The 72,089-nt window shown below is 39.6% G+C and overlaps 5 protein-coding genes across 9 annotated transcripts in view; 2 read left to right on the forward strand and 3 right to left on the reverse strand.

The window, feature by feature from the left end:
• Nucleotides 1–9,028: 9,028 nt before the first annotated feature.
• LOC149841302 (lysine-specific histone demethylase 1 homolog 1-like) lies at nt 9,029–13,541 on the reverse strand. The gene is made up of 2 exons (XM_090003744.1): nt 13,024–13,541; nt 9,029–12,951 (listed from the first exon to the last, which is right to left on the reverse strand). Exons 1-2 carry the CDS (start codon nt 13,411–13,413, stop codon nt 10,585–10,587), a joined length of 2,757 nt encoding a protein of 918 aa, XP_089859870.1. The 5' UTR covers nt 13,414–13,541; the 3' UTR covers nt 9,029–10,584.
• A 14,591-nt stretch (nt 13,542–28,132) lies between these two features.
• On the forward strand, nt 28,133–34,157 carry LOC149841303 (5'-adenylylsulfate reductase-like 3). 2 transcript variants are annotated; one of them, XM_090003751.1, is made up of 5 exons: nt 28,133–28,661; nt 31,733–31,920; nt 32,006–32,130; nt 33,330–33,444; nt 33,535–34,157. In XM_090003751.1, exons 1-5 carry the CDS (start codon nt 28,446–28,448, stop codon nt 33,773–33,775), a joined length of 885 nt encoding a protein of 294 aa, XP_089859877.1. In that variant the 5' UTR covers nt 28,133–28,445; the 3' UTR covers nt 33,776–34,157. The 2 variants fall into 2 exon arrangements, with proteins under 2 accessions (XP_089859877.1, XP_089859876.1); XM_090003750.1 differs by having other exon boundaries at nt 33,330–34,157.
• A 2,442-nt stretch (nt 34,158–36,599) lies between these two features.
• Nucleotides 36,600–49,155, forward strand: LOC149841304 (metacaspase-1-like). Its single transcript, XM_090003749.1, has 5 exons — nt 36,600–36,917; nt 45,862–46,192; nt 46,564–46,684; nt 48,206–48,400; nt 49,031–49,155. The coding sequence occupies exons 1-5, from the start codon at nt 36,611–36,613 to the stop codon at nt 49,088–49,090; spliced, it is 1,014 nt and encodes a 337-aa protein (XP_089859875.1). The 5' UTR covers nt 36,600–36,610; the 3' UTR covers nt 49,091–49,155.
• On the reverse strand, nt 47,602–54,133 carry LOC149841305 (uncharacterized). 4 transcript variants are annotated; one of them, XM_090003746.1, is made up of 3 exons: nt 53,366–54,133; nt 49,975–50,327; nt 47,602–47,836 (listed from the first exon to the last, which is right to left on the reverse strand). In XM_090003746.1, exons 1-2 carry the CDS (start codon nt 54,108–54,110, stop codon nt 50,005–50,007), a joined length of 1,068 nt encoding a protein of 355 aa, XP_089859872.1. In that variant the 5' UTR covers nt 54,111–54,133; the 3' UTR covers nt 47,602–47,836; nt 49,975–50,004. The 4 variants fall into 4 exon arrangements, with proteins under 4 accessions (XP_089859872.1, XP_089859874.1, XP_089859873.1 ...); XM_090003748.1 differs by having other exon boundaries at nt 47,602–47,839; XM_090003747.1 differs by lacking the exon at nt 47,602–47,836 and adding an exon at nt 48,481–49,502.
• An 11,924-nt stretch (nt 54,134–66,057) lies between these two features.
• The window catches only part of LOC149841306 (uncharacterized), a 6,379-nt gene continuing 347 nt past the window's right edge, over nt 66,058–72,089 (reverse strand). Inside the window, exons 1-4 of the mRNA XM_090004747.1 lie at nt 71,656–72,089; nt 69,473–69,565; nt 66,417–66,484; nt 66,058–66,311 (exon numbers count right to left, since the gene is read on the reverse strand). The exon at nt 71,656–72,089 is cut by the window's right edge and continues 347 nt beyond it. Of these exons, the coding sequence (XP_089860873.1) occupies nt 66,155–66,311; nt 66,417–66,484; nt 69,473–69,565; nt 71,656–72,089 (752 nt within the window). The 3' untranslated portion in view covers nt 66,058–66,154. The remainder of the gene's footprint in view (nt 66,312–66,416; nt 66,485–69,472; nt 69,566–71,655) is intronic.

A 72,089-nucleotide genomic window follows, 5' to 3' on the forward strand; every position in this document is an offset into this window, starting at 1 on the left:
TACTTTGCCAAATTGATCCAGTGAGCTGCATTAACTTATATATCCTTTTAGTTAATTTTTCATAATAAGTGCTATATTGTTTGCTTTTTGGTAATCACTGTATTCCTTGTACCTCAAGAGGTTGCCCACATGGTCTCAAGCTCGTGGATGGGGCGCTCTCTCCCCCTTATCCTAAGTTCGAATTCCTGAGTGGGCACCCTTTCTGCAAGACGAAGCAAGAGGCTCCCTGTGGGCATAGGATAGTCGCCTACAAAATTTTATGCCACCGGAACGGTGACCATAGGTATGGCAGGTTAAGACCAATGTGGCTAGGACTTCTATCTCAGGTTCAGCTTCAGTTTGTTTGTATAATAAACGTTCAAAAATTAATGCTGCCTCTCAAACCATCTGGTGAAGCTGTCATGTTGCATCAAATAATGCTTGGGTCCACAAAAACTGAACAACTTGTCAGTAGGGGTGTCAACGGGTAGGGTTTACCCGTACCAAACCCTATAGGGTCTGAGTATGGTGATAATAAGAAGACCTGATTAAGACCCGGCTCTGGACCCGAAAGTCCGATTAATACATGGATCCAGGTATAGCTTGTGAAATTTTATACCAGACCCGAGTTTCGATTAAAACCCATAATTTTTAATGTAAAAAAGATTAAAAAATTTATTATTTTACCAGGTATGGATCGGATCTGGTTCATGTAGTTATTATCAGGTCCAGGTATGGTTTCTCTTATGGTGGGTCCGATTAGACCCAGGTCTGGACCCGATACCAAACCTGACCCGTTGACATCCCTGATTATCAGGTCAAGCTAAAGAAGAGGGCAAGCCATGTACAAACACAGCCATGCGGAATCGGCAGATTAAGACATGATGAGCAAACCACTGAACCAAAGGGGGGCTCCGCTTGTCTGGTGGGAGCAGTTAGTGCATGTCACCTTGTATTGGGACGTTGCAGGTTCAAAACCCAATGGTATGTAGTTGTATAACTGGTAGGGGTCTGCCTAACCCCAGCTTGCCTTTCAAAAAAGAAGCCAACCACTGAGGCCAATGAGGATGCAAGGCTCACATTTCTAGTGGTTGCCTCCTTGCTTGGTAACTAATTTGCATCTACTTGACTGATGCAAATGCTAGCAAGTTTAAAATCATCGTGATTTGATCGAGATATACTTCGAGATTATAAATTTTTTAATAGAATCGCAATATTTAGAATATTACCTATTTTAAAAAACAATATTATTTTGATGTTGTCACATTTTTTAAGTTTTAAAAAAAAATTACGTATTTTTAACTATTAAATTTTTACATGCGCCAATCCCAATACTTCCCTGGCTTTAAAACATAATTTCTAATTTATCATAAAATTTAGCCTTGTGAAGAAAGCCTCAATATCGAGATTTGTGATGCTTTTTTCCCACATTTTGCATGTGAAAATCGCGTTCCGGATGCAGTATAACACCAGGTCTATGACCCTCAACCCCTAAGGCCCATGCTTGCCTTTGGCTTATGCAAGGGGATAGCACCCACAGAAATCGAACCTTGACTGCCTATCTCTCATCCAAGGCCCGCTCCAACTACACTAACCCCTTTGGGGTTAGATTTCCCTACATATCACCACTTTATGGCTGTATCGCAAAGATACAGCTATTACCCAACACATTGAGTTGGAAAAAGTTTTTGAAAAATAAGATATGGAGACAGATTTTTTAAAAAATGTAGACAATAACAACTTATTTTGGGTATTTTAATATCTAAACGCTGTACGGATATTCTGCAGATCCTTATCCACACAGTCCATTAGTTTGACTATATGAAGAATCGATGATGGGGAGAGAAGCAGCAAGTCCACCAGTTGGTTGGGCTCAGGTCCAACCAAATTGAATTCAGATACAAATGGAAAAAGCTTTTACCATGTCCATATCTGATTAGCTAAGACAAGGTCTTCACTCCCGCCCCATCTCAAAATCCTGCCCTCCATTCCCATTTTATGTCCTCCATCTCCGGTCCCAACGGGCTGAGGTGGAGCGGGACCCGTTTCCCCTCGGTCCACTGCCACCCCTTATAAAGAAGGATCGGGAACGGGGCAGGGCGGGGAAAGGCAGGGATTGGAGACGGAGACCGGGTGAGGAAGTCCATCCCGGCACGGGTTTTGATTTTAACCTTCATCCCCCGCCTCCATCCCAGTTTCATGTCCTTCATTTCCGGTCCAAACAGGGCTAGGCAGGGCCAGATCCCGTTTTTCCCTGGTCCACTGCCATCCCTACGAGCTAATTAACTTTTTTTTTAAAGAATGACGTTGGGGTTACCCTGAATTCTATTTAAAAGAGAAATAAAATCAAACTTTACATTCAGGTAGCCAATCAGGTGGCTTGTCTTTTCCATATTAAATCATTGCAAGTACGTAACATAAAAAGAACCCACCCCAAAGCCACTATAGGCCCCTTACACAGCACCCACTTCAAAATGAAATTTGTGGACCGCTGAGGTGGTATCCCATGTGGTAAGCGGGGTCCTGGGCCAAGCTGAAGGCCCAGGTTCGAATCCCTCTGCCACATGGGGCTTAAGACTTAAGAGTTATCCGGTACGGGTCTGCCTAACACCAGCTTGCCTTTCAAAAAAAAAAATTTGTATACCAACGCACAAGCCGTAGCCGAACTCTGACGACCCTCTCTTGACTCTGATATTAGCCTACACCATTTCTTGGATTTAGATACCAACTCTGTTTGGTAGGCCCCCCTGAATCTCTGAGAAAATTCCGCGGCAATCCTCTTCTATTAACTCTCTTGAACCGAATCTCTTAAACCCACCAACGATAATGAATTTATCAGCACAGCAATCAGCAAAGGAAACCAGCTCATAGCCTCTAAATGAGGAAGAGGCAAAGCAAAAGGAATTAGCTAATTAACTTATGTGTTAGGTTGCGTTCTGTGATTTGGAATCTCATGTAAATGAGAGTGAATCTCATTTGCAGAGCTAACCAAACATGTGATTTGGAATCTCATGCAAATGAGAAGTAGAATGTGATTTGAAATCACATGACTTCAAATCCATAATGTCATTCTAAATCATGTCATACAACCAAACATTTTTATTCCTTTTCAGATGTAGGTCAGATCCAGAGTTGTATCTGGAATCCGATGTAAAAACTTGAACCCAAATCCAACTTGTTCAAGTGGAAAGCTCTACCAAGTAGGGATGGCAGTGGACCAGGGGAAAGCGGGGCCCCGCCCCGCCTCGCCCCGTTTGGACCGGGGATGAAGGGTATGAAACGGGGATGGAGGCGGGGATGAAGGTTAAAATCCATCCCCGTCCGGGGGTGGAGGCGGGGATGGACTGGCACGTTCCCCCGCCCCGCCCCGCCCCGCCCCATCCCCGCCCCGGCCCCGCCCCGGCCCATCCCCGCCCCGCCCCCGGCCCATCCCCGTCCCGGCCCCGCCCCATCCCCGCCCCCAACTCAGATGAACTGTTTACTAACCCTAACTCCCTTCCCTAATTTCCTAACCCTGGAGCCGGGCGACGTTACTGTGCACGTAGGACGCCGGGTTCTCGATAGCCTACCGGACTCCGGCCTGGGCGGCGAGGTGCATCACGTGGGTGAAGGCGACGAGGTCGAAGAGCTTGGCCAGGAGCCGGGCGTCGTTGATGTCGCCGGCGATGACGAAGACGCCGTGGTCGCCGAGGATTCGACGGCGGGCCTTCTTGAGCGAGGGGTCGTAGTAGTCGTTGAAGTTGTCGAGGCCGACGACACCGTCACCGCGCTTCCGGAGGGCGAGCGAGACGTGGGTGCCGACAAAGCCAGCGGCGCCGGTGACGAGCACGCTCATCCCGCGGGGTCGGGGACGGGGGCGGGGTCGGGACGGGGACGGGGCGGGGGCGGGGCGGGGACGGGGACGGGGCGGGGACGGGGACGGGGACGGGGCGGGGGTGGAGGACATGAAACGGGGATGAAGGCGGGGGTGGAGGATAAAATCCATCCCCGCCGCGGAGGCGGGGCGGGGGTGGAGGATAAAATTTTGAGGCGGGGCGGGGGTGGAAACCTTGTCCCCCGCCCCGCCCCGCCCCACTGCCATCCCTACTACCAAGGTCCAAATCTAGGGATGTATACGGTTCGGATTCAGGTCAGATATAGCCAATACCATATCCGATTATTCAGATATTGGCTAAACAGATTTAAATTCGAATTTGGATCCAGATAATGAAATGTTCATACGAAATCCAGTTTTTTTAACATGTAAAGAGATTCAGACATCATTCAAATACATATATTTGTCGGATTCAGTAGCAAAAAATCAAAACCATATCTGCATCTGACTATAATGGGATATGGTTTTGGCTTACCAAATCTGGCTAAATGGAGTCATGTTTGGTTTGATATCAGATAAAACCCGATCCATTGATACCATTAAATCTGACAGAGGATTTGGATCGGCAAAACATCAGAACCAAACCCGTATTGTTCACACCCTTATCAGCAACGTGGACAGTTTAGGTCCAGTTCCGAAAGGAAATATGGGGCCGCTCTTAGCAAATGAGAAGTTGGGTAACATGGGTATGAGTCAAAGGGGCAGATGGGATCATAGGACTGATGGGTTTGGTGAAGTGATGACTGAATAGCCCCTCTCACCAACCTTACAAGGACTCAATTTAATGGTGGATGGAATCTGATGTAGAGAGGGAGGGAAAGAGACCTGCACTCAATTGGCTAAAGGATAAGGTTGGGGGAAGAGACCTGCACTTACTTGGCTAAAGGACAAGGTTGCCTTTGGCAAGGGAGTGGTGGAAAGGAAAAGAAAGCCACCCTGTGGTCCTTGGTTCAAGACATAAGCGCCCCCTCTGTGAGATGTGGCGTATTGGTCCCAAGATAGAACAGTAACAAACGCCCCAGCTTTCCACTCCAGCAATTACGCTCTCTCTCTCTTTCTATTTTTTCTCTCTCAACCTACTCGTGAATACGGAGATTTGGATCTGACTTATGGAGAAGCCCATATATGACATGAATCTAGAAACACGTCCTTCTTAACCCTTGGGATTGGAGAGCAGAAAGCTGTCCAAGACCTCTTGGATGTGGTTTATCAATAAAATGAACGGTACCCAAAAATCTTCATTGTTTGAACGAATTTCAGCTGTCCATTTTCCTGCAATTGATGCCATTCATCTACAAAATGGATGGCATCAAAATTCTTGTCGGGCCCATCTAGGTGAAGGCCATCCTATTTGATGGGTTTTGGGATTTCTTTTAGATGAACGACATCCAAGGTGACTTAGTACAGTCTTCTGTCCAAAGTCCTCTGGACATGATCTGCTCTCGTTGGACTGAGCCAAAGGCAAACTTTGAACAAAAAAGCAGAAATAAGTTAGGTATGGTATGGATCAGGACAAATCCAACAAATCAAGCTCAGTTCCAACTCAAATATTCAAAGAGTCTGTATTTTCTGGTCCATGTCCAATTATTATTATTATTATTTTGATCTGTTATTCAGAGAAACTACATCTGGGATCGAAGACCTGATCGTGCTGGTTCAACCTGTCACCTACAGTTGTCCTCCCAAGGGTATGAAACTAGGCTAGGACCCTCCCCCATCCAATTATTAAGAATTGAGAAAACAAGTCACAGAAGCTGACCTCACGTAGTTGGGAGAAATGAAGATGATGATGGTAGTGAACTAAATTAAAAGGCATTCTTATAAAAAATAAATAAAATTGTGATAATCATCGACTCTGATGGCGATGGCAGTGAGTCATTCTAAAATTTTTATTAAAAAGATAATAAGAACTTGATGAACACACTGGCCAAGAGGCTAGCAAGCAGCCCCAAAGGGGTTTGGCGTAGTGGGATGGGGCCTAGGCCGCTAGGCACACTATCTAAGCTCAAATCACATGAGTATCACCCCTTGCACAAGCCTAAGAGTGATGACTCTCTTGGGGGCAAGGGGTAAGCCCAAGAAATTTTACGTTGACAGGACAGCGACCCTAAAGTAGGGCAGGCAGAGCCAGCACGACTATGTCTCTGATCCTGTGGGTGGTTTATCCGTGTAAATATAAAAAAAAAGGCAAGCAAGTACATCATTAACACAAGAAAAGCAAGAATGAAGAGGAATCTAAACTCCAAAACACTCGTGAGTGGTTACTGAACATTATAAGCACATTCAACATACATATTTTTACCAAGCTATTTAATCCCATGCTCACATGAGTAGCAACTGAGCAAGTTACTTAGGCCCTACTTCCTTCCTACTATGTCTGTTGCTTCTTTCACAATTATGTTGTTCCAACTTGGGATGAATGCAGACAGCAACCTTTGCTTTAATATTTCATTGTTTCTCTATATATTTTGCCTCGTGCACATGCACCCAGTGTAAGCAATCTTTGCTTTGACATCCTTTGAAGCGTTTGATGGTTTGTGAAGTGAAAAAGGAAACATGAAGGAAACAAGGGAGACGCAAGAAAGAAGCAAGTGGGATGTGACGGGTAAGCCAAAAAAATAATAATAATATGAAAAAACACAAAAAATAAGGATCCAAAACAAAATAATAACATGAAAAGCACAAAATTTATGGGAGAAGCGAAAATAAATAAATCATAAAATGAAAACACAAAAACAAAGGGGAAGCAAGAAAAAAATGAAGGGAAAGCTAAGGGGAAGCAACTGAGCAGCGAGAGAGAGGGAAGCCATTTGAGAAGCAAGTGGCAGTTTTCCCCATGCTTTCCCCTTAGTGATGCGCTTATGGTAACTATGATACAATCACAAGCATGCTGTGAGTTCAGTGACTTTCAGCATCAAAATATCCTCTTAACTTTATTGGACAAACACATAGTAACCCCTTTGCATCAATTACCTAACAAAAATGAATCATGTTGCCATTCGACTTAATTTGAGTCTTTTTTTATAGGCAAGCTGGGGTTAGGCAGACCCCTACCAGTTATACAACAAGACCATTGGGATTCGAACTTGCAACGTCCCAACACTAGGTGAAGTGCACTAGCTGCTTCTACCAGACAAGCTGAGCCCACGTTGGTAGTCTGCACAACTAAAATGAAAAAAACGGGATATTTCTTTGGCCTGCATATATGCCTCATGAATTTTAGAGGAGATTTTTTTAAAGAGATTTAGAGGAGATATTTTTGTCACCTATTCTGACATCGTTTCTACCAAAAAAAATCTTATTGGCATGGCCTGAATTGTCAAATCTTCCTAATCAGACTATCGCTTAAAAGTTTGATTTTGGGACCTTGAGAGTTACAAAGGAAAGAAATTGTGCTTAGTATGGAGATGGTCGCGGTGTGCAGCATGGTGAAAGATATAACTAGAGCAGAAACCAAACAATCTTTGAAGATGATCACACATGAAAGTATTAAAAGGAATAGCTGTTGTGTGCCAAGCAAATGACATCTCTTTTGTATCAGAATCACAAAAATAGGATGTACCGATTGATCTCTGCCAAGGCTGTGTTGTTCAGCAGCAAACTTTGTTTAAGTCCTCATTCTTCTAGTGGATACCGTTCTTTAAAAAAACTTTCCTTTTCACCCTCAAAAAAGAAGAAAAAAAAGCTAGTTTGAGACTGAGTTTTATGACAAAAGCATATAGTAGGGAAACCAAAATACGCTGAAGTAGTTGCTGGATTACTTCTATATCCAATAGAATATTTCTGTGTGAGATAATCTAATGATAATGTCTTCTGATGGTCCACAGTGCTAGATTATGGCCAGGCTCCTTTTTCATTGAGAGGAACTATCCACACCCTTTAGCGTGAAATTTTGAGCCTCACATAACACTTAACATCTTGTAGTGGCACCTCATAATGATACTCATAGTAACTGAGCAAAGACTGCCACCTTAAACCCTTCTTGGATGATTCATAAGCCTTTCACCTATCAAGCACTTGAAATCTTTTAGTCCGTTGTGCATATATCATGACATCACAATGATTTCCACAAAAGAAAGCTACTACATCTTCCAACCTTGCCACTGTCCCCTCCATGCTGTGAGCCATGCCGCCTTCAACAATTCCTTCCCTTGCATATGGACAAATGACCCAGCTTCCCCGCAAGAGAGGTACCTTTGAATTATTTATGGGATTTTTTCTCCTATAAATCCTTCCGCCAAAAGTTATGCATGGGCGTGAATATCTTCAATTTTTCATCTTTTTCCAAAAGATGAGTTTATTCTCTTCTCTTAAAAAGCATGAAGAGAAGAGAATAAACTGATCTTTTGGAATGTCCATCTTTTTAATTTACTAAGAGAAGAGAATAGATTCAATGTATTTTAGTTTGCTATCTCTCAACCGAATAAATTTGACGACCTTATGAACATTGTTAGACCTATTCCTGTTTCATGCTCATTGTGTCAGCAATTACCAGCAAAGTAGCACATGTAAGATAAGTAGTACTGACAAAAACAATGATATCAATATTTCTTCTCATCCTCTGACTGGATATTTTTGCATCTTAGTGAATGGTGGTATGCAGCTTTAGTTTCATTGCTCGCTGATTTTTCTTAGCCACTCCCTCCACTTCTGCTATACTCTTTTGTTCTTCTGTATGTTTGCATTTTGCTTGATCTCGGAGTTATGAAAAAAAAGGCTATTTCTTTCAACTCTGGTCCTATAAAGAGCTCTGCTCTATGCAACAATGATGGCATGTAAATAGTCTCAAAACCCTGTATTCCCTTGATCATGAGAACTCATTCTTCCATTGGCAGAGCTTCAAAATGTGAATCTTACTAATATTACTAGGAATGTGGCACATAAGGATGTTTGGTCCCAGCCTCAGGTTTCTAGATTTTTGCCTTCTCTTGGTATTGGTCCATAATTCAACCCACTGTGAATTCATCTTTCTCCTTATCATTAACCTAGTTTTCATTATGTATGCTACTTGCATGTGGGAGATGTTTTTGAACTTATCTTAAAAAATCAACTCCTAGAGCCTGAGTTTCATGAGATGATTGAATGAAGGAATCACACTCAATGACACTGTGCATGGTCCTTGATTAATATCATGATTATTTACCTAATAATGAATTCTGAAGCACGAAGAGCGGAAGGTAATCAAGTTTTTCACATCAATTTATGAAAGCAATTATGAAATCCGAACACCCACAAGCATCTAGACTCTAGAGTTGCTGAATTAATTGATACAGGCAAAGTTTGTCTATAGAGATTCATTTAGAACTAGCAGCTCTAAATGTTGGAACCAACACTGATGGTATGATGACACTCTACCTCAGTCTAGGTGGAGTGGCGCATACTTTCACATAGCACTAGGCTGAAGCTGATGACTCAAATTTCATGGCATTCTCATCAATCTCTTGATTAGCGAGCATGATTAAGAGGTTTATGCATATAGAAGGGGGAAGGCGTGAAGGTCCACAACACGGCAATGAAGTTGTGATACTCCTGAATTTGCATGGTTGGGTCAGAAGTAGAAGACATAATTGAAAGAAAAGTTTAATGAAACAAAACATACTCTTCACAAATGTATGAGTAAAAAAGGATGCACTGGATCAGAAGTAGAAGACAATTGAAAGAAAAGTTTAATAAGAAAAAACATACACTGCACAAATGTATGAGAGAAAAACAAGATGCATGACACTTTCATGCGTCCAACCATGGAGAAGCCCTCTATCAACAATAACACCATCTACACCCAGAGATGAAGATTGTGAGCAAAGACTGATATTCCATGACACTGTTCAGATAATAGTGAAATACAAAAGCAACATAGAGCAAATTCAGCAGCTGAACATGATTTTTTTCAATAATTCAGGACAAGTTGACATCAAACACTTCACTTAGGTTGATCGTGCGTACCAAGTTGCTGTAGGGGTAGAAGTTCTCCTACAGCTACGATGCAATATGATAATCATAAACCAAGCATTCAGGTGTGGAAGGAATAAGATAACCATCTGAGAACTATATTAAAGCTTTAAAACTGCTTGCTCTGATTTCTTACTATAGTTACACAAAATATGAGCATATGACTGCACTGCACAGCACGTGCATGTGTTTGCATGTCGTGTGGGCATCTGTGCACGTGTGCGTGTGTGTGTGTGTGTGTGTGTGTGAGAGAGAGAGAGAGAGAGATCATGAAATGAAGAGTACACAATTTTTTTTCTTTTTTATTTCTTTTTTAAAATTTTAACGATTGAGGATTCAAAGAAGCAATGAAATTTGAAACATTTCAAATTCTAGCTGCTAGTAGTCTACAATTTTGCTCAGTGGCAAATAAGAAATTAATGTAACAAAGCTGCACTAGCAATCACGTTCTCACCTCAAAAGAAGTAGGCAGGCAACCATATCATCATGTTTACACGCAAATACTTCTCAGCCACGTGAAACCATTTAGTAGATGATTAATGTTTTACCCACTAATATACAAAAAAGAAACTCAAGTCAGAGAATCTAGCTCTACATACCTCTATCAAAATCAGCAGTTAGACGGTTATTGCTTCCCTCCATAAAACTCAATTTGCTGTGCCTGATTTTTCTCCATGGTATAGTACCAACTCACGGATTACCTTAAGGCAATCAACACTCTATGGGGACATGGTAATTGGCAATTGCACTGATCTTAAATAATCTATCTGTAAGGGATTATTCTATGAAGAGGCAACAGCTGAGCCCATCTTGGATCGAGCTAGTTTCACCGCAGCAATAAGCTTTTCAACTGAACTGCCCAATCCTTTCCTCCCTACTAACCGTGCACCAAACCTCTTGTGCAGCGCCCCTAGTCGGTTATCATCCCCTTCAACATTACTCAACTCCAAGGCCTGCTTCCTAGATATCAAGCAATACAACAAAAGGGGTACAATCACCAACTTAACATCACCATTGCCAAACTCAGATTTGCCGCTGCAATTTTTCCCTCCAACAGACACTCTCAGCAATGAAACTGCATCAGGATCACCACAAGCTGGATCAAACAACACCGAGAAATTACCAAACGTCATATCGGGACTAAGAAAAAGATCAGCCAGCATTGATTCCTCAACCGCGTCCTCGTTAACCTGTTCTGTCTGAACCCAAATCCCCCTCCTGGACGCCGCTCGGGAAACGTTAGCAGCCTCCCTCAAACCACTAAGGAATGCTCCATGCATTGTAGCAGGATACCTTTTATTAGTAGCCTCCCCAGCGAAAAACACCCTTCCATCCCCAACACTCTCCGCTAGGATATCATAGTCATCCCCAGATGAGCCTACTGCAACATGAGAATAGGAGCCATAAGTGAATTTATCCTTGCCCCAACGTGTACAAACTGCCTGAATTGGATCAGGAACCTGAATTCCTTTGGGACCAAATATCCCTCTCAGAACCTTAAGAACTCTCTCCACAGCATCCGCCGGAGATACATTCTCGAATTTAATGGCGGATTCTCCTGCTATCAATGCAATCAGCAGAGGGCCCCCCGACACCGATGCATAGCTGTAGAACAGAAAGAATTCGCCTCGCTCTCTGGCGTCCTCAGTCAAGTGACCAAAAGTGTCGATACCTCCACCCCAGAACACACGAGGAAACAGCATTGCCACCTTGTTCAACAATCCAAACCCCAATCTCGCAATGGCGTCCTTCTTCATCGGAGGAAGCTCGGGCTCGAACCTTATGGAACCACTCTTCAGCACCCCGAGCGGAACCGTGCACAGAACCATGTCGCCACAAAAAACCTGCCCTCCTGCAGCCACCAAAACACCATCCGATCCATATCTTATCTCCTCCACCGTTCTCCCGTAGAAAACTGGCAAATTCTCAACCAGGACCCTCACGAACCTCTCGTTTCCGCCTGGTATGAAGCAATGATCCCCACCCATCTCATACGGGTCGTCCTGGTCCCAGAACGCAAGAGAAAGATTCGACAGGAGACCTGCATTTGCGTACTCTAAATTCGCCAAATGCCAATTCAATAGCATCATCTCCTCTGCATCCTCTGCGACCCTATAGACTCGCCGGAAAGTTTCAAGAGCGACACCAAGAGATACGTCAATCGAAGCAATCTCTCCCATCGCCTGCCTGAGCTTACAAACCTTGTCCAGCAGTCGATTGAACAACTCTTCCACCTTCGCGTCCACCTCCGCGTTCACCACCTTCCCGTCCGGCCGGTACAGAGGGCACTGGTCGCGTACCTTGTGAAGGGGAAGCCCTAGCTGCCGAGCCATGACCGCGAAAGGATTTCCGTTGATCCCCGTGAGCACGCTCCCTCCAAGATCAGCGGCGGCGAACACCCCATCCCCTTCCATCTTCTTCGTGAAGACGCGCCCGCCCGGCCGGTTCCTCCCTTCGATGATTGCGACCTTGAACCCTAGAAACCTCAGCTGTCTCGCCGCCGCTAGTCCGGCGAGTCCCGCCCCGACGATCAGAACGTTCGCCCGGACGTTAGCCTCCCGGACGGCCGGTTGAACGCCGAAGTTGATGTATCCGTGGGTGAGGAGGAAGGCGTAAGCCGCGGTGACGAGCGGCCGGTGCGCCCGCCGGATCGACTCGAAGGCGCGCTCCTCCGTCAACCATACGTTCACGTTCGACCTCCACCTCGCGAGGATGTGGTTCCGGACGACGATGTAGTTCGCCTGGTCGATGCCGCCGATCGACGCGACGACGCCGGCTTCGATCTCCTCCTCCATCAGGGAGTCGGAGGGGAAGCCGACGGAGTGGGCGATCATCGCCTCGATCTCGAGCTCCTTCGTGAGATCGACGAACTTCCGGCGCTTGCTCCGAGACGAGGCCTCGAGGTCGTCGATCTGCATCTGGATGATGTCGTCCATCAGCTTCTCGTTGTAGACGCAGGACCTCGCCTTCCGCCGGAGAACTCGCAGGCCATCCGCTGCTCCGGGAGGAGCCGGCTCCGGCGGGATCTTCCTTCTTCGCCCCCGTCTTCGCTTCACCGGTTGCTCCGCGACCACTGCCGGCTCGTTTGGATCTACTGGAAGGTGCGACAGAGATGTCTCTGATGCCGGGGGAACGCTTTCCGGCATACCCTGCGGGTCAGCGAGTACATTTTCCGTTAACTCGTCGGGATCAGAAGGTGGAGAAGGAAGCTCCGGCGATACCTGTGACGCCGGCGGAACGTTTTCCGTCGTAGTCTGGGGGTCGGAAAGCACGTTATCAATCGATTCTTTGGGATCCAAGGGAGGAGGACGCTCCGGCGACGTCAAAAGCACCGGATGAACATCTTCTGTCACAGTCCGGGGATTGAAAGGAGGATTTTCCAGTGGGGCTCGGACCTCCGGAGACGTCAGTGACGCCGAAAAGACGTTATCCGGGGTATCCCGGCGATGGGAAGTGAGATTTCCCGGCGGTTGCGGCGGCTCGTTGGGAACCAAGGTAGGGTTGGCCGGTGACGTCGAGGCCTCTGGAGGGACGATTTCCGGCGGAAAAAAGGCCTCCGGAGGATGTACGGTAGAGGACGCTTCTGGTGCAGGATCGCGGCCGTCATCCATGCTGGCTCATCGGACGATCGACCGGAGTTTAGAAACCCTAATCCGCCACTCCCACCGATCCGAGTCGAATCAGAGTCGTCCGATTCTCTCTATCCCTCTATCGCTCGCATCGCTAGCTTTAAAAACCGGAAGCAGATTAGGTCACGCTGAACATATAAGCTTTTTTGCTCATGACAACATCGTGGCCGTCCGTTTTTTATTTTGAAAATTTAAAAAGTCAACAGAACATTTATATGATAGGCATTCATCCAAAATGCAAATAGACGGCCACGATGTTGGCATTTCAGCATGACCTGATCTGCTTCCTTAAAAACCATATCGGATTCGGGCCCACCACTTTCACGGGTCGGATCCCGTCTGACTCAAGCACCAACCTCGGACGAAAATTTACAAAACCCGCCTAAGGTTTGACATAACTACAAAATCAGCCTCCCCTTTCAGAAATTACAAAAACGTGGTTGAGTTATGGAAATATTTTCCAAACATCCGCCTCTTTCAACATATCCATGGACCATGGTTAGTCATCTCAAAATTATAATATTAAGCCTTTTCTTTTTACCATTTAACCATGGTTGCATAAATAAAACCTATGATTTTTAAAGAGCCTAACGAGACTTAACTAAAAAGGAGCCTAAAGAATGCATTACTCTCTCTCTCTCTCTCTCTCTCTCTCTCTCTCTCTCACACACATATATATATATATATGTGTGAGAGAGAGAGAGACTGTTCAACTAAAAGAAAGTTTAAAATCTACAACCAATGATGATAGGATGATACCCCTTCTCCAATGTTTGAGCATTTTTATCTGTCGAACATTATATATTTGTTCTTTATAATATATTTAGTAAGAAATGTGCTTTACAAAAAGACTTTACTATATCTAGATATGTTTTTTGAAACATGAAAAATCAACTGCTCACAATGCATTTAATATTTTACAATACAAAGTATTGTGGCTGTTGATTTTTAGTGCTTTAAAAAAACACATCTAAATATCAAACATTCATAATCTAAAATATATTGCTTGCTAAAATGAATAATAAAAATTCAATATATAAAGTCCAATCAATGAAAACTTGATCTTTATAAAATAAATTTCATTGATCATCGATCATCAATAGTCGATCTATTATAGATTTTGGTCATTCATTTGGTTGGATGGAGATTTTTATCATTCATTTAGTAAGCGACGTATTTTAGATTATGAATTTATGTTATTTAGATGCATTTTTTAAAGTGCTAAAAATCAACTACCCACAATACTTTGTATTGTAAAGTATTAAATGTAATGTGAGCCTTCAATTTTGTAAAGTCACTACCTAAAGCATATTTCTTACTAAATAAATTATAAAGAACAAATATATAAGGTCTGGTCCATGAAACACTCAAACATTAAAGCAGAAAAACCGTTTAATTGTCATTGATTGTAGATTTTGGACTTTCTTTTGATTGCACGGTCTCTCTTCCAAATATATATAAATAAATATATATATATATATTCTCCCGCTCAACATTAAGAATATTAGAGCTTGGGGGTCCATCTTGTTCACATGAAAATAGTGGAGAAAATCAAAGTCAAAACTCTAACCTAACCAAGACCATGTGGAGTCAATGGCTTCCATATTTTATTTTCCGGCTTGCAGTTTTTAACTAGGAAAGTTTTTTTTTTTTTGTTATCATTATCTGACGCATAAAAACATTGATAAACCCTGACAATTTTATCCGGCTACTTTTATTAAAAGCAGAACCAGAGCAAATGTTCAGCAGTTTCAGTGCTATTTTCATATAGACAACATCTGTTAGCTAAATTGATTCTAATCTTCTAGCACCCAAGCAAAAAAAAAAGGTAAGTTGAAACTTATAAAAAAACAATTAGTTGCCTTGATCATTTCATTGTTTTCTTAGTTCTTACCTTCAAAACGTGGGGACGTCAAGCCTCAAGCCTCCCACAACCCAACACCAAAATGATCCTTGTCCGCAAGAGATGGTGTTCAGGTATGAAAAAAAAAAAACCCGTTTGTGCTTCGATGGTAAAAAAAATAAATGAGAGGGTAATATGGTATTTTTACAAGAATAAATATAGTACCTTGAAAGAGGTGGAGGTTTAAAAAAATATTTTCATCACCCAAGCATGTTTTTGTAATGTCTGAAAAGGTAGGCATAATTTTGTAATTATGTCAAACCTTAGGTGGATTTTTGTAAATTTTTCTTTTCTCTGTATCGGGCCTGATTTGATCTGAATGTGGATCTTTTTTTATCCATAAGATCTAATAAAGTAATAAGGTCTATTCGGATTTAGATAAAGAGCGAGTTTATCTGATATGGATTTGATTAGAATTTTAGCTCTTATATGCGTTACGATTGTATTTGACGTGTGATTTTGCTCAAGGATGTTTCCCTAGATTTGGATCCAAACCAACAGATCACTTTGCACATATTTAGATTTGTTTTACCTTGGTGGTAGGGATTTAAACTGGTCAGACTCGGGTTGGATCCAGGCAATACCAAGTCTCATCTATTCGGATCTGACTTAAGTGGATTAGGCTCGGAGTTAGATTGGATCAGATAAAACCAAATCTGGTACCGGTTAACTTAAAAGCTGACATGTGCATGTATACAGACTCAGATTCCAGTCAGATTCAGATGTTAGTCAGAATCGGACTCAGATTCGAATGCAAAATCCAATACCAAGTATGGATCTGATTATTAATCAGATACTACTTTTACAAACGGATCACACTAACTGGATTTGGATTAAAATTGAATGCTGGATAATATCCAACCCGTTGACATTGCTACTTGGATGTTGTGGCCAGTTGGGACCTGACGTTTAGATAGGCTGGTCTGGGCCAGGGATGGTTCTACAAGTCAAGCAATGCCCAAAACAATGCTGGGTTTGTGTGTTGGTCAAGCCCCATTCACTTTGACAAACTCTTGATGAGGATTTTTGCAATATTTTGAAAAGGCAAGATTTTGTAGACAGAATCTCGTGAAAATACAAGTACATCAATGGAATATTTATTTGTATATATGATGAAAATACAAATAATACAAAATACTAGAAAAAATGTGTTTTTATCATGTTAAAATGTGGTATTTTTAAAACAAGGTATATTTTGTAAATGTCACAAAATTTCAATAAAATACATACCTTGAAAAAGTCACACTAAAATCATGACATTTTCAAATATCCGCAAATGATATTGATTGTGCATAGGGGTGCAAACAGGTCAGATTCATGCTTGATCTTGCCAGATTTGAATCTGAAATGCAAACAGTATATTTGAATCCAGATCCAAATCATATGCCCTAAATTTACCTTCAAAACTGCGTAAATTTTTTTATTTTGAAATGTACATGTTTTTAATAAATGCGAAAAACTAACCAATGGATTCCGGCACATCACAAATTTCATTCTTCAACCAAACATCGATTCCAAACCATAAATTGATTTACATCAAAATCATATTACTAAACTCAAACTTTAAGTTTATAAGTTTAAAAATCAATTTTTAACAAAATTTGAATCCCAGCAACCAATCATAAACATCGCCACCTCCAGCAACCATGTTTTGCCATCACATTGCTCAGTTAAGCCCTGCCTCATCGTATGAAAATTTTTAAACGGGGTAAAAACCAAAATTCTTGCACGAATTCTCATTTAATCCAACAGTAAGGGATAAAGCATCATGCACAACAATTTAGACAAAATTGCAATGGAAACCAATACGAACAAGTTAGCAACATCACTTGACAGAAGAATCAATAAATATATTATGCATGAAACAATGCTTTTACAATGCATAAACTAAGGCATATTGGATGAGTAACTTTTTATCTCATTGTTGAGCATTGCTTTTGAATGCACGCATATGATTAATGCAAACTCATTTAACTTTTCATCTCGAACAACTCTCGCAGATACTGACATGGGTCAAATCTCGAGGCTCAAGGCAATCTCCAACTGTATTTTAATCACACAATTGTATTTTATTAATTTGGGTTTCACACGTCCCTCAACATATGTTGGGCATCATCACCCTAAGCTACTATGCTGACATCATCAGACATTCTCACCCTAGCCAACGTCGTCAGAGCATCCCCACCCTGAATGACCACCGTAAGAGCATCCTTACCATGAACGACACTGCTCGATATACCAAGACATTACAACCCACACTTTCCCATGACCGTCATCTCAGGTTTTCAAAATCCATAAAAAGCAACCAAGGAATCAAACTATTATATTATTTAATTCCTTATAAGCTTTTAAATGATCAAGGTTCTTTTCACAAGAACAACACGCAACTCATCATGTATCGTACCACAACACAACAACGCATCTCATAATTGATTATTTTAAGAACAACGCACAAGCATATAGCCTTAAAAGGCCCACAAATAGTTCAATAATAACCACTATATAATTCAATACACTTAAATGACAATACAGATTTAAGTTAACACCAAACTCACATGAACAAGAGAATACCAATTTGTATTCACATCAGTCTCATCTGAAATACATACCAATGCATCTTCACAGCTACAAGAAATCAGATGCATAACCAAATAAAAATCCATATTTAATTGTTCAATTAAAAACCTAAATTTACATAAATACTAACACACATACCTATGGCTTAAAAACTCATATTTTACGTGAAAATTAAAAGACACCTATACGGTTTATAAAACGTAAACTCATGGTAAAAAATAAACAACATTAGATTAATGGCCTAGGTATATAAATATCATATTCTTAAGAATAACACATGGACATAATCATTGTCAAAGTCGCATGTAGAGAAGCATCCATAAAACTGCATGTACATGGGCCTCATCAGTAGGCCACAATATCGTACAATTCATCTATTGGACCGCCTCCTGCATTCAAGTAAGCAAAACACATTGGTGGCATATCATGCTTTCAATACACATATGATAACCACATATAACATCGAAATCCAGCACAAATATAAAATCATACTCACGATTTTATTTCAAGGTTTTTGTGAATATAGAAACCCTTCTTTTATAAATCGGTCTCTACAATCTTATGCTCTGAACATATAATAGAGGGGTGGTCAAACAAAGTCCAAATTGAAAATGCAATAGTTTTTTCTTTTCTACAATCACCTTTAGAAAAAGTGTTTGCATGGAAGCACGATAATGAGCGAATCTTGTCAGATGTAAACTTTTCAATAACATAGATCAAATATTAATCCATATAAAAATCATCTAATGATTATAATGCCACTATTCTATTAAATAGACTAGATTTTGTATATGATCCCACATGTCTCCTAATATCAAAGGTAACTTATCTGATGTTATCAATCTCTTTAATCTAAAATTATTAACCTTTTGCAAAGACAATGAGGTCCTTTGAACCTTCTCAAGTGAAGCCTTAGTGGGTCCACCATATGGGCACCTTCAAATAAGGTCCCCCACTGAAACCAAGTTCACACTCGGGCCCTCACATTGAGCTTCCAAAATGGAGCGCATATGCTGCACACAATATAAAAACCAGGTGGCCTGAAGGCCACAACAAACCAACAAGCTACTCACATACATTTTCTAACATAATTTAAGGATTAGTAGGTCAGAAGATGATTCATCTATGCTATATTGATTACACAAATATATCAGATAGTGCCACCTCTAGATGGTTCACATAAAACTCTACATCAATTTTCTTTTTACATGATCCAATGACATTTGCCAAATAAGAGAGTACTAACTAAGGGCATAAATTGGTGGTGGTTGCATGTCTTAACCACACAATATGTGTTTCCTTTCTTTTTTTTAAATGGCATGATTACAACACCACAAGAAGAAAAGAAAAAAGACACTAATATTATAGTAAATTTTCACTTCTAGAGATGATATTTAGGCAATAGTAATACTAGAATGGACATAATAAATAATGTGTACAGAACCAAAAATAAATAAAATTCCAATCAACTATATGGAGGAAAATTAATCAATTATAGATTTGCAGAAAAATATGCTCTCAAAATGTCAGAACAATGATGTTATTCAAGAACATGAACATCGGATGTGTACACATGAAACCCACTAAGAATAGATGAAAAGATGATATAGAATTTTTTTTTGGACTAATCGGCATTTTGCCAAGAGTGTAGTTAACTTGAAATTTCAATTGGCTATTATGCAAGTTGCACTGACATAATAATGATTTGTTTGAACATGCCCTAGATAAATCCACCATGGTTAGTCTTCTATTTGCCTCCATGTATTGGTTACAATAACAAAAGTCAATAAGAATCCATTTCACGAATCAAATAACATACAGATTTATAACTCACATATACATGATTCCAAAAAAAAAAATCTAATTGCATACAGATTTTTGCATCAACAAAAAATATAGATTTTTGTATTACCTAAATCCAATAAAAAACACATTCAGAACATGTTTTATATTTAGTCTAAAATCCATACTTGAGTAGATCTATGCTAGATCTTTAACATATTGAACCATAAAAGACCCCGTACCTAGTAATGCGTTGAACAAAGGAGATGGGTTAGGGGAATCGGTTCTTCCTTGCTCCTCAAAACATGCAGCCTCCTTCTTTCTAACTCTCTCTCTTTCTCTCTTGCTCTCTTGCTCAATATCTCTTTTTCTCTCTCATGCTTCCTCTCTCTCAAAGCATGGATATGAGAGGGAGAATAAAGACTCAACTAATAAATACGTGGTTTCCCACCCAACATGGGCCCCCCTTCTAGGTGATTCCCAAAATGATGTCCCTCCTTGGGGAGTTCTAAAAAAACAACTTTCCAATCCCAAGTAACCTAATTTGCTTTTATTTTATGAAATTTTTAATTAACTTCTAATCTAATACAACTTACTAATATAAGTAGCTTGTAACTTAGGCTTTATTTATTTAAAATAATTTAGTGGATGTACATTATGGATCTTCTCCATTAGGTCCATAATCCAACCTAGGATCTAACAAAAATTACTAACCATTTAATTAAACAATAATAGTTAATATATTATTAATTAATTAATATAAATTAATTAAACAATATTAACTACTCAACTATTAGAGAATTTAAAGGGAAAATGCCACTATATTAAATTAAATAAATTTTCAAACTTTAGAAAAATATTGAGTATTACATGGATTGAATCCAAATCCAAAATATATGTGATAATGCTAGATCCAAAAATAAAACAAGTTATTTATATGTAAAAAAATGCATTCCAGTTGGAATTTGATTCAAATCAACTCTAGATCCGACTTAAAATGTTGATCTAAATCCAAAAGTTATTTAATTGAGAAGATTTGAATTTGATCTGCCTCCACATATGGGTTCTAATTAAAGGACTAATATTAAAAAAAAATATGTCAAACTCGAGTCAGATATCCAATCTGTTTGCAGCCCTAATTGTGATCTTGCATATGCTATGTGGCATTCGACAGGCCAGTTCTTTATGTTAGGTGTCATTCAGCACCCTCAAGAGCTTTTGGATTTAAAAACTCTTTTGTTAGAAGAAATACTCTTGGTGATGCATTCACCTAGTTACAGATTCTGGATCCACTCTCCCCATTCAACCTGAATATCTCGGATGAAGGCAGCTGAGGAAGGTCGATTCTGTATTTCAGATCACACGACAAAATTGCAGTCTAAGTTATATCAATGTGAATTCAAAGTCAAAACTCTTTAAAAGTGTGTTACTTTTTGAATTATATTTCAAAAGATGATGATTGCATAGTGTGAAAAGATAAACCACCGATGTACACAACCACAATAGGTTATGTCTAATGGTGGTATAGTATAGGTGGGGCACCTTAATCTCCCAACTTAAAAAAATAAAGTTGAAATTAGTTACAAGTATGGTACAAAAAAGAAAGCACACTTCTCCTCTATGGTTCATTTAAACAATCATTTTAAAATCTTCCTAATTAACTTCATCAATTAGAAACCACAAGATAAAAAAAGATTCAAATCGATTTCAATATCTTTTTTTTATCAAAATTTTATATTAAAGGCTTTCTAAAAAGATTCAAGTCATTTTTGTGCTTGATGGTACATTCATAAATGAAAAGCATATAGGCATATGTTTGTCAATACATTTGAATTCAATTGATACCTATGTAAATTAGTCATGACTATGCATTGAAGCTTGAAAACACAACCATATGAGCTACTGGGGTGGTGCATGGCTAGGTTGGCTTGAGACTTTTCCTATGAATGAAACTCTATTTCATAGAAAATTAAACTTCTCTCTTAGAAAAGTTGAAACAAACATGTACATGATAAATATGTGGTGAGATCTAAATAACAAATGCAAAAAAAAAAATGTTTTTATGTTAAAATGGGTTTCATACCTCTCTCCATGGAGAAGCACTTTCCCTCACATTTTTAAAGAAAAGAAGCTTCCTTTAGATGATAGTGTCATTTGTTTCATGCAATTTCTTTTGAAATGGTCTCTCTTTCATAGGAAATTGAACCTCTTTTATATAAAGGGTAAAACAAACATGCTTTTGAAAAATCTATGGTGGGACCTATATAATAAATGCAAAAATCCAACTTCTTTGTCAAAACTGATTCATGTCTCCCCTCCTATGAAAGCACTTTCACTATAAAGCGGCCCTCTTAAAAGAAAGAGGCTTCCCTTGAGTGAGAGTGTAACATATGCCCCCCCCCTAAGAAGGCTTTTTTGTCATAAAAGAAAGGTTTATTGTAGCTTTTTACCATAGAGGTCTTTTTTACAAAAGATGAATATGACCCCAGCCCCTCACGAAAACTATTATCGTGGAAAGGGGGTCCAACATTGATTTTAGGGCATTTATTCCTTAAAAAGACAACTTCATGTTTGCATTGTTGTTATGGGCCTTGCAAAATGTGGCACAAAGCAACTAAACATGATAATGGAACCTACTTTACATAGTGTGATTGGTGTAGTTGTAACGCTCAGGATTTTCAAAACAAAGCTAAGTCAAAATTTTCATGAATTTCTTTTTTTTTCTTTACAACAGAACTTAGAAAAACTTTTAGTAGCGAAATCAGACGACAATGAGTCGTCAGTTTTAGAAAACCCCAGGCATATTACAGGTATGTGGCCAAGCAACTCATTGGTCACCAAAGTTTGTTTATTACATCAATGCTTGGAAAAGCAGTATAGGTTTAATAAAAGAAAGCAGTACAACTTTGTCTAGAGAAACCCTGAAACTTGATGCCGCCTTGTTCTGCATATCGCAATGCAGGTCCAACACCTAAAATTCCCATAAAACGGGGTCAGAATCACTGATGATTTGGTAAGCAAGCAATCACACATCCATTCAACTCAAGTAAATGCGTAGACCACTCAAGGTCACAGTTCGTAATAACGACGCTCAAGCCTCCACGACTTAGCGTATATCGCAAGAGTCGCCTTAGGGCTATGAGTTGAACATTCACTCAAGTCTTCATGACTTAGCTCGAGCATCTTCGGGGCTGTGATTTGAATAACCGCTCAAGTCTCCACGACTTAGCCTTGATCTCTTCCGGGTCGAATATTGTGTTCAAGTCTTTATATTTGACATATCTGTATCTCACGCATCTAAGGACAACTCATCGAGCTTCGCTTAGTCGTGCAGATACAACATCGGTTTTTGCCCAGTCGGTGTAGTCGTATATCGATCATGACACCTTCATAAAGGTTATGCAAGACTGACTCAACAACGTTCATCCACTCATACATTCAAGCATCGCTGACCTAAGCTAATACTTTGTTTCGATAATTAACCCCTTCCCCTGGGCTTAAGGGAGGTATATCTGAGCACCAACGCGATGATCTGGGGGTTTATTATTCTATATATTTTTATATACCCTAGAGGCCTGTTGACCCCATCCCCTAGTAGGACGGTACAATCATACCGGAAGAAGTCCCTACAAGATATTCGAATGCATTCTGCTACTGCAGCAGTTGAGTTCAATCCTTAGGATAACCACGACCTCCATACCTCTAAGTGACGGAGGCCATCATGAACTCTATTAGGTTTGAAGGTAATATAAGTCACTCAAGGCTGCACCATCACCGTCTTCCTCGGTGAGAAATTCTGAAGGGGTCTGCCGGTCTGACAAGCTACTTAATGCATGCCTATAAGGCAGCCATTGAGGAGTATGTACCCAACTCCGTTCAGTATGCCCCTAACACAGTCATCAACCGCGGAGTCTTTTCATTTTATTCATATGCATGCTTGACTCTGCTCTCGACACTACGGTCATCACGAGCATCTCACCTCTTTTAGGTGGACAATGTACTCTGGCTCTATGACCCTTATGAGTCTAGTTGTGTATCAGTCTCTCGATGAGCATGCATATGATACGATCACAAGGGATCAATTGCTCGATGTATTTTTACGCAACGAGCCCACAACCTAGTCAAGGCGCAACCATACTTTGGCTCAGTGGCCCTTACGAGCAAGGTGCCCTTACAGGTATTTGAGAGATGAGTCATTCTGGCATCGTTCCAACAACGGACATCATTATGCCATTTAACTGATTCTGCCAACCATTTCGCCAGTACTTCTCCTGCTCTATCGGTAGTGGTGCGACGATCCTTTCTACGTTGTAGAAAGCATTTCATGAACTAGGTAGCACTTCGCTATATGACAAAGTATCCTGCTACGTTCTTTCTGAGTTATTTCTAGCTTTCTCCAGAAATTTCTGCAGCACTTCCTCTCTTTGACGGAGAAAGCGTGTATTTTTTTTATCCATTTCAGCAACATCTCCCCTCTTTAGTGGGGAAATTGTTATGCTTAACTCAGGAAATAGATGTGCACCATTGTGCGTACCTTATATCCATCAAGGTTGTTTAGAACCTTAAGCCATAACCAGGTCATACGTAAATGACTTAGTCTTTACGAAAAGAGCAGTTTTGCCAAAAAGCGAAGCCTTTCTAATAGGACCTTCATTCATCAAGCAAAATCTTGAACAAAGAGCAGTAAGAGAATCACATTGGTGATTTTGAGTTGATCTCCATTTGAACGCTCATTTATGCACCGTATATGTAATATAAGCAAAAGCATACGCTTTATATGGCGGCGGCGTAAAGAAAATGCATATACTATTGTTTGGGGTGTTTAACTGAACGAAATATTCTACATATATATTTGCAGAAAGTAGAAGCCTTGGCGTCATTCAACGCGACGGCGTAAGTAAATGCATAATCGAAAGTGCATAATCAGAAATTGCAGAAAGCAGGGAGCCTTGGCATCATACGACGCGATGACGTAATGTAAATGCATAATCAGAAGTGCATAATCGTAAATTGCAGAAAATAGGGAGCCTTGGCATCACACGACGCGACAACAAAGGTAAATTACAAAGTCTTGGTGATATAAGACGCGACGACAGTCACCAGATGATATACACGAAGTTCGACATCCAACGAGAGTTACGAGGTGAGCGGGTGAACACCGAATTGTCCCAAAGGGCTCAACCAAGAACTAGGGTAAGATATCATTTTTATGAACACATATACTACATATTCAACATATATATCTGACGATAGTTACGAGGCGAACGGTTAAACACCGAAGTGTCTCAAAGGACTCAACCAAGAACTAGGGTCAGATACTAATTCAGAAAGTATATGCTATATACAAACAAACAAATACTTGAAAGAGTCAGATCAACGAAGCGAACTTACTTCAGTTTGCGGAAGAAATGACTCCTGAACATTCTAATGCTTCAAACGAGGTTCGATCCTTCCGTCGAGAGGTCAGACTAGGTCAGATAAGGTCGACCTAGTTGAGAAAGAGGTAAAGCAGGTCAAGCTGCTCAACCTAAGTGGTTTGAACCAAACTGGGTTCAGTCCAAGTCAACTGGGTTCAGTAGGTTCGGTCTTAGCCCAAACATGCTAAGTTTGGGTTCAGAAATCCAAACCAGAATTTAGACAAAAAAGGACCTTGACTTTGACTTCAAACCCAACTAGATTCAAGTCAAGTCAACTGGGTTTGGACCAGATCAAGTGAGCTAGGACCAGGTCAGGCAGGCTAGGACGAGATCGGGCAGGCTCAGACTAAGTGGGCTCACTGGGGGAGGTTTAGAGAGAGAAAGGGCGAGAGAGAAGGGAAGGTGACGATTTTTAGAGAGAGGGGGGGCTCTTCTATTTATAGATTCTGAAACTTGGGCCCCAAGTTTCAGAATCTTTTTTTTGCCCTTGCCTTTTTCAAAAATCCAAGTTGATCTTATCCATCTGACTGTTTGATCTTATCGAGAAGGAATATTTTATGGAATATTTCCTAGAAGGGTCTGGAAATATCCTAAAAATATTTCAGAACATTCTAGAATATTTTTTGAGAAATATTTCTGTGGGTCCTACAAATATTTTCGTGGGTCCCGCAAAAAGTCGAGTTTTCGACGATTTTTTTTCGAAAAATTTTGAGTATGTCATTCCCTTTGTATCGACGTAACTAAGAAAGTTGGATCGTAGAAATCTCTTAATTTCGTCCAGGTAGGAAGTTATGGCTTCAAGAGTGTTTGAGCATATATTCGCAAAGTGACGAATATCCTAAGTATAACTGGCTCGCAGGAATCGATTAGATTCACTTTACGGTGAAAATGTTATTTTTTACTTGAAAATGCCTTGCGAATTTCTTCAAAAAGATACTGAAAATTGTGGGTCTTACAGTAGTCCAATGGTTTGAGGCATGAATTGGTAAGACAAATATATTTGAGATTCACTTAAGCTATGTTTGAAAGGCTCTAATCTTAATTAGAAGATCCGACAATGGATAATCTCCCTCTCACCCTCTATCCATTCTCACATATGAGGATCTGACCATTTGTCTTTTTCTAAGAGATTATTTTGTTGTAGGGGCAAAAATAGTTATTAGAAAATGACATGTATAGAAGAAGTGGAAGCTTGGATATGAGTGTTAAAAAGTAGTGTAAAAGTGGGATGTGGTTGTGAAGTGATTGTGAAAGTTCATGAGAAAAAATACAACAAGCAATATGAAACTACATTTGAAAATAACATGAAAACCAATAGAAAGCAACATAGAATCCACACAAAAACTTGTTAAAAAAATACTTTTACATGAAAATATTAAAAAATGAGGTAAAATTAAGTAGTAAGCAACAAGAAGCAAGAGAGAAACACTAGGTGAGTTTGATTGCGTGTTCCATGCATAACACATGTTCACCACATTTCAAGAAAACAAAACGGTGGTCAAACTATAAAAAAATTAGGCGGAGGGAGTATACTCCAACTCCCCTCATCCCACTCTCTCTCTCTCATCTACTCTTGTGCGAAGAAGACTAAGCGGCAACACCCTGTGCTCTCTCTCTCACCCCACCCTTGTGTGAAGACAACTAGGTGATGACATCTTGTGCTCTCTCTCTCTCAAATTAAGGTTTTAGTTAAGGATTTTTGAATTAGGCTTTTTTTATTTAAGGTTTCAAATTAGGGTTTCAAATAAGGGCTTTTCAAATTATGGTTTGAATTAAATATAAAAAATATAAAATTATTTGAATAAGACTTTGAATCAAATTTCTTTAATTAAGGTTTTTATGTTTAATTTGTTTAGGGTTTGAAATAAGGTTTTTTATATTTAATGTTATAGTTTATTTATAGTTTCTTTGATTTTATGATTTATTTTTCTTGTAGTTTAAGGTTTTTTTTGGTTTATTTATGATTTATTTTCTTGTAGTCTATGGTTTATTTATGTTTTATATTCTTGCAATTTTTTTATTTTCAAGTAGAAAAACATGATTTTTTATTTGAGTCAAAACAAATGTTGGACAAATAAAATTTGTTACAAAGCAAATAGAACATGTGTTCTATCTATTTTGTGTTACTGTTTTATCCAATCTTGAACAAGCAATTAGAACACACCTTAAGTTGACTGAGCTTAAGCTTCACCTATTTGTTATGCGCAAATACTATATCTAGATCCTATTATCTACCTAACATTATCATCATCAGATATCCATATGGGGATAATCTCAATTTTTATAAATACAATATCTGACAATTTATCTTCCTAAACCAAGTAAGATCCTTGTTTTTATTGTTTTAAAAAATTGAGAAGGGAGCCACAATACCAAACATAAACTATAATAAAAAATAAAAGAAATCATGGGGGTGGCACTAAGCTGCTATCAAATCCAATCATTTTTAATGATGAAAAATACATTTAAAGTGAGATATGGCTAAAAAATGAGGTTTTGGCTAAACAAGTCATATTGTTTTGGTCATGACATTTGATTGGAGCATTAGATTTACATGACTTTTAACTTGTTCAAAAGCCAAAATCCTTTAGTTTATTTGATCTTTTTAAAAAAGCTTAAAAATATTGTTTGGTTGGCATAAAATTAAATTGAAATTAGAAAGACCTTAAAAATAGCATAAGACATTAAAGGATTCTGTCACTAAAATGATTTGGTAAAAATTGAGGTATTTACAATGTGAACAATATGTTGCCACTCTCCATATAACCAAATCTGACTAAATGGATCGGTCTAGTCCAGAGCCCAAAACCACATGCATCGTTGTCCAGTTCTATTTGTCCAGGTAAACCACCACGAACCAGATCAAGTTTGGAGGGCTCCAAAGTCCAAACACCTAGTGAGGCTTACTCCCTCGGGCAGGGAGAACCGGACCTAGTCAACAGCGAGTGCGACTAGGCCAAACCACATCCGATCAGGGGCAATAAAGTCACTAAATAAAGTCAACGTCAACCCATCTCTCCTTCTCCCCCAAAATCACCCGTCCCCAACGAAGCAGAAACGGAGCACCCCGAAACTTTTCTTTGACGAAAATACCCTCGCCACCCGTCCGGCGATTTCTCCCTCTCCTGAGCGCCATGAACGGGTGAGCCTACGAGCTCCCATCTGCAGAGAGGAATTCACTCTCCTGGCTCCCTTCTTTCCCAAACACGCGCGTTCCAACTCCCCTCTGAAACCCATCGCCCCTCCTCCTCCTTCCCCTGGACAAGGAGTTGTAGGGTTGCCCTAAAACTTTAGGTCTCTCTCTCTCTCTCTGGTTCGTGGTTTACAGGGAGGCGATGTTGAGGGGGAGGGCGCCATGGGAGATGGGGCTCATCCTCGGGTGGATGCTCGGATCCGTTTTCCTCGTCACGCCTCTTAGGGTTTCCTCTCCCCCCGCGTGCCCCGCGATCTCGGCCGTCGATATGGTGGTTTTGGGGCTCTACGGGTCGTGCCTACCGTCTGATTTGGAGTCCCGACGGGGGTACGATGGAGACCATCTTGGTGTCTTGGAGGTATCTCGGTTTATTCTTCTTCCTTTTTTTTGCCCCCATTTTTTGGTTTGTCTTAATCGTTGCTGTGTTCTTGATTTTGGGTTTGAATTTTGAGGTTTGGTGGGATTTCTCTTTTGTTTTTGGTTATCTTCGTGTGTGGAATGCTTTCTGGAAACGTGTTTTTTTAAAAGTTTTGAGACATTTGAGGTTTAGGATGCAATATGAACCGAAGAAGGCATCACCAATAGTGCTTCTTCGATGTATCTAGTGGTCTTCTCCTTCTCCTGATCACTTTGCCGGTTTGGTGGCCGTTTTCTTTATAGTGAAAATTGTGAAAGGCTGTTGTAATCCTGGTGTCGGGTGGCATTTATGTTTTGCTTTTCAATTGCCACCCTTCTGTTAATCCACTTGGTGAAAGTTTGTGAGAATGCTGGCTTCTAAACGGGTCTATTCGACGGAAAGAGATGATTCTTCTGGAATTCTTGTTTGTCAGAAGGGAATTACGGTTTTCCTTCGTTGGAATTGCGTTTTCTTTCTTTCATCTTTTAGTATTTCTTCTGTAATAGTTGTAAAATATATGATTGCGTTACAGTTTGTAGTGTGTACATTTCCTGTAAACATTCTCTTGCACACGTTGTGGTACTGATTTTAATAATTCTGAGGGTCATCCTGTTGATAGATGATTTCAAATGCTGTTACACAATCATTTTCTGCTAATCAATTTTTTAATTATATGGTACTGGTGTATCGAGCTAATGGGTATTCTGAACAGACCCCAGTTTGGGTCTACCCAATGTCGGTTGTATCAAAGTGGAGTGGACCCCAAAGGCCACTCTACAAAAATGCCTTTTTCTTGATTAGTGGTTACTAAGTCTCTTATTTGATTTGGGAGCTTCTTTTAGGCTAAATGCAGGGCTAAGCTTGAATTTTATCATTAATACCATATGGCTACACATAACATCAATGATGATTTCGAGCTATAGATTGTGAGGTGTACTGTGTATATTGTCCACTTGAAGACTCCTGTTTGGTGTGTTTCTACCATATGAAGAGGCATTTGCAAAAGTGTTATGATGGCAGAGCTGTTTGATCCCAAGCATGATGACAGCCTGATGTGGGTTACAACTTCCAACATATTGATGTCTTCCTTTTGACAAATAAGTCATGGAAGAAGATAAAGAGCATGCTCTGTTGAATATGAGAATTGGTAAATATGCAACTATTCAAAGAGATAGAGCTAGATTTTCACCATTATGATATATTTTATGGACATGAAAATTGGCTTGACATTTATGATTCGTAGTTGATGTGCAAAGCAGAAGTATCTCAATGAAGATGATCATCTTGAAAGGGTTGAGCAACTTCCAAAGTGATGAGCAACAAAAAAACAGCCTTAAGAAAGGGAAAAAAGAGGTTTTATTAACCAGTATATGCAATGGCAGTTCTTCAGAATTGAGGGTTTACTAATCACAACTAATTCATGCATCATAAGGACAACCAGAGAACAAAAACAAAAGGGGGATGAAATTAGCATTTGCTCAGGTATTTAATCTGTTTGAATAAGGGGTGTTTGATGGTGTCTCAAAGCTAAACCAAGTGGAGCTATTCATTCTGGATTGTGTCAAAATTCTACAAAGCCATCTAATTGATTTTTTTTTGAAAGGCAAGCTGGGGTTAGGCAGACCCCTATCAGTTATACAACTATACCATTGGGTTTTGAACCTGCAACGTCCCAATACAAGGTGACAGGCACTAGTTGCTCCTACCAAACAAGCGGAGTCCCCGTTGGTAAAGGCATCTAATTGATTACTTGGTAACAAAACTCTTATCTAAATTGGAAAAGTGCAACTGGAGTGTTGTGCGATCGTAGAATGCCATTGCGGTTGAAGGAAAAGTTTTATAGGACGACTATTAGGCCCGCTTTGCTATATGGTACGGAATGTTGGGCTGCCAAGAGACATCATATTCAAAAAATGAGTGTAGCTGAGATGCGTATGCTTAGATGGATGTGTGGAAATACAATAAAAGATAAGATTCGGAACGAGGAGATACGTAAGAAGGTAGGTGTTGCACCCATTGAAAATAAGATGGGAGAGAATCATTTACGGTGGTTTGGACATATTCGGCGAAGGCCTAATGATGCTCCAGTTAGAAGGATGGAGAAATGGGAAAATATATTAGTTAAAAGAGGTCGGGGTAGGCCTAGGAAGACTTGGATGGAGATGATAGGAAAGGATTTGAATGCTTTGAACCTCACCGAGGACATGGCATTGGATAGAAATGATTGGAGGAGAAGGATTCATGTGAAAGACCCAGAATGATTTTCTTTTTTGGTTCATATCGCCGACCCCAATTGTTTTGGGATGAAGGCGTAGTTGTTGTTGGCCTTCTAAGTTAATATAGGCTGGCATTGAGTTTTTGCTTGCAATAAAAAATAGTTAAGTTTAATTCTTTGTGTGTGTTTTCAAGAACAGGAAATACAAAAGGTCTGATACTGTCAAGGGTCTTCATGTTCTCCATTTTGGAAAAGCATGAAGAACATCTTTAAGCTTTTATCTTTTCTAGCCCCCCCCCCCCTTATTGGTTCCTTTGTTTGATTCATAATATTAAATTGATTTTTAAGACCTTGGTGACAATTTTGTTATTGGTAATTTTATACTACATAGTTAATTCCTTCAGGAAATTTAGGCCTGAGTTCTCCAATTCCTGGCATATAACTAAAGAAAACTCTAGCCAATTCTTGAACTTCCTGAACAGAAAGAGCTGCTGGGGTTTGGTTTAGTTTTAGCTTAACATGTTAGTCAAGTTTGTTTATCATATTCAGTTTGCTGACTGCTAAATTTGTGTTGTTCTGACATTCTTATGTGTTATTTCAGTTCTATTAGTTTGTACTTTTTCATTCCACTGAAATCATGTTACTTTTCAGGATAAACTTGGTTCACTGACCAGATTGCATTTTTTTGGATATCTGTTTAGTTTCTATGATGTTAAATTTCTACTTTGATTAATGTTTGTGAATCATTATTATTTTTGCGGTGTATTTTATTCTCCTGTGAAGCTGATGTGGTCCATCTTTATTGTGTGCTATGAAGGTGGATGAGGTTTCCTTGCACAGGGTGTTAAATCTGATCCACAGAAATAGTGACAGTTATGTTGCTATACTCTTTCATTCTTCCTGGTGCCCTTTCTCAAGAATGAGCATGCCCATGTTTGTGATTCTCTCTTCTTTGTTTCCCACCATCCACCATATTGCAATTGAAGAATCTGCTGTTGGGCCAAGGTATGATAATTCATCTATCTGGTTACTGGTATTTTTGTTACTGATACTTCTGTGCCATTTTTGAATGACATGAATGAAATTGCAGTGTGCTCGCAAGGTATGGGGTTCATGGATTTCCAACTTTTTTCCTACAAAATTCTACAACACGGCTGCGGTTTCGTGGGTCAAAGACGTTCAGCTCTTTGATACCTTTTTATGTGGATGTCACAGGTATGGTCCTGTAAAACAATATTCGCAGATTGTGCAATGTTGTGAATAGCGTTGAGGTGTAAGCCTCGAGGTGTAAGGCATAAGCTTCACAAAAATATTAAAAAATTGATTGATTAATTAATTAATTAGTCAAAATTTTAATAGGAAAAAGTAATATATTAATTGTATAGAAAAATGTAATTTTCTGAAGAAGAATACCTGAAGAACAAGAAGGGGAAGAAGAAGAACTCAGCAGAAGGAAGAAGAAGAAGAAGATTGGCATGAGGTGGAGAGGAAGAACAAAAGAAGGAGAAGAAGAAGAAGATCATCATCATCATCATCAGCAGCAGCAGCAGCACAAGAAGAAGAAGAAGAAGAAGAAGAACATGAGAGAGAGAGAGATATGCCTCATGTGCCTTGCGATTCATTAGCCTCCTCGAGGCACCAAAGGCCGCACCTTACCTTGAGGCGCACGCCTCAAGGCACACTTTTCATAACACCGGTCTGTACTGTAGTGTCTATGCAGTGTTTTGTTTGGTGGTATTTGGTATCAGTAAAGATGTCTCTTTCAAAAAGTTGGTGTTTCTTATTAAAACCTGGGTTGTTGCTAATGCTATGCATGTAGATTTTGTTCACATGTATTGACCTGCATATCCAGACTTCAGAGCCAAGATGTGGTTTAATCATTTTTTAAAGACCATATGATTGAACCACTGGTACGGCAAAAGCGGTCAACCTGTTAGGCCAAACTGCTTCCAACCCTGACACAGATGAAAATATCAAAGGCCTGACCTTTCTTTAGTCTCTGAGTCACATTCATGCAAATAATTGGTACATTGTTGGAAATAAATTTGTCTGGCTCATGGATGAACAGGCTCAATTGGTAAGCGTGTTTCGGTTTTCAAATCATTATCTATCTGACATCCAGTCATGTTCATTACTGACCTGATCTCAATCATTCAAATGTTAAATATCTAATAGTGACTTGAAACCATGGTTGTCATGTCTAACGTAATTGCGTACAAGTGAATGCTGAAGATATTTGGAGCTAAGTCATAGGGCTTTAGTCTTGTGAAATGGATCAGATTGTTGAGTTCATCTCATTTTGGGCTTATTTAAAATCTGGTTTTTCATTTCTTTAAAATCTAAATTATAGGAGTCAGTCCAGCCTGTGATTCATTCCCTTGCTAACACTTGTGTTGGAAATTGCCACTTCTCAGGCATCAAGATATCATCTGAAGATCTACCACTGGTGAAAGTGAAAGACTTATTGAACCTAACAAAAAATGCAGCTAAAGATGCTGCCAAGAAAAACAATCCATTCTCATGGGCAAGGTCTCCTGAAAATTTGCTTCAGCAAGAAACTTACCTAGCATTGGCTACTTCATTTCTGGTCCTGAGGCTCCTTTATTTTCTTTTCCCAAGGCTGCTTGTTGGGACAAAATGGTTTTGGAGAAGATATGTGCAAGACATGAGTGTTGCCGTCCTCTGGGAATGGCTTCAAGCTTACTGTAAACAAGCAGCGCACATCTTTGGCTATATGTGCTGCATTCCAAAGCTCAGCAAAGGGAGCAACTTACAGGGAGGGGCAATGAATGCGAGAGCATGGGCTTCAAAATCACTGGCTTCTGTATCCATAAGTGAAGGTACATCTAGTAGGAATTAGATTCAATGCGGAAGCTGTTAACTAGTTTTCACTATACAAGCCTGTACAGCCAATTTTTTTCCTTCAAACATTGGGGTCTTAGTGAAGGCATGTAAGTGGGTTTGATCATCACCTCCCTGTGGAGTTGGCAGCTGCGTGTGGCAGTATCTGTGAACAGCCTATGCTGCTTTGATTCAGCACTTGCTTTTTTGGAGGTGACTGTTGATTCGGTCGCAAGTAACTGTTGCATTATTACTTGCTATCGTGTTCTGCTTCATATATATTTCTTTCGTAGATTGTTCTTCACTGTTGCTCAAGTAGTGCAGTGCTTTCTCATCTTTCTTACTAAAGTAATGCCGACATGACCTGCCAGCTGCTGCAAAAACTGTTCTTTTTTTGCTTCCTTCCCAGATATCTTTGCACTCATTTGCTTCATATTTCATCAAATTGCTTCCTTTATACACCAATAAGGAGGATACTGTATGTGGTGTTCTTGTACAGAAGCATTGTAATGAATTCACCCCTCAAGATGTATGAGCATGGGGCACAAAGTTGTGTACACACATGCATGAATGAACCAAGAGTATCTTGGCATAGATGTGAACCAATAGCTTACCCTCGCTGGCGGGAACTTGGTTTCTGCATAACTTCGTTCTCCACTGTCATCTGCTAGCAGAAAACTACATGGAGTTGGGAAAACTTAACAGGAGAGTAGAAGTCTTAGTTGATCAATTGTGCCTGCTGTTAACTACTTCAAAGGAAATGGAGGTTGACAGGAAAAACAAAAAACAAAAATAAAAGGACAGTGATGCCATCCCATCACGGAATTTGCAGCTGGTTAAATATTGCCATTTGATTCTGAGATATGGAAGCTAACACTGAATTCGTGGGGATAGAGCTGCATCGTTTATCGAAATGGAGCTCCTAACATTGTCCCATGGACAGTATGGACTTGGATTGTATATACTGCCATCCCACTCATCACTAGAACAATACTGGTGTCCACTTTAATCATGTGCCTATCGATAGAATTCTTTTTCTTCCCAATCAGCATAGTTACCTGAAGCAATCTTGACACTACTGCCAGGAGTTCCCCTGAAATCTGAATCAGACTTGACTGCACTGCTGAATATACAAATATGTGCTTGTATGCTTGTTATTGTAAACTCTAACAGATCTGACATGTTCAGTCTGATGCATCCAAGTTTAATCCTATGATGTTATGAACATCTATGCAATGCTAAAATCTGTTTTAGGCCAAACCAAGAGTAGGAACATTGTGCCCGGTCCGACCTCTTTATGTTCCTGCTCATCAGGGCATCAAATGACTAGGATAAGCCGAGACATTAGAATTCCCAGTCTCAAATTTCAACTATTGATTAGACTCTTAAGGACACATTTGACTGCACTTTTTAACTGTGCAAATGAATCAAATGTGAAAGTAAGCCAATATCAGATGTCAAAATGAGAATGTGTTTTCAATTCACAGGGTCACCCACATGAAATACAATCTCGCTATGTATGAGTAAATGCATCGGATTTGGTTTATTAATGCACCAACAATTTTTGCACTTTTGCTAGACTTTCAGAATGGGCTTGTGAGATTCATTTTCACACTACATTCTCGCACATTTGCTAGATGGTGTGAAAACAGGCTCGTGAGAATCATTCTCTTACAAATGAGCCAGAATTATCCTCACTAGGGCTAGAGCTAGTAAATGAACTGGGCAGCTCATGGCTCAGCTTCTGCTAAGCTCGTTCAAACTCATCAAATGAGCTTGGCAAGCCCAGCTGCAAGCAGCTCGTATTGTCTAAGTAAGCCAAGTACAAACGCTGGGTGTTTGGCTTGGCTCGGCTCATCTAGGCTCGTTTATATAGTTCACATAAGGTTTATCTATCTCATCTGTCAAACAAACATGGCTCGTGCTCGTATGAGCTCAGCTTGGCTTGCACAAGCTAGAGAGCCGAGACCGAGCAAGGCCTAGCTGTAAACTAATCGAGCCCCAACAATATATGTTCAGTTTATTCGGCTCATTTACGAGACCTCAAACTTGTTTGTCCAGAGATTAATGTGTATATGATGAACAATTGCGGAACTTGACATGGAGAGCTGAAACACTGATATGAGGATCAACTGTGTTCCTGAAAAATTTCTATTTCTTTCTGGGGATAGAAAGGGTAATTAAAATAACTCGAAATAAAATGGAAGCAATAAAAAAAATGGGGTTTTTGGCCATAGAAGAAATGGATAAGTCACTTTATCACAGCAGTTATTGAGGAAACATTGGGGCGTTTCATGAATGAATAATTTGATTTCTTCCCAAGATGGTGTTTGGATGCAATCATTTATTCAGATAAATGGGACAAGGTGGGATGTTCTATTTTGGAGCACAATGCAATTTCCAAGCTTATCCCATTTATCTGGACAAGTAGGTGCATCAAGCACCTGGCAGCAAGCTTTCATTGGCTTGTTGTACAGAAACAAGAGGGTGACACAAATCATTTTGCTAATGGTCATGCCTTATGCCTAGTAACCTATTGCGCACTACATAATATCCGAGCACTGATATTTCATACATGACTTCATGCACCCACGCCAAAAGTGGAATCAGGTTCTCCCTTGCAGCTAAGAAAGAATAAAGGGGGCCTTTCTTTCCATTCCTTCTTATTCTTCTCCATCTTCCTTTCTGTTGTATCCCTTTCAACCTTCTGTAGGCACTTAATTAGCTATACTCCTGTGCTTGTATGGGAGTAGATAGGCAGATGAAATGTGCTGTTTGTGGTTCAAAGCTACTTGTTAGACCTGGTGCTAGAAGTGTATGGTGTGCAGCATGTGGGGGTACAACCAGGGTTCGGATGCGCGACCGCACCCGGCAGGCCATCACTTGGCTCAAAGGAATTTTGAACTATGTGGCATATCCTAACAATGCATATGTTAATGGTACTCCACAGCCAAGTTTCCAGGGCTCCAATGGTTCATACCATATTAGCAGCCCGCTTCCCTTCCCACCTGCTCATGGGAACAAGAGAGCTCTTCTTTGTGGAATTAGTTACAGGTCTAGAAGTTATGAGCTGCAGGGTACCATTAATGATGTCATGTGCATGAAGTATTTGCTGTGCCAGAGGTTTGGTTTTGCAGAGAGTTGCATCCTCATGCTCACTGGTAATTTCTCTTTTCTTGATATTCATGCCAAATATGGATGGATTAGTCCAAATTTTATTTTAGATATATGCTGAAATGCGGAATTTTAATTGAGTAGACCCAAAGATAGGTCCACATGTAAATGACACTTGATCCCAACGCAATGAAAATCTAGGTTTAGAAAATATGTTAAATTTTGTTCTTCATCTGGGTCGAAGCATATTGTTTTTTTGCTAGGAGAAATCGCCCCAGATGCAGAGACCTAGTCTTGCTGGCTCAGCCTGCCATACTTACGACCGCTGTCTTGTCAGCATAAGACTCTGAGGGCTTACCCCTCGACCCCAGGGAGTCACCAGGCTTCAGCTTACGCAGGGGGTGACGCTCATGGGATTTGAACCTAGACTGCCGGTCAAACTGTCCCACTACGCCAAACCCCTTGTGTCTGGGTCGAAGCATAGTTTTTTTTAGCAATACGTGAAACGGCAAATATCGTTAAATATGGATACTTTATTTGAAAAGGTCTCACATTCAGAAAGATGGCCGAGAAAAACGATATAAAAGAACGAGTCAAAAAAAACAACGGCAAACAATACGTATGGGTTTATTTCGGTTTTAATTTTATAAAACGGGGTAAAAAAACAGATATATATATATATATATATATGTATATATATATATATATATATATATATGTATATATATATATGAGATTTTTGTACGAGAAAAAAAGTTAGGATATAGGAATAGTGAGATTCAGATTCAACAATCATGATGATCCGATCCAATTAGATACTTAATTGATGAAACACAGCAAACAAAAAAGAAACAGTAGCCACTAGGCAGGTGGTGAGGGTTCCATTTCCATGAGCGTCAGCCTCTTGCATTAATGAGGGCAATGTTAGAAATTTGAATTTGGATTGGATTCATTTGGATCCGAATTGGTTTCAGATATATTTTCTATAACTAACAGTTATGAACGTCAAATATGTGGCAATTTGAAGTAGAGATAAGTCCCATTTAGTCGTGGGCTTATCTGTAACAGTTAATCAGTTACGAGAAAAATCTTTTAGTATACCTGCATGGTTGAGGGGTTTCAAATACACGATTGGGTCCCTGCTCTATTTTGTCATTCTGTGTTGTGACTCACCTAAGGCAGAGAAAACCTAGAGGAGAAGGCTCTCCCGCTTTATTCAGACGCCCGAGTTGGGACATCAGGTATATGCATCTTCTGTTCTCTGTATTTTTTGTTTTAGTACAGAATGTATGTATCAATTGTTTTTAGTTTCTGGAGTCGATTTGACCCAATAATTGCTATCAGAGCAGGAGGTCGGTTCTGGCCGAATCTATAGACCACACCGCGTCGGATGGCTGAAAGGGATCGGGGTTGGATCACCGTCAGATGACAGAAGGGGGTCGGGGCTGGCCGAATAAGCTCGCTGGAGCCCGACGAAACCTCTGGTCGACCATTTTTTTTTCTTTCTCCAGTTTTTTCTTTTCTCCGAAAGCCTCTAGCATAGAAGATATCGACAGGCTCCGCCGGATGCGCCGCCACCTGTCCTGTCGGGGCGTCGCCGTCTGTTTCGCCGGAGCCACCGACCGCCTCACCGGATGCTTTGGAGAGAGAGAGAGAGAGAGAGAGAGAGAGAGAGAGAGAGAGAGAGAGAGAGAGAGAGGGCTTTGAGATGGCTAGGGTTTTTTCGTAAACATCATAACGATGTTTATATACTCGAGAAATCGGATTGAGTCTGGACCCGATCCGGAATACCCAATTTTCCCTGGACCCGAAAGCGATAATCAGATCGAGTCTGGACCCGATTCGGAATACCCGTTTCAACCCAAATCTGAAATCATTAGGCGGTGCTACAGTAATCGGGTCTGGGTTTGGACCCGAGTCGATTTGTTTCAAGATCCATAAACCCGAAGTCCAGGAACACCAGGTACGACTGTCCCGAACATAGTGTTCTAGAATAGACAGTACGTTTCAGACATCAGGAACATTTGTCTCAGACACTCTATGCGACTGTCCCGGAACATAGTGTTCGGGAATGGATAGAACGTTCAGAACAGTTGTCCCAGAATAGATCTGTTCTGTCTAAACAGAACGTTCTTATCTGGAACAGATAGAACGACCCGGAATGAACCGTATCGGTTCATATGGCTTCTGAGACCGATACGGGGCATTCCAGGACCGATTTTGAGTGAATTTAAACAGGTTACTAGGTTTTTTGAGTCGGTTCTCTAATTTGGCATAACTGGTTTTTCGTTTTGAGACTGTTTTTTTTATAGTTCATCAAGTTTCGAACCAATACATTTATTTATGGGACTGTTCATCATATTTTTGGACTGGTTCATGGGTTCTAGGACTGACATACATGTTTTAGAGCATGCATATCATATTTATGAGGCATTTTAAAGCATATTTAGTTATATTACTGATTCATTATGTTTTGGAGTCGGTTTTAATGTTTATATACATGATTTTATTGATGTTATGCCTGTTCATACATATTTATACACATTTTTTGAATGCATAAAGATATGTGTAGTATTGCCATTTAGTATGCATGATTGTTTAAGCATTCACATCAATGTTGATATAGGGATTAACATGAAATTTGCATTTGTATGTATCTGTTTTCACCAAAGTGAACTGATGTATATTTTTGCAAATGTCTAGTTAGAATTTTTTTTAACATTAAAATTGTATTGGCCTCATAGAAATAATATGCCATCTAAATATGGTATTATTATGTTTAGAGGCTAGTATGACAAAATGAAGGAAGTGTCTCCCAGCACATGAGATGTGTAGTACCCAAAGGTACCATGTCAATTGTCTCTGGATACATGTTCCTTCAATTTTATCGAATAGTGAGAGGCGAAGTGCATTTTCGTATTATGAGTACCCATCAAAGTGGGACCATAATGACCATTGACACTTGCCTAGGAAAGAGTAAATAATTAAGAGTCTTATTCATGTATTTATCTTTCCATTTACATGTCTCATTACGTGCAATAATATTATCTTTTGTCTATGTAGTGCCTAATATAGTTTTTGGCTCATCTAGTATCCACTTTCTCAATGGTTTTAACTTCTCAGAATGGAAATAAACAGTTTTATTTACTTTAGGGTACATAGATTTAGACCTATCCCTCAGGAAGAAAGAACCTGCTAAACTAACACCTACTAGCACTCTGGAACAGAAATCTGATTTTGAAAAGTGGGAGCGTTCTAACCGCCTCAGTCTGCTTGTGTTGCAGTCTAGAGTGGCTAAGAACATAAGGAATGCCATTCCCACATGTAAGACTGTAAAGGATTTTCTAGCTGCTATAGATGCACAGTTCGTGAGTTCCAACAAGGTTCGGGCCAGTACTCTTATGTCTAAGTTAACATCTATGAGATATATGAATGGGAGAAACATCCGACAACACATACTAGAGATGATGAACATAGCCACACATCTTAATAACATGAAGCTGACTATCTCAGACTCCTTCCTTGTCCACCTCATTATGGCATCATTGTCAGCTGAGTACGGTCCCTTTAAAATCTCCTACAACACACATAATGACGAATGAACTTTTAATGATCTCCTATCCAAGTGTGTTGAGGAAGAGGAGAGGTTGAAGGGTGAGAAGGTGCATAGTACACATATGGCTTCTCATAAGGTTCAACAGAAGAGTGGGCCGAAAAAAAAATCTTTTAAGAAGAAGCCCAAGAAAAGGTTAGCCTCCCAGCCCAATCAAGCACTTATTAAGTCCGATGTTTCTACAGTAAAGTGTTTCTTCTGCAAAAAGAGGGGACATAAGAAGGCAGAGTGCGTAAAGTACCAGCTCTGGTTGAGCAAGAAAGGTAACTTGTCATTTGTTTCTCATGAATGTAATTTGATTGATGTTCCAATTAATAGTTGGTGGATTGACTCAGGTGCCACTGTGCACATTCCAATTCTCTGCAGGCATTTTTGAACAAGAGGGAACCAACAAGTCATGAAAGCAGCATCTTCTCCGAAAATAAGATGCAGTCTCATGTGAAGGTTGTTGGGACCTGCAGAATAGTATTAGATAGTAGTTTCATTTTGGATTTGGAAGATATTTTTTATGTTCCATCCTATAGCAGAAACCTTATTTCTGTATCAAAACTTGGTAAATTTGGATATTGTATGAAGTTTGAACAGTCCAAATTATATATCAGTAAAGATAATGTCTTGATTGGTTTTGCATCATTGTGTGATGGATTGTATTGTCTGAAAACCCAAATCTATATCCAGGAAACTCTTAATACTAATCAAGTAATTGGCAATAAGCGTAACCTGATAGATGATCAATCCTATCTTCTATGGCATCGTTGTTTAGGACACATCTCGAACGAGAGAGTCCAACGGCTTGTGAAAAAAAGGATCTTGAGATCCTTAGATTTTACAGGTAATGAACCGTGTTTGGACTGCATCAAGGCTAAGCAGACAAACACATATAAGAAAAATTCCAAAAGAAGTGACAAATTATTGAAAATCATTCATATCGATGTATGTGGACCGTTTACCCCATGTTTTACGAGCCAAAAGTATTTTGTCACCTTTATTGATGATTATTTTCGGTTTATGTATTTGTACCTTCTATTTGAAAAGTCTGAGGTCTATCAAGTTTTCAAAGACTTCAAGAAAGAGGTAGAAAAATAAATAGAAAGAATAATCGAAATTGTTAGATCCGATAGAGGTGGAGAATACTATGGGCGATTTACTGATATGGGACAACAAAAAGGACCATTAGCTTAATTTTTGAAGGAAGAGGGCATTGTCCCTCAATACACCATGCCCGATAGTGCATATTAGAATGGTGTAGCCGAAAGGCGAAATCGAACACTTAAGAAAATGGTCCTAGCAATGTTGAATTATTCAACATTACCTGTAACCTTGTGGGGTGAAGCCCTAAGGACAACCGTGCATATTTTGAACAAGGTTCCTACAAAAATCGTTTCAAAAACTCCTTTCGAGTTATGGACAAGTAGGAAGCCTTCCCTTTCTTACATGCACACATAGGGTTGTTCTGTAGAGGCTAAACTTTATAACCCCCACATAAAGGCTTTTGACCCTAAAACAACCAGTGGTTTCTTCATTGGTTATCCAGAAAGGTCAAAGGGTTACAGGTTTTATTGTCCACCCCATACACCACATATAGTAGAAACGAATAAGGCAAGATTTCTAGAAAATGGTTCTGGTGAAAAAGATGCATTACAAAACCGAAATTTTGAGAAATCTCAGGATAAGGATAATACCCTTGAGATAGATGATAGATTGTCTATCATTTATCAACCAAGTGTTGAACCCACATGTGATGCACCCACTATAGAAGAACCATTAGTGGATAATACTGGAGAGGACATACAGGAGGATAAAAAACCTCCATCTGTATGGAGATCCACTAGAGTTAGGAGATCTGCTATTCATCCGGATTACGTGATGTATTTACAGGAGCCCGTAAATCTCATAGATGATGATCCCACAACATTTATGAAAGTTGTTGAAAGTAAGCAATCCTCACTTTGGATTGAGGCCATGAAAGAAGAGCTAGACTGTATGGTAAAAAACAAAGTGTGGGACCTTGTTATATTACCTAGGGGAGTCAAACCCGTTGGGTGTAAATGGGTTTTTAAGACCAAAAGGAACTCCAAAGGTAATGTTGATAAGTATAAAGCAAGGCTTGTTGCAAAAGATTTTACCCAAATAGAGGGCATTGACTATAGTGAGACATATTCGCCGATCTCAACTAAAGAGTCAATACAGATTGTACTTGCCCTAGTAGCTCATTTAGATTTAGAGCTACACCAAATGGATGTAAAAACAACTTTTCTAAATGGTGAACTTGATGAAGTTTATATGGATCAACCTCAAGGTTTCTCTAAAGGTGAGTCTGAACGTTTGATTTGCAAGTTAAATAAGTCATTATATAGATTTAAACAAGCCTCCCACCAATGGTATATTAAATTTACCGAAGTCGTTCTGACTTTTGGATTTACAAAAAACATCGTTTACCAATGTGTGTTCCTCAAGACAAGTGGAAGTAAGTTCATAATCATGGTATTATATGTAGATGACATATTACTTGCAACAAACGATAAGGTCATGCTCACAGAAACCAAGGAGTTTCTTTCCCTTCATTTTGAGATAAAGAACATGGGAGAGGCTGCTTTTGTTTTTGGCATAAAGATCCGTCGAGACAGAACAAAAGGTGTTTTAGGCCTCTCTTAAAAAACCTATATAAATAAAATTCTCAAAAAGTATGGGATGGAGAATTGTTTTCCTACTACGACACCCATACTTAAAGGGGATAAAATGAGCCTCAAGGATTGTCCTCAAACTGAAGAAGACAAGGCACTCATGAACCAAATACCATATGCTTCAGTTGTTGGTAGCTTGCAATATGCGCAGACCTGCACCCGACCTGACATATCCTATGCAATTGGGGTTCTTGGCAGATTTCAGTCGAATCCAGGTCATGCCCACTAGACAGCTGCAAAGAAGGTCATGTGGTGTTTGCAAGGGACAAAAAATTATATGTTGACCTACAAGAGATTGGAGCACCTTGAAGTGATTGGCTATTCAGATGCTGATCTAGGAGGATGTCCTGATAGTAGAAAGTCTACAACATGATATATCTTCCTTCTTGCTGGTGGTGCCATTTCTTGGAGGAGTGAGAAGCAGTCCACTATTGCTGCACACACCATGAAGTATGAATTCATTGCACTATTTAAGACGACGTCACATGCTATCTGGTTGCGAAACTTCATATTTGGACTCAAAGTGGTTGAATCCATTGGGAGAACACTTAGGGTATATTGTGACAATGAAGCTAATGTGTCCTTTTCTAAGGACAACGGGAGTACTACATCATGCAAGCATATGGAATTAAAGTACTTTGTTGTCAAGGAAGAGACTGAGAATTAATATGTGTGTATTGATAACATTGGTACCAAAGAAATGGTTGCAGATCTTCTTACTAAGGGTTTGGCCCCGGGATTATATGCTAAACATGTAAAAAGGATGAGTTTTGTCTATTTTGTTGTAGTCAAATACACATTTTTGTACATGTGATCACATATTGTAATAAAGGTTGATTCTTTTATTTATATTGCATTAAAGTTCTCTATGTGTATAGAATTTTGTTGAGCAATATAAATTGGACCCGAATAGAATTAAGGCCAATCTATTCAAGTTGTAATTCAAATCATTTAGGAATAACATATTTTTGTCCAAGTGGGAGATTGTTAGTAATTTGGATCTGGATTGGATTCATTTGGATCCGGATTGGTTCCAGATCTATTTTCTATAACTAACAGTTATGGACGTCAAATATGCGACGATTTGAAGTAGAGATAAGTCTCATTTAGTCGTGGGCTTATCTGTAACTGTTAATCAGTTACGGGAAAAATCTTTTAGTATACCTGCATGGTTGAGGGCAGGGAAGCATAAGTGGTTTTTCCTAAAGGTTTCAAATACACGGTTGGGTCCTTGCTCTATTTTGTCATTCTGTGCTGTGACTCACCTAAGGCAGAGAAAACCTAGAGAAGAAGGCTCTCCCACTTCATTCAGATGCCCAAGTTTCATCATCGAGCAATGGCAGGGACATCAGGTACATGCGTCTTTTGTTCTCTGTATTTTCTGTTTTAGTACAGAATGCATGTACCAATTGTTTTTAGTTTCTGGGGTCGATTTGACCCAACAGGCAAGTGATAAGTCCTTGATCAGCGGAAACTTAGGGACTCCCAAAGGTCAAGGAGTACACCACAAATTTCACATCATTGGGACAACGACCATAAGTACAGTAGGCTTAGCCAGTGTGACTAGGTCTCTGATTCCAAGGATGGTTTTCCCAACCTTCATGAAAAAAAAAAACAGTATGAAGCCGCTTATTTTTTATATGAAATAACAATGACAAAAAGGGAGAAAAAAGGGGCTGCTACCCAAGTTCTAGATCTTATAATGTTCACAAATAATACAGGTCTGGATTATGACATGGTGGCACAAACTAAAACCGGTTAACAAGAACTAGATTGCTTTTATTTACATGCCTGTGAACTATTCTGCCGTACAAAATAACAATTGCACAGGCATGAGGGTGCATTGATCTTGTCATATTACATTCAAGATTTGTGTTCAGAGTGTTGCAAGACATAATTCAATTAGATTATGAAAAGACAAACCACCAGCTTAGCTTTCATACATACCTACATACATACATATTTATTTATATATGTGATAAATCTGATAAGTGTCAAGAAATTTCATAAATTGCATAGATAATCTTCATCATAGGTGATACGTCTTGTCCAGGCAAGCAGGAGCTTTGTTTGCTCTGCAGCAGCTTTACAGTACATGAGGTTTAAATCATAGTTGGCAAACCTGGCGAGTCGACCCAGATCGAACCCCAACTGGGTCACCAATTTAGAACTGCCGATCCACATGCCTCTTATGTGTTTTTTTCATGCATTTTGTGCTTTTAATGCATAAATACTTGTCATAAAGAATTATATGTTTTTAAATCATAAATATTAACAGTTATGTATAGTTGAATAATTATAAGCTTAGCCATTGATGTCATGTGCTAAATTTAGTGATTATACAATATGAATTTTGATTTTTTCCATATCTTAACACTAGAAAATGCATAGTCCTAACTCGTTTGAGTTACCGAGATGACCCGCTGACTCGCAAGCCAACTACGGTTTAAATGCACCGCACAGATACCTTTCATTTTCTTGCCAATGCTTCAGTGATGTGATGGTTTCATCGCTATTCATAAACAAAAAGGAAGACAACTTTCCTTGGTGTTAATAAAAGTTATTACTTCCTGTTTTCCCTTGTCAAATATGAGAAACTTAGATAAATTCATTAGATAATTGCTTATGTAAATCTGCTAATAAATGGATGGAAGTAATCAGTCTGATAATCTATTCTGTCTTGTGCTTTTGCAGAAGATGACACAGATCCATATCGGACGCCGACCAAACAAAACATGCGCATGGCGATGAGATGGCTTGTACATGAATGTAAAAGAGGAGATTCATTGGTCTTCCATTTCTCTGGTCATGGCTCACAGCAACAAGACTATAATGGTGATGAAATTGATGGTTATGATGAGACAATTTGCCCCTTGGACTATGAAACTTCAGGAGTCATTGTTGATGATGAAATCAATGAAACCATTGTCAGACCTCTTCCCTATGGAGCAAAACTCCATGCAATTATAGATGCTTGTCATAGTGGCACTGCTCTGGATCTACCATATGTGTGGAGATGGGGTCGGTTAGTTGCTTATCTTGCTTCATATGATTGTTTTAGCTTTAGCATATAAATTCAGTTGATCCAGTGGAGGAGGTTGGTTCTTTGGTTTATTGAGGATATAGTTTTGGAATAGTTATCTTCTGACTCATAAATCTGTAACCTTGTCTTTTAAGTTCACCTTTTTCAGCAGGTAAACTCATCTGAGACTTGAAATACTTGTCTTTTGAGACTGAGCTGGTTCAATTGCATGTTTTGAGCCTATCCTAAGTGCCAGTTTTACAACAGTGGCATGACTTTCATTTATGTATCTTTTTATTCATCTGTAAGTGGAGTCCATGGTCCTTAAATTTTGGCTGTACCTGATATCTAATCTCTATCCTGATGTTAATTAGGGCTGGGATGTTTGAGTGTCAAAACCAGAACAGTTCACTAGGAGCATATAAGGGAACAAGTGGTGGAGAGGCCTTTTCATTCAGCAGTTGTGATGACCATCAAAGATCAGCAGATACCTCCGTAAGTAACACCATGCATATGCTGTTGTACCATATCCTCCCCTGCACAGGGGGGTTCTTGGATGTTCCATTGCAGATTAATATTCCCCAGAGCTTCTACATACATGTTTTGGGAATTCAATTAGGTATGCTGTGTCAAAATCAGAGTTGGCAAACTCGTGACTCGAGCTCGGATCGGACCCCTACTGGGTCACTGAGTCAGCGGGTTGACTCGGTGACTCGGACGAGTTAGAACTCTATATTTTATAGTGTAAGCACATGAATAAGACATGAAAATAACTAAATTTCAAGCTAATATGTCAATAGCTAAGTTATAAAAACATATAATTATTAACTTTTTCATTGAACAATATTAGATTCTTCATAACAAGTGACTTTATATAAGAATTATGCATTAAAATAATAAAATACATGATAAATTTTTTTATTTAATGGGTTGGATCGGCAGTCCTGAATCGTGACCCAGTTGGGGTCTGATCTGGGTCAACTCGGGCGATTCCTGAGTCAACTCGCCAGGTTTGCCAACTATGGTCAAAATAGGGGCTTCCATATAATGTTGTAGTAGTTTGAAACTTTGAATCAACCCTAGTTTTTTGTTCCATGCAAAACAAATCATGCTTCTAATTGCAGGATGCAGAATGAAATCTCTCATAGCCAGTGGTTCTTGTGGTTCAGATCCGGCTCTTGACCCAAAACTGTCTATGTCTAGATCACATTTTTGACACCATTCCCAATAAATAGATAAATAAAGACAAAAAGAAAATACTTTCTGATATCACGTAGATTGAAGTGATTATATTACTGTTTAGATATTCAAATCTGATATGTCAATTCATTTTCATAATTTTTAGTATCTTAGAAGTCAAGTCCCACAAAGGATACCCAAATTTGAGATTAAGCAGAAGAGACTGAACAAAATTGAAAAATCCCTCTATATCAAAGTATAACAGCACAAACAGAAGTTGAAATTCAAATCCCAAGTCACAATATATGAGACATGTCAAAAAGTTGCTTACAAATTGGAAGCTGAAAAATGATCACTCTCGTTATGTTAAGATGTTGAAACCGTATCTTTTTCCTATTGAATGAAACAAGTATCCAACACTTGAGCCTTTTGAGGAACAGAGAGATTTTAATGTGAGCCTTCATTGTCCTGCTAAAGTGGAATAGCTGCAGTTTAGTTTTATGTATTATGATTTATGGAAATCAAAGTATGTTTAGTGGTTGCATTTTTTTGTCCCAAAATACACATTACATCTGTATGAATTTTTGGCTTTGCAAAGTTATATTTATCTCACTTGGGAGATCACAGTAGTGTTATGACGCAGTTCCGCTTGTTTGCCTGGTGTTTTCGTGAAATTACCTGACCAATGTATGCAAGTAAATATTCATCCTAAGCATGAACTCTATGCCTATTTTGCAAATGATTTGGTCATAACTATCAGAATCTGAGGATGCTTTTACGAACTTCTAATGGAAAAAGTGGGTAAAGTGAAGGATGGATATTTTGCCATGGATACAGGCTCTCTCTGGAAGTGCAATGACTGGTGCCATGACATTCTCTTTCATCCAAGCTATTGAGAATGGAGCCGGAACAACCTATGGCAGCTTGATGCATTCCATTCACTGGACTGTCCAAAATGCCAGTGTAGGAATTGAAGGAAGTGGTCCGATTCCCTCTCTCTTGAAAAGTGTATTCCGCTGGGGGTTGTCACAGGTGATGTTATTCTTCACATGATTCTGTATTCTGTTTTTCAGAATAGTTGGATGATATATATGCACCCAGAGTCCCAGACAGCTAAAAAACTCCAGCTTCTATTGAGGAACGTGAAAGTTTCTCAACTGCTGCTTCAATTCTTCTTGCACCTCACCATTTAGGTTGTACTCAACAGAGGACTTACCTCTTTAATTTCGGTGCATTTTTTCCCTTCAGCATAAACAAAATCTGTATTCTCTAATTCCTTGAGTGTGGTGCTCTCACTTCTGGTTGTGGAGTGACAGTTATGATTAAAGAGTTTGCAGTTCATTTTATCTGACTGCATTATCTAGTTTACCCAAAAAATTGGTGCTTTGCAACATCTCTAGAACTCACTGGGAACTTCATAATGGATGAATAGTTGGAAAGTGGACCAAGATGCATACAGAGACCAGTGCCACCTGCATTATGCAAATGGTGCATAGTGGATTGCATTGTTTTTATTGGTGTGTAGCTAAGCATAAATATCATGCACTCTGCATCCAACAGGGTATCCATCAGAACAGTTGCAGACTGAATCATGATTTATGGGCATTAGTGTCAACAGGCCTAGTTGTCTCCTGAGCTATAATTGCCATTTGTGTCTTGCAGGAGCCTCAATTGTCAGCATCAGAGTGGTTTGATATATATCAGAAGCCATTTTCTTTGTGATTATTTTTCTGTTCAGAATGGATGATTTAGCTGGTGGTGGAGCCTAGAGCAGTTGAGCTGCCGACACTGCCATCCTTTTCCATCTGCAAGCACAATCTAGCATGATCCAAAGTGGCACCTTTTGGTGACAGAACCATACTCTTCTTGCTACCTTTCAGTCTTGATCTGTACACTAGCGGAACAAAGTGCTCATTTAAGTGACAACATACTAAAATTAGTCAAATTACAAAAACCTTTACTGCTTCTGTTCCATGAGAAGATTCAAGCTGATTGCAGAATGTTGAATAAAGGAGCACTCTTTTTTTCTTTTTTCCTTCCTCTCTTTCGTCAGTATCTCTTTAATTTTGGCCATCAAGCACTCAGCAGCACGTTCTTTGTCAGAGAGTTGTCGGTTGAACCACTAACAACCATTCTGCGGGTACCAAGATTTGCAGTCTGAAATATCTAGACGTGTATGTGCACGTGTTCATGCATGTGTGTTTTTCATTTTCATTTTGTTTCCACAAACACTTCGAAAATGGTCATTGCATTGGACAAAAATGTATATATGACAAGCTTAAGATTAATCATTGTTATTGCTACTATATAAATAGAATACAATTATCTTCTGAGAAAAAAAAAATTGAAGGGGAAGAACAAATTGATAAGTATACTTACCAGGTCTATTAATCATGCAGTGACCACTGATCTAATATAAATATCAATAGATTTGTATATCATCTACTTGGAAGGATTTTTAGAATAGTCAAGGGAGAAGAATGTGTATGATGAAAGTGCCTGTCTTATGCCTAGCATATTCCTGATGAGGGTAGTGAAAGATGTGAAGATGATGCAAAAGTACAATGTACATGACCTAAACCTTATGGAAATCTATATCAACTTACATATGATCATCTTTAGTATTCTTCTATTTGTCAGCTGATAAGTTTCCTGGATGCAGAGTACCACCTGTTGTAGCATTGCTGCAAGTTAGGCCAATCGGAAGCGGAGCTCGAGTACTGCTTAAGCCAAACACTTAATACTTTCTCCTGATCTTCCAAAGCCAGTCTCTCGATCGTTTCCTCTATCACACTTTCCATGTTTGCTCTCTCAACTGATGACAAAACTGGCGCATCCACGCCGTTGCTAGCATGGCAAAGCAGTGGCATCCAGCACAGCAAAAATTGGAGTATTTCTGACTGTTCGAGGCTGGTGTTTCCTTCTTTTCCCACTTCCTTGATCTTCTTCAATATGAACACTACACAACCAAACCAAAGTAAAGTGCTGAACTTCATTTATGGCCAACACTAAGGCAACAAAGGAAAAGCCACACACACATAATGCTATTCAATTGACAAGTCAAATTAATTAATCACAATTTAGTTTCAATTTTCTCTCCTGTCAAACGTGTTCATATTCAATTGTTTTCATAACGTGTGTGTGCGTCAAGCTTGTAGGATATCCAAATCCTGTACCATTTGGAGCGAGACCTTACTATATAGGGTCCAAGGGTTGGATAAAAGTTCATAGGATCGCTGGGGCCTTTTCGTACCACCAGTAACACAAGGCTCAGCTCGGGTGGGCTCTTATAGATAGATAAATATATACATATATTATGTACCATATATATTTTGTGTAACATATAAAGAGAAGGATGCAAAGAATGTGTATAAAGGGAAGGACACATGAAAAATATACATGCAAAATATGAAGTATTAAGTTATATATATATATATATATATATATATATATATATATATATATATATATGTGTGTGTGTGTGTGTGTGTGTAAAAAAATAATGAAGGTAAGAAACTGAACTAGAAATCATAGGTGCAATTTGTATCCACTCAATCTAACCACATAGATGTGTTCTGCATGGTTTGTTTGCTAAGGATCAAGCCTTGGATAGTGCTTTTCTAATGTAAAATATGATCTTTTGAGTTATGAAATTTTGGCACATTGTTGGCCCTTGATTTTTGAACACATGATTCAAAACAAGATTCCTACTAAACAAACCATGTAGATCACATCCCCAACATTTGATATACAGAAAATTGAAAATTTTGAAAAAAAATGTGATTTCTACACATTAGTTCCTTACCTTACATTAATTCCTTACCTTTATTAGTAGCCAATATTTACCATATATATATATATATATATATATATATATATATATATAGAGAGAGAGAGAGAGAGAGAGAGAGAGAGAGAGAGAGAGAGAGAGTTTTACCCTTTTTTTTGTTAGGTCCCATTAGAACCTTCAAAAAATCATACTTTGAAGTATTTTTTGCTCAATCTAAATCATTAGATGTGTTTACCATTGCCTATTTACTAGTAAACAAACTTTCTTTCAAATTAATTTGATGAAAAAATGTAAATATTTTATCATCAAAATTTAATATAATATCAACCATTGGTTTTTTTATCGCATTAAAATATACAACATAAAAAATTAGAATCAAATACATACTCCTTGTTGAATAAATAATGATACACACTAGGGGTGGCAATTTCTGACACAACCCGCCAACCCGCTTCTTAGCCGGGGTTTGGGTTTGGCATAAACGGGTTCGTGTCGTAAACGGGTCAACCCGCCTAACCTGTTTATTAAACGGGTCGGGTTCGTGTGAGGGGTATGCCAACCCACCAACCCGTTTAATAAATGGGTTAAGCGGACGGGTCAACCCATTTACCCGAACCCGACCTGCCAGCTAACCCGCCCGCTAACCCTCCAACCCGTTTACCCGACCCGACTGTTTATTAAACGGGTTAACCGTGTCATGTCGGGTTACCCGTTTAATAAATGGGTCGGGTTCGTGTTTGCCATAGCTGACTCGTTTAATAAACGGGTCGGGTTCGTGTTGAGGTATGCTGACCCTCCAACCCGACCCGTTTATTAAACCAGTCGGCTATGGCAGCCGGCTCATTAGGGATACGACAAATGAACTGAATAGGCATGGCTAAACACAAGGGCTTGGTTCACTGATAAACGATGCCAGCCCAAACATGTCAGTTGGATTCATTCAGCCCCATGGGCGGGGGGGGGGTTTGGGGCAGGACTGGGCCAAGTCCTGCGTCCTGGCCCAATTAAATATATATATATATTTTTTAAAAGCCCAGCCCTGACTGCAGCAAATAGTTTGATTTGTCCATGTGAAATAGATTTTTATTAATAATTGTACCTATTTTTTATTTTATCTCAAAAAAAAATTCGGGGGCGCTGTCCCCAACCCCATACTATCACACCATTTTTTGCAAAACCCCTGTTTGCCCCCCTTAGTCCTAGCTACGCCTCTGTTCAGCCCTAGTTTGGCTCATGTATTGTACAGTAGCACCAAACATTGTCTCAAACCGGAACACATCCGCACAAAGTGACAGCTCATGCATTTCATCCAAACCAACACAAGAAAGCTGAAGTCGGATCATATCCCACACTGCCGTCCCAACCAGGTTGAAGCAATGTTGTCAGTATCGGACCTGTATCGTTTGGCCAACGGCCGAATACTGATTCTCAAGTGAATCAGTCTGAATCCCTCAAAAATTAATTAAAAAAATATTACGTGTCAATCAGAACGTGACTCGTGTTAAAGCCATTAAAATAATTAATTTTAAGCCATTTTTACATTTATTAAAAAATAGCCGATTCAGGTCAGTATAGTATCACTTAAGTATCGGCCGATTCAGGCCCATACGCACCGATACTGACAACAATGGGTTGAAGTCATAGTCAAGGTAACGGGGCAAGCAATAGCAGGCCACCAAATGGATAAATGCACATTGGACCAAACATGCAGAAATGGGCCAAACAACATAGGGTGGGCCAAACAACATAGGGTCCAGGAATCCAGGGATGTAGGGTCATTTTCGTCATCTAAGAAAAAAACGACGCCAGAAATTCCCCGTGCAACGCGTCAGCGCGTGTTAGATTTTTTTTTTCCAGTTGCATGTAAAATTACCATAAGACCCCTCAATTCAGCCATGTCAATGAACCGGGTCTGGTCCTTCGTGATTAGGTACGAGCAAATTCGGTCCGACAATCTCCTATTCATACTCTTTTGAGTTATGAGATGTAGGTATTCAGATTACAAACCCGAAATCAGATCCGTTTGTTTAGCTGATTGGATCTGCAGGGAGCGAAGGACCAAAGGATTACCGGATCCCGGTACATGGTCATTGATGACAATAAGACATCAACCCAAACCCAATATGGTCCATCTAAGTGATCGATAAAAAGAAAAGCGTGGCGAGGATAGAATCGTAATTTGACACGTTCGACTGGCTAGGGCCTACCGGAGAGCTTGACGACGCATGACTGGAGACGAGGGTCAGCCAAGACGGCGAGCCGAGCCACGCGAGAAGCCGATCCCCACCGCCGCACGGCTTCATCGACGACCCCGCAGACCTCCAGCTTCTGCGCCAGCCACAGCAGCTCCAGAGCCAGCTTCTCCGCCGAGATCGCTCCGCCCCAGCCGCAAAACCCCAGCCGCCTCCGAGCCGCGTTGACGACCCGCAGGAGCAAGAGCGCCCGCGAGTCCCCTCCCGACTCCGGCGACGGGAACTCCCCATCCGGCGACCGATCCTCCATCGCGGCCTCCAGAAGCGCGAGGGTCCGGCTGAACGCCGACGACACCACCGCCTGGTTGATCTCCGCCGCCGCGGTGCCGCAGTGTCGGGCGTTCTCCTCGATGATCTGATCGGCGAGTCCGAGGACAACGTCGTACTTCCGGGAGCTCACCGGGATGTCGCACGTGAGGGAAAGGATCTGCGCGAGGGCTCGGCCGATTCCGGAGTCAAGGACCGCCGGCTTGCTCCTTCCGTCCAGTCTGTGGTCCGGAAACCGGGGGATTCCGGCAGGGAAGCAAAGGACGAGGAGGAGGAGGCGGAAGCCAGAGAGGAGGGCGTAGAGGAGGAGAGCGATCGTGTACCGAGCGTGGCGGAGGAGACTCCATCTCCTGCTCTCGTTGAGCAGTTCGCTTGCTGAAACGATGGAGTAGAGTGAGAATCTGAGAGGAAGGAGGGTCGAGGAGGGAGCCATCGCTCAGAGGGAGGGGAATTCCGAGCCCTTACCCGGAATTTATGGATTTATTTTCGGTCTCCCCGAAAAGAAAGGACCTTCTTCTGGATTTAAATGATTACTAAATGAACATCCTAAGCAGCGAAAAAACAAGCCCACACACAACGCGCCGGCATTTGTATAGGCATAGCGTACTTTTACCGAAACTCGCGCTTTTACCTTGGGCGGGTGAAAAACGGGCAGTTATCGGGTCGGATCGTAGTTGAAGCGGATCTTGATACTGTTTAACATAGTCGCCGTCGGTCGTTGTAAGTGGGTAGGGTAAAGATCTACGGAACTATAAAAATGAACCTTTTATGCGCAACCCAACTTGATTTCCGGTAGACCCATAGCTAGTGTTGGATCCATAACTTGGACCAATTAAAAGGTGGATCGATGTTGGGTACCAAAAATTGAAGACCTGAACCCGTTTCTGTCCAATTCGTTTCCGTGCCAGGCCCAACTGGTTCTTGGCAATATGCACCTGAACCCAGTGCACGTCACTTTGTGTTGGGAGGTTGCAAGTTCGAATCCCTATGGTATAGTTGTATAACTGCTAGGGATCTGCCTAATTAACCCCAGCTTTCTTTGTCAAAAAAAAAATGCACCTGAACCGACCTAAGCTATGTCACAATGATTCGTGGGCTCGAGGATGTGGATCCGGGTTCAACTTGAAAGTTCATTTATTTTTCAAAAAACGGGACACAAGGACACATATTTTTTAGTTTTTTAATCAATAAAAATATTTTTAATATTTTAACATTAAAAATAAAAATAAAATATTAAAATAATGCCATACATGTCTATGTCCATGTCGGCATGTCGAAGTGTGTCCACTTGTGCCACCAGAGACATGCAGTCAAACTGTTGTGTTTGAGACGAGATATTTTTCCTAGAGCACGTTTGTTTGGCCCCCATTGAAAATCATCCTCTGCGATTCACATTTATCTCATTTCCCATGCGCAAGCATATGTGAGAAAATGGGGGCATATGATTTGGAATCACATGAGATAGAATGGCATATGATTTGGAATCACTTGAGATGCAAGTTAACGTGTTTGATTATACTTGTTCCTTTATTGTGAAACAAGTATATATATATATATATATATATATATATATATATATATATATATATATATATATATATATATATATATATGTATATATATATATATATATATATAGAGAGAGAGAGAGAGAGAGAGAGACCACATCTAAGATCAAAGACTTTGCCATGGCAGACATACTTAAGGTCGCTGTCCTAACAGTGTAAAACTCTCTAGGCTTACCTCTTGCTTTTAGGAAGTTGTAATGCTTGGACTTGCACAAGGGGTGACGTTCATAGGATTTGGGCCTAGACTTGTGAAACAAGTGTTTGAAATATATAAACCATGGGTCTATGGCCACACATTTCGTTTTCAAATAAAGCACGACTCTTTGTCAACCTTATCACACCATTAATTGCTTGTGCCATTTTGCTGATGTGATTAGCTATCTGCAATTGCTGGCCAAGGGAGGGGTTGGATTGAGTGAAATTTCATGATCATCACTCTCTATTTGCACAAACAAACAGTGTATTCTAACGGTTTTGTATGGTTTTTTTGTGCTTTGTTGACCTGTAAACACAAACTGTATAGCATGTGTTGAGATCTTCAGTACATATTTTCTTTTAATTCCATTCACTTTTCCACTAAAAAAAAATGGAGTATGATGGTTAGATTAACTAGAGTATATATGATGGTTAAGTTTTACGTCAAAGTAAGCTGTGACAAAAGTCTCAAACTTTGTTTGATCCGATAAAACACAATTTTTACCAACGGGCCTGGTTTCGTTTGTCTGGTAGAAGCAGCTAGTGCACGTCATCTTGTGTTGGGACGTTGCAGGTTCAAAACCCAATAGTATAGTTGTTTAACTGGTAGGGATCTGCCTAACCCCAGCTGGCCTTAAAAAAAATCAAACACAATCCTTATTCTCTTTTTAACTTTCTTTATGTCCTAGGGAAACCCTATTTTTAGTTTGTCAATAAGTGCAACACTGACCATATGCCTATCCTGGCACCTTGGGTGTAAAACTCCATAGAATACTTTTCCTTGTTCAAGGGAGTGTTTTATCAGGAAAGTTTTTTTTTTCTCATTTATTATGTGAGTCTCAACATATATTTCTCATAAACATGTTTGTTTTACCCTTAAACTGGTTTCAATTTGCAAAGGCACATACCTCAAAAGTTTGGGGCATGAGATGTCACTTTATCTCATCAAAACAAATTTTTTTTGGATATTTACACGGAGAAACCACTCCCAGAGTTAGAGACCTAGCCGCACTAGCTTTGTCTGCCGCACTTACGATCATTGTCCTGACAGTATAAAACTCCGTGGGCTTACTTACTCCTTGGCCCCGTAGAGTCTTTCGGCTTGCGCCAGGGAGTGACTCCTATAGAATTTGAACCTAGACCACCTGTCTAGCGTCCTAGGTCTCATGATCCCACTACGCCATACCCCTTTGGGGCTTTATCTAAAGACAAATTAAACCATGCATGACCTACCTAGATATATGAATGAATCCAGCTTCGGTGATCTTATATAGTATTCTCTTGGATAATGACAAGAAGCCCCTGTTATAAAACTCTACAAATTCTCTCTATTCATTGAGGATAATTTCTCATTGGCAAGCAAACCATAGACCAGTTATAATTAAAAACTCTCGTATATGTAACTTTCATCATGACGCAGATGGCTTCACTGACAACAACAACAACTACGCCTTCATCCCAAAACAATTGGGGGTATGAACCAACAAAGAAAATCATTTTGGGCCGTTAATGATCAACATGTGAGTTGGTGACTTAAAAAAGGTGGACCGCGGGAGAGAATGTGGTGATGGATCGTGCACATAGCATCTCTTCTACGCGGCCACTTCTCCTTTTGTCTTAGCTAAATTTAGAGAGCCACCAAAAGTGGCTGGTAGGAGCTGTCACTGCCTTTTCCTTTCCAAAGCCATCAAATGAAAATACTGTTTTTGCCCCAATATTGGGGCCAACATGTAATGAGTCCTTTGCAACCATTAATATGGTTCTTGGATGGAGTTCAAATCCATAAGATCTGGTCCGATCCAAGTCCGAATCAGAACCGACAAACTGCTCATTTTTTTGAAAAAATATAGTTTTCGGGTCAACCGTAGCCCGAATCGAGAAAAATAAAATATCATTACGCTCAGAATTACGAGACGCATCTAACAATATATAACTCGAATTCCACTTCTGAAATTCACCAAAAAATAACCCGAATTTCACTTGAATTTAAAGTTCAAAAATAAAACTTTTTCTCACGTTTTGATTGGCTCGCCTCATCCTAATCGATGAGACCTAAGCCAAGTCCAAACTCAAAAACATCGGTCCAGCCCGTGATGCTGCCAGCCTATGTCACACGGACTCGACTCCAAGGTTGACGCACCCGCGTTGACACGCACCGACACGGGTGCAGACACGGGTGTGGCTCAGACTTGGTTAACCCGACCCTGGGTGCGGTCAATGCACCCAGGGTCATTTTGGTTCATTTTTTGGAAAAAAAAAATTAAATTTCTGGGCTACAGAATTAAAAAAAAAATAAATCTTGTGGGTGGGGGGAGGGGCGCGGCCCCCCCTGGACCCCCGCCCGCTGATCGCACAACGGGACCCGAGTGGTACGTTGAATAATAAGTGGCGAGGGTCTGCCTAACCCGAGCTTGCCTTTCAAAAACAAAAAATAGCTTAGAGCCCAGTGAACCCCAAACAGATTTGACGATACCCTCCACATCTGTCTGCTCATCGAACAAGAGAAGAATAAGTGGTTAGCGTTCTCATTTGCCTTCGAACACAACTCGCACCTTGACGAGAATTGATGACCAAATCTATGTAGCCAATTCTGTGTCAGCAAACGACCCTCCACTACCCATCTCAGAGTCGTGGCTGCCCTAGGGAATCCGTATTTGACCCAGACCAGGTTCCAGATGCGATAGGTTTGTTCATGAACCTGGGTTGCATCCTAGGCTGCTTTAATCGAGAAATCCTCTTTCCCAATCTATTCTAGTTGGTCCTTACGCTGTGGACACCATTCCTGCATATTCACAATATAGACAATATTATGAGGAACTAAGAGATGATCCTTTGAATATGCAACGCGAGAATTGAGTCGGCTCAAGGTGGTCTCACACTTTAACCTGTCAGAGGCTTTCATACAACACATTCACTGTATTCAGACCATGCATAAGATTTAGAGTGGATCATTTGAGACCATGGAGAGTCTCTACATGTGGCAATTTTCCAAACAATGCTCGCCATATTCATCTCTTGGGATTTTTGGATGCCCAAGCCACCCTCTACGAGGTACACCCATGCTGATCGACTAAAATAGTCAATGATGGTAAAAAAAATAATGAGCTCCTGATAATGACCGAGTTTGATATCCACCCTTCACCCCCATATGTCAATACAAATCAATTCAAAAGGGACATACGTAGAAATGACTTCATTAGAAAACAGGAGACGAACTTGCTTGGCAAGAGGACATACATGACAATGATCATTAAACATATGGCATTCATGGCATTCTATCTTATCAGATTCAATCAAAGGTTGTAAGTGAGAATTAGAAACATGACCGAGTCTAGAGTGCCAAAGATAAAAAGATAAAAAAGAAACTGAAAGGGCAAAACCACTAGCCAACTCTAGAAAATAAAGACCATTCTGATAGAGTGGGTCCTCTAAAACACATGAATCATGATTAAATATGGCAACACATTTCAGTTCTTGGGTTAATTTTGGAATAGAGATGAGGTTGAATTTAAAATTGAGAATACAAAGGACCTTAGATATTTTAATTTGGCTAGACAAGAAAACATTGCCTACATGGGTGACCGGTGTCGATGACCCTATAGGTAGTTTAACAGGAAGACAATTGTCATGTTTGGGATTTATCAAGCTAGACAAACAATGGGTCATATGATCAGTGGCACTAGTATCCATGATCCATTCTTGAGAGGTAAAAATAGAAGCACAAGGAAGGAAAATACCTGCTAGGTTAATAGATGGTTCAGTTTTACCTTTGACAGTAAACACAAGTAATTGTTAACATTGTTCAGGCGTAAATCGAAGATCAACTTATTTCTCTTTGCTATTAATAGCAATATTGACATTTGTGTTGGCATTAGAGTCAAAACTTGAATGACTTGCTTTGGTAGGAAGCCATGAAGGAAGTAGCACTTGGCTTTGGTGTGACCCATCTTACTGCAATAATAGCAACAAGGACAAACATGTCCTTGGCCTTGCCGATTTTTAGAAATGGCTTGAAAGAGCACTTGATGGTTGGTGGCTGCTGCAATGAAGATGGTGAAATTAGTGGTCGACAGTTGGATTCACAGTTCTCTTTGTCTCTCCTCCTGAATAATAAGAGAGTATGCCTTAGACACTGAGGGCAATGGGTCCATGAGCAATATTTGGCTTCGTATGAATCCAAAACTCTAATTAAAACCCATTAAAAATTGCATGTCTATCTTATTGTTGCATCTAATGAACAATCTTCATTGTCCCACACATGCATGTTGGAAGAGTCACATATGAAGCCAACTTGTCCCAAAAGTCCTTTCATCTTTGTATAGTATGATGCAATTGAGGTTTGCATTTGCTTCAAATTTATGATCTATTGTTGTATTTGATAGTTGTGTAGGGTGTTTGATTGAGAGAATCTTTTTCTCAACTCATTTCTCTCAAATTTATGATCTATTGTTTGTAGTTGTGTAGTATATGTTACTGGTTTTTCAGGGCTCTGGGTACACCTGAAAGACGGTGTATGTTACTGGACCCAAGGTCTACCTTAGAAAGGGTAGATGATACAAGCTCCGTGGGACAATTTTATTTTTGTGAGAGCTAGGCGTCTCACTCGGTCCCCAGTCCTCGGAGTTAGGGGGTCAGGACTACCAATGCGTCTTAGGTGGTAGATCCAAGTCTTCTACAGAAGTTACAAGGTTCATCCTAATTTCTAGTTCTAGCTATTGGGGAGCTCTCTCTCGATCGCGAACCGTCCTCTTTGGACCTCAGTACGGCTAGTCATACGGGGTATTAATTGAAAAGGCATAACAAAATCCTATATGGTCTCGGTCTGCTATGATGTCGAATGCCTATGCAAACCCACAAGGTAATTAATAAGAGAAAATATAAAGTAGTACACTTTTGAAAGTCTTCAAGTATACACACAATGCTTGATGTTGCATTTGTTATAGTATAATTGCGATTCACTCATATGATACATAGCTTAGCAATGTTTTCCTTTACATTCAAATGTGATAATTTAAATATGATTCATTCATATGATATGTCATTCATGTATGTCTTTCCTTTATATAAGTAAATCATAAAATACTGAAACTTAGTACATTGTACATTCAGAACTGGTTTAAATGGTTGTCATTTCTTATATATGTGTTGCACATATACTTGTACACATGACACTGAGCACATTCATATAGATATTTTGCTTCTTACTCAGACGGGGTAGTCTGGCCCTTTCTGAATTAATATTTTCATGAAAACAGATAAAGATGGGCAATTGTAGTCGCCGTGCAGACGGGCCATGAGACCATATCTTTTTTGGATGTCCTGAGGAACTCTAACTTAGAAATTTATTAAATTTGTTATTTATGACTTATAAGATTCCAAGGCAAGATTTTTATTCGCCTAATGTTATTGAGTCTGTGCTATCACCTGTAACCCGTCCAAATTATTTGACTGAGGGATTAATAAAATATTTTTGCTGTGGTTTTAGAAAAAAAAATTATTCCAAAATTTTTGAGTTAAATATTTGGGGGTGTTACACTTAAAGCTATATATTACTTGTTTATGGGATATTTATAAGAGATGAGAAAAGTGAAAATTCAAATTTTCATAATTTAAAACCAAATCTTGTTTGAATTGAATGAGATAGCCGGATGGTTAAGTCACACTATCATAACATAGAGGCCTCAGGTTTGAACTCCAAAGGATCGGGTTATTCCTTAGTTTATTGCAAAAAAAAAATCCTAATTTTCTTGACATACTAATAGTTATGGCACAACCCTTGCACGAGGCCAAAGTTAGGTGTGCTTGCTTGTAGGTAAGGGAGGTATGAGAGTTAGAAGGCTATGGAATGGAGACTGGAAGCAACAAAGACAATGGCAGAGGAGGTGGTGGACATGAGACTGACTCCAGTGGAAGTCCTTTGTTGGGCGGTGACCTGATGGATCAATCGATGGAGTCAATGATCCAGAACAAAGAGAAAGGTGGGGATGCCGTTAATGCTCTTCTCAAGCAGTATAAAATCATTTACTCCCGAGTGAGAGTGGTTGAAGGGGTGAGAGAAGAAGATAGGTGGGTCATAACTCCAGTCATGGCATCAGAGGACAATTCTCTCCCAAAGATAGTTGTTTATGCCGGATGTTATGAAAATCTCCTCGAACTGCTTCGATGGATCACTATTGGGGGGTTTTCTAAGAGGTTTGGGAGAGCAAGTTTTTCCCTACCACTACATGTTTGAGGCTCTCTTCGCTCAGTGGCCTAAGATGTTGGGAGTGCCCCTTTCCACTCTTCATGATGGACTTTTCCTAATCACCACATAATCACTTAGCCAATACCTTAGCTATAACAAATTCTCACCATCCCATAAAGTATTTCTTGTTACCATTTGTTGTTCATCAGAATCAAAATCTTTTTCGCAAGCTATAAAACAACAACATTGGCAAGATGCTATGGCTGCAGAAATTCAGGTACTCGAAGAAAATCATACCTGAAATAGTGTGTTGTTACCACCCAAGAAGCAACCTATTTGTTGCAAGTGGGTTTATAGATGGTACAATTGAAATATATAAAGCATGCTTGGCCGCAAAAGGTTACACTCAAGTTAAGGGAATCAATTTCAATGAAACCTATGCTCCTGTCACCAAATTGGTTACTATTAGGTGTTTATTAGCAGTAGCTGCCATCCTAAATTGGCATGCTTTTCAACTTGATGTTAACAACATATTTTTTCATGGTGAGCTTGATGAAGAAGTGTACATGCAATTGTCACCTGAATTTTCTAAAAAGGAAAACAATATGGTTTGTCATTTAAAAAAATCAAGCAATCATCTAGGAATTGGTTTATCAAGCTTTCTCATGCTCTTAAAGAAATCAATTTTATCCAATTCAAAGCCAATTGTACTCTTTTCAACAAAATTGTTGGTAAGATGTGTACCTTTGTCTTATTTTATGTCGATGACATCATCATGGTAGGAAATAATGAAGAGCACATCAAGTCCCTAAAAAGTCTACTTAATTTCATGTTTATGATCAAAGACCCTAGTGTGCTAAAATATTTTCTCGGGATATAGAATACAACTAACATTTCCTTATCAAGGTAGTGATTGAGCAACTTACCCAAGTTCTCTCATGTATGATCAAATGCAGCTGAAATCAAGGAACCGTTTTATTTTCACTGTTGTAACTTTCATTGTACATTTTATTATATATACAATTGATTTCTTTCGTGCTATGGAATTTATCAAAACTCTTTCTCTCTCTCTCTCTCTCAATGTTAGATATGGATTTGTATGAAGGTTAGGGCAGTATCACCTCTCTCTCTCTCTTGTAATGTTGATATGGATACGCACGAAGGTCAAGGTTGTTCTCATAGGGCTATCTCGTATTAAATGCTAAAGAGAATTATGATCCGAAAGTAAAGAGTGGCGTTGAATTGATTTCATCAAGATGTTGATGGATTGATTCCATGAATCATATCTTATTCAAAGCTATACTTGGTTACCAACTTCTGCTTTGCACTAAGGTCTCATGATGTCTTCTCAAATATCAGCAACATTATGAAATGTCATGTCCTTTCATTTTTTTGGGGTTTTGTTGTAAATCTGATCCTACATGGTTTCTTTAGTAAACTTCAGATTTTGGATCATTAATCTGATTAGAAGAGCTTCAAAAATGTAATTTTTATATTCTCAATATTCAAAAAATCATGTTTTTATTAAAAAAAAAACATTGTTCAAAATATGTGAAGTTCAATTTGTATGTCTTGGTATATGAAGGATCACCGTTATGCATAGATTAGCATTGTCCACATTCCACACCATTATGGACGTTAGAGACAACCAGTTACTTTTTTAAGGACAAGGAATCAAATCAATTAGTTTACTGCCAATTTGATCATGAACTCTCTCTACAATGAAAAACTTGGGAGATTAATAAAAAGGTTTTAATTATTTTTCAAAGATGAGCAAATTAATGTTATGTAAGTTGTATGTATGATGATAAGATAAAACAAAGAAAAAAATATGGCAAATTTATACTTTTAAAAATTGCCGTTTAGATAATATATATTTTGGATATCCAAGACTCCAAGTACATGGTGGAGATTCTTGCAGGTTCTTTTAATCTTGTTCTTAGCTTTTCTTTTATCTCAATATATAGGCTCGATGTTATTATTCTTACAAGATAAATGATGAGGTTTAATTTCTGGAAACTCGTATCAATTCCATTCGAAACTCGTACCAATGTTAAGAAAATCACGCACCGGAACCTCATACCAATGCTTATTAGAAACTCATACCAACATTTTATAGAAACTCGTTTCAATCAAAACGTACCTAAATCATTTGAGAACTTCGCATACCAGTACCTCATACTTGTACCCATACCTAGGGGTGGCAAAACCTGACACTACCCGCCAACCCGCCTCTTAGGCGGGTTCGGGTTCGGCTTAAGCCAACCCGTTTAATAAACGGGTCGACCCGCGTAACCCGTTTATTAAACAGGTCGGGTTCGGGTTGGGGGTATGCCAACCCGCCAACCCATCTACCCGTCAACCCGACCCGCGAACCTGAGAACCCGTTTACCTGACCCAACCCATTTATTAAATGGGTTGGTGGGTCATGTCGGGTTACCCGTTTATTAAACGGGTCGGGTTCGTGTTTGCCACAGCCGACCCGTTTAATAAACGGGTCGGGTTCGGGTTGAGGTATGCTGATCCGCCAACCCGTCTGGTCGACCCGCCAACCCGACACGATTGCCACCCCTACCCATACCCATACCAGTCTATGGCAACCATGGTTCAAACGGTCAAATACTGATCACATAGCGCCTGCCAATGAATGTTTTAATGGTTAAATAACAGCAATATAATCATTAGATGATTACTGAATAGCAGTCACAGATATCGGCGATATTTCAAAATATCATGTTATTATACTTGTATTTTCATCAAACAATACTAAAGGTAAAATATCACAATATTTTGAAAATATCAATTTAATTATATTATGATATTATCAATTATATTTTACTTATTTATTTATTTTTTACATCTTCAATGTGTTTTCTTCTTTATTTTATATTTTTTACTTATTTATTTTATTGTGTAAGTATTTTATTCTCTAAACATGTTATTTTTTTACTTGCTTTTGTTATTTTTATATTTATTTAAAATTTTTAAGCCTCGAGTTTTTCTCAAGATTAATCAACCTAACCTATAATATCGTGAGAAATTGACTGTGTTCAATAATCGAGAGCGAGTATCACAACAGCTTTTCTTTTTTTATAGGCAAGCTGGGATTAGGCAGACCTCCACCAATTACACAACATACCATTGCGTTTTGAACTTGCAATGTCCCAACACATGGTGACGTGCACTAACAGTGCCTACCGAACAAGCCGAGACCCCGTTGCTGAGTAGTGTCACATGCACATTCAGTCTCTCATTAACATGCAAATGAATGTGGAAAGCCAGTGACAAAGTTATGGTTTGGATCAAGTCCAGTCAAACGGAGCAAAGTTTGTCATAGAAAAGCAATTCAGAGACAGAACAGATGACATCTTTTAGGACCAGTTCTTTCATTGCTCGAAAAAGTAGTGAGCCTTTTGGCTAAGCCATGGGTGATAATTGCTTTCTGAATAACCAGGGAAATGCCACTTTCGCCCGCGAACTTATTGGTGTAAAAAACTCAAGGCTCCCTTGCCCAAGAGTGAGTACACTCAGCTTCGGCCTCGTGGCAAAAGACCCGTGCCCATGGGTTTTGAACTCGTTACATCCGGCAAGGGATATAAACCCACAGAGTTTTACACTGCTGGGACAGTGACCGTAAGTATGACAAGCAGAGCCAGCGCAGCTAGGTCTCTGTTCCTGGGGGCGGTTTCTCGGTGTAAATATAAAAAAAAAACTGGTTACATCCCTTCAATATGATGATGTATGAAAGTTGCCCCTACCATATTTCCCTGCTTTGCGCCATTAGATATTTGCAATTTCTTTTCCTTTCCCTTCATTTTCGAACTTTGTTGCACTTATTCAAATGGAAAATGGCATCGTCTAAATGTGTTCGAACCTCAAGGAACGGTCATATTGTTGTACAAGATACTAGTGAACGGACCATCATGTATGCACCGCTCCAAAGGGAAGAACCTTACAAACACTAAAGTTTACCTTATATTAGACAATAATAGTCTCATGTGATTCCTTGCAAATTAAACAAATTGGTTTCTTGTTTCTTGGTCACCTCTACCATTCATGCAAAAACATATCCAACTTATTCTAAATCAGCAGATTTCAAGGATCAATACTGTTTACTCATGCAATTGTTTGACAGCTAAAAATGATCCTGTAAACATATGGAGAGATATACTAGTTTTTAAGCTTCTTTACATGCAACATTTTTGCAAGATCCAAGCAATTTGCAATTTATACTGCAATATTTGTCAAGGTCTCTGTTATCAATTCCATTGGGAAATTGTGAGCAAGGCGGCCATTCCATGAAGGACTATCTATTGGGACAGTGCATTGAAATGTTCATTGTGAGGCTTCATCCTCGTAAAACTTGATAAGAAATAGCAAATAAATTGCTAAAGCCAACTGATTCTAAAATTTGATAAGAATTGGTAAATAAATTAGTAAAGCCAACTGATTTTCATTTGCATATTGGATCAATGTCTTTGGAAGATCTTGATGTACATAATTCTCTGGCCACAATATATGACTGCTTACTTAGGTTTGCCCATTAAGGACTGAGTCCATCTTCTTATCATGCAGAGGGTCGATCAAGAATTGTTTCAAATGCTTGGAAAACTCTTTGGGCTTCTCTAGATTGAAAGCATGGCCAGCATTTTTTACTACAACTAGTTCAGCATTCTCTCCAATGTGTCTGCAAGTTAGCACATATAGCTGGATGAATTGTGGAAAGGTGCAAAGTATGATGAACTTCATGAAGAGAGGAAAGAAGTGAAAGGAAAGCACTTAATATACTAACCTTTTCAGTCTGTGGCCTAGCTCCAATGGGAAAATCTGGTCCTGATCTCCCCAAATAATTAATGTTGGCTGTAATAAGAGTGAATGCATCACTGTGAAGATATTGAGACCCAACACTAACTTGCTCATAGGAAAATATTCTGAAGCAAAATGAAATTATTATGCACACAAAGGTCATTTTTCAACCATTGTTGACATAATTGTTGTTGCTAAGCAGAGTTATGGGTTCCCTTTGAGTTAGGAACACTCCTTATTTTTCATAACAACAATAACACCACCACCACCGACATAAAAAAATGTTTGGACCATGTCATGAATGAACAGTCTACAAGTGTACTATGTTTTAATACTAAATGCAATAAAGCAACAAATGTTTTCTTCTTTTAGAGTATATTTTGGTATACCCCGATATTGCAATGCTTTGCAATATCGAAAATATTAAAGTATTATCTCATTTTTAACATTTTATCAAAATCATGAAACATCAAACTATATATATAAAAAAACAGAATGTTTTGATAAGAAAAAATATTTAAGTAACATCTAAATATTTGAAATATAAGACTATAATATACAAACCTTAAAAGTAGGAAACTACAACTCCCCTTTCATTTTTCCCTTCTTAAAAATAGGAAGCGTGTTTAGTCATTTTGTTCTTAAAATTAGATTCTGTGAAAGCTTTCCCCACACCTCTGTCTGGGAATCCATTTCTCCAACTATTTTCTCCAGCGAGAGGGTTCGAACCAATGAGCAAACATGTCTAGGCATCGATGTACCCCATCTATAAAGTCCTTAGGCAAGCTCAAAAAGGAATGTTTGTAGAGCAAGTAGTTAAGGAAGCTGATTGGTGTCTCGAGGAGGATTCAGAATCAATGTGGAATAAGATAGCGGGTTGCATGAGAAAGGTGGCTAAGGAGGTATTGGGTGAGTCTAAAGGCGATGCACTGCTAGGTAAGGATACATCATGGTGGAACGCGGATGTCAAATTAGCTATTAAGGTTAAAAGAGAGTGTTATAGAAATCTAAGTAAAAGTCATGATAATGAAAATTTAGAAAAGTATATGATAGCAAAGAAGGAAACTAAGAAAGTGATTCGAAACGTGAGGGATAAGGTATATAAGGAGGTTTATGACAAGTTGGATACCAAAGAAGGAGAGAAAGATATTTATAGGCTTGCAAAGATGAGATATAGGAAATCGAGGGATCTGAGTATGGTCAGATGCATCAAAGATGAAACTCAAAGGGTTTTAGTTAAAGATGAGGAGATTAAGGAGAGATGAAAAGATTATTTTGATAAGCTTTTTAATGGAAGTCATGCGCAGGATCTTGGAGACTTTTCCATTCTTTCTCATGAGATGAATCATGACTTCCTGCGCAAGATTCAAAAGAAAGAAATTGCAGAGGCTTTAAAGAAAATGAAATCAAGAAAGTCAGTTGGACCAGATGGTATACCTATCGAGGCTTGGAAATGCTTGGGTGAGAATGGTTTAGAATGGTTGACAAATCTTTTTAACAAGATTTGGCGGACAAATAAGATGCCTAAGGAGTGAAGGAAGAGTACTTTGGTGCCTCTATATAAGAATAAGGGTGACATACAAGATTGCACAAACTATCGTGGTATAAAACTCATGAGTCATACTATGAAACTTTGGGAGAGGGTGATTGAGCATAGGTTGAGGACGGTTGTCATGATATCGGAGAATCAATTTGGTTTTATGCCTAGAAGATCAACTATAGAAGCTATACATCTTCCTAGACAAATTATTGAGAGATATAGAGAGAGGAACAAAGATTTGCATATGGTTTTTATTGATTTAGAGAAGCCATATAATAGAGTACCTAGGGATGTTCTCTGGTGGACAATGATGAAGAAAGGTGTTTCTCTCAAGTACATTAGTATAATTAAAGATATGTACAAAGGAGTGGTAACCAATGTCCGCACTTGTGGAGGGGTGACAAACAATTTTCCTATAACAATTGGGTTACATCAAGGATCTACATTAAGCCCTTTCCTATTTGCTATAGTGATGGATGAACTTACGAAATCAATTCAAGAAAATGTGCCGTGGTGTATGTTATTTTCTGATGATATTGTTTTGATTGATGAGTCTAGAGCTGGGGTTAATGCTAAGTTAGAATTATGGAGACAGACATTGGAAGCAAGAGGTTTTACGTTGAGTAAGAGTAAGACAAAATATATGGAATGTCGGTTTAGTAAGCAACACAGTAGTGATGAGAGTGTAGTGAAGCTTGGTGAGCAAGAAATATCGGTGGATGACTGTTTCAAATATTTGGGATCTATCATTCGAAATGATGGAGAAATTGATGGAGATGTAAACCATAGGATAAAGGTTGGGTGGATGAAATGGAAAAGTGCAACTGGAGTGCTGTGCGATCGTAGAATGCCATTGCGGTTGAAGGAAAAGTTTTATAGGACGACAATTAGGCCCACTTTATTATATGGTACGGAATGCTGGGCCGCCAAGAGACATTATATTCAAAAAATGAGTGTAGCTGAGATGTGTATGCTTCGATGGATGTGTGAAAATGCAATAAAAGATAAGATTCAAAACGAGGAGATACGTAAGAAGGTACGCGTTGCATCCATTGAAAATAAGATGAGAGAAAATCGTTTACGGTGGTTTGGACATATTCGGCGAAAACCTAATGATGCTCCAGTTAGAAGGATGGACAAATGGAAAAATATATTAGTCAAAAGAGGTCGAGGTAGGCCTAAGAAGACTTGGATGGAGATGATAGGAAAGGATATGAATGCTTTGAACCTCACCGAGGACATGGCATTGGATAGAAATGATTGGAGGAGAAGGATTCATGTGGAGGACCCAGAATGATTTTCTTTTTTGGTTCATATCGCCGACCCCAATTGTTTTAAGATGAAGGCGTAGTTGTTGTTGTTGTTGTTGCAGATATTGGTTGGTGAGCTCTTCTCAATACCATTGGAGCTATTATTATTATTATTATTATTATTATTTGTCATCTAATCTTTTCTTATTCCCACTTAAACCAATGACCAAACCTGCTAAATGCTGCCCATACCTGGGTAATTCGAGGTAGATCAGATAATTTCCTGTCCCTGACCAATGTCATGATCAGTTCCTTTTTCTCCTTTATGCATTCAGTACACATGACCTGCAAAAATGTGTCACCTACCACGTATATAAATAGATAACAGCGAAAATAATTAACAGCAAACGAACAAAGTGTAACATACACAAAGAAGCAGAACCATGATTACGTGGTTCGGCAGTTTGTATGATGAGCACAAAAACACAAGAAGAGCATCCCCTCTTTGAAAACAGGGATATAATAAAAAATAACTCTCTCTCTCTGGTGCAAATATGCATAGCATATAAATGAGTTTAATTTCACCTAATCGTGCATTCTCAAGTGGATTGAATCGTACAGATAGACTTAACATGGTCATTTAATGTAAATCATGTTTGTTTTTTTTGTTTACATGAATATAGATCATGTTTTCAATCTAACAATTTGAACATGAAAAGCCTTTTCTTTTTATGATTGCATTTTGGTGCTGAATTAATCATGTTACTTTTTATTGAAAATGTCCATGACAAAACAATCCTTACAGCTACATTTACTTAACATTGAATCAGTAATGAGATATTGATACCAAATTTATGATGCATGCACCCACAGATCAACATATGCTCGATATCCCATTTCGGCATAGCAGTTTGTACGTTGTCCTATTACCCCCGAATGTATGACGCATGACCCTACATGCATCAAGAGTATTAAACAGAACACAAAAACGTAATTGGTTTTGCAACTGTTGTACTTGAACTAGAGCTCCATGAAAACAAACATTAATAATGGCGTCTTATGAAATCTATGCAATCATTAACATCTCAGTTTTTGTGAAAGACTGACATTAATATGTATAAGCTCATAATAAGATCCAGAGAGCCCTTCAACTTCACAAGCATTGGTGTAACTTTTTATCACATACGACGAATACAACCATGAAAAGCTGATTTTCTAACAAACATCCACATTAGTCTGGTTGCCATGTGATTGGCTGTGCAGACATAGGAGATGAGTTAAGAGATCAGGGCAGCATTTTGAATGCTGCCATGTGATTGGCTGTGCACACATAAGAGATGAGTTAAGAGATCAGTGGATCCCAGTTGCATCCATGCTACCCTCTAAGAGTAAGTACTAGTAGCCTATTTCTTGGACTGCTATAATGCACAATCTGTAATAAAAGATGCCACCATTTACAAAAGAGCTAAGGATCAATGGAAATGCACTCTGGCATACCCAATACAAAATGGACACACAATTTCAATCACAATTACATCCACCAGGGTCGCCTAAGTGGTAGCGGGCCTGGGGAGAAGGTGCTGACCCCTTCATCCCAGGTTCGACTCCCACCGGATGCTTTTCACTGGTGGGTTTCATAAGGGCTTGGGCGTCCGTGATCCCTCCCGGAGATTACCTGTTTTGATGGGGAACTTCATCATCAAAAAAATTTCATCCATGATCATAAACCACTTTCCGCCTTCTAGCGGGCATTGGATACCAGGACCATATATACATCACGTACATGGCAGCTACGCACCAATATGACTAGTTCTTTCCCTATGAAACCTCACCAAATTCTTGAACTCCATGAAAGCTCCCAAATGAAGGTGGTTCAAGCTGTGAATGAGAGAAACATCCCAAGACTGAGAATTCCCAATGAGCAGCAGTGTTTTCTTCAGTTCTTTTTCTCTTTATATAGGTCTCCATATTTTTCCATGTACTTTTTCATATCATCTTCATTCATAAAATGTAGTTGTAGAGTTTGACCAATGAGCATTGCATGGAGAAATCCAGCTCTACATGACACATCTATAAATGAAAATAATAACATGAAAAAAAAATATAAGGAACAACACAGAAAATAACCTGGAAAGAGAAAAAAAGTTGAACAGAAAAAAAGTTTTTTAAAGAAGAAAAAAAGTTTGTTCATTGGAAACTCCTAGTTTTTTCAATGCTTCCTTTTCATTCACAGCTTGAACCAATGTAATTGTAACCTTTCTGTTGCTAACACAAACCACATTAACGCGACGAAGTACACAAACAGCTGTATATTCTTTTTATGATGCAACTGTACTCTGAAGCAGATTGTGAACTTGGTCATGTTTCTCAGGCAATTCCAAACAAGGAAGAAAAAGAAGAAAAAGAAAGGTAAAGAAGAAAAATTGCAAACCCACATGAATGTAGTCCTCCAGGAAGCAGGACGGCGGCGCCGGCAGGGGCTTGCAGAACGAGAACTGGATCAATTCCCTGAGCTTCTCCGGCGTCTGCGGGATCAGGATGCTCGTGACCTCCTCTAAGTCCGAGACCTTGAACAGCCCCTGCTCCAGGTCCTTGGGCTCCAGGCAGACGCCGGCGCAGCAGAGCACGACGCGGTCGACGGCCTCCGGAAACAACACGGCAATGCGGTACGCGACGAACCCGCCGTAGCTGATCCCGGCGACGCTCATCCTCCGGACGCCGAGCTCCTCCATGAGCCGGACGACGCAGCGGGCCTGGAACGACTCGGTGCGATCGGGGAGGGAGGTGAAGGACTCACCGAAGAAGAGGAGGTCGGGGACGTAGACGTTGTAGTGGGCGAGGAGGGCGCGGAGGGGACCGCCCCATTGCC

This window comes from Nuphar pumila, chromosome 4 (assembly GCF_984573655.1).
Source record: "Nuphar pumila chromosome 4, dmNupPumi1.hap1.1, whole genome shotgun sequence".
NCBI classification, from domain to species: domain Eukaryota; kingdom Viridiplantae; phylum Streptophyta; class Magnoliopsida; order Nymphaeales; family Nymphaeaceae; genus Nuphar; species Nuphar pumila.

Coding starts and splice junctions, on each gene's coding strand:
- LOC149841302 (XM_090003744.1), bottom strand. CDS start 13,413: ATGGATGACGGCCGCGATCCTGCACCAGAAGCGTCCTCTACCGTACAT. Junction 12,952..13,023: donor ACGTTCCGCCGGCGTCACAG/GTATCGCCGGAG, acceptor GCTGACCCGCAG/GGTATGCCGGAAAGCGTTCC.
- LOC149841303 (XM_090003750.1), top strand. CDS start 28,446: ATGTTGAGGGGGAGGGCGCCATGGGAGATGGGGCTCATCCTCGGGTGG. Junction 31,921..32,005: donor GAATCTGCTGTTGGGCCAAG/GTATGATAATTC, acceptor ATGAAATTGCAG/TGTGCTCGCAAGGTATGGGG. Junction 32,131..33,329: donor TTTTTATGTGGATGTCACAG/GTATGGTCCTGT, acceptor GCCACTTCTCAG/GCATCAAGATATCATCTGAA.
- LOC149841304 (XM_090003749.1), top strand. CDS start 36,611: ATGCGCGACCGCACCCGGCAGGCCATCACTTGGCTCAAAGGAATTTTG. Junction 36,918..45,861: donor TTGCATCCTCATGCTCACTG/GTAATTTCTCTT, acceptor GTGCTTTTGCAG/AAGATGACACAGATCCATAT. Junction 46,193..46,563: donor TATGTGTGGAGATGGGGTCG/GTTAGTTGCTTA, acceptor GATGTTAATTAG/GGCTGGGATGTTTGAGTGTC.
- LOC149841305 (XM_090003746.1), bottom strand. CDS start 54,110: ATGGCTCCCTCCTCGACCCTCCTTCCTCTCAGATTCTCACTCTACTCC. Junction 50,328..53,365: donor ATGCGTCGTCAAGCTCTCCG/GTAGGCCCTAGC, acceptor TTGGTTGTGTAG/TGTTCATATTGAAGAAGATC.